Below are 72089 nucleotides of genomic sequence, written 5' to 3'. Positions count from 1 at the left end.
TGCTAGTTAGATGTTGAAATACCGCGACCGTAACTTATCAGCACCTGCAGTCGTTCAGGTGCTGCCCCCCCCCCAAAACAAAACAAAACAAAACACTGGCTCACTTTAACCCCTGACTAAGACATACAGTCTATCATTAGTTCATGATCAGGATTGGATTGCATGGGTTAGTGTTTCACTTTGATCTTTGATGCCCACAGTGATGAAATAACTAGGGCTGGGTATCGTCACTGATTTCTAGAATCGATTCGAAATCATCCTTCACTGAACGAAGCTAGTAACTGTTACATTTGATTTATTATTATCGAATAAATTAGACAATTATAGAAATATATAATAGGAAACAGCAACAGGAAATATAAAAAAGTACAGACCTGGTAAACATTTATTACTATTCTGAGTGTTAGCATTAATATTTGTGTACAAGCAGGAGAGATGGGCATGATTTTAGAGTGTTTGAACAATGATTAATTATCTTTAACACCAGGTTGGATGTAATGTGTTACTACTACCAGTAGGTGGGGAAAAGAGACCTTTAAGGTGTTTGGTGCCACACTCCACCTTCAGGTTTAAAACTAGTGTTAATGGAGGGAGTTTGAAGCTTCAGTTTGTTCAATGACTGCATTTCACTCACTGCCTCTGTTTGTATCTCTGTCACTGCAGGACCAACATGGACCGAGAAGTCAGCGCTCTCAGGAGGCCGACAAACCTCACAGAAGAAAGAGAGAAAAAAAAACCACCTGTGATGAGTGTGGGAAGGATTTTACCTGGAAGTCTAAACTAAAACAACATCAGCTCATCCACACTGGAGAGAGACCGTTCAGCTGTGACTTGTGTGGAAAGTCGTTTTCCTGGAAGAATGTCCTAAAAACACACCAAATCGTCCACAGTGGAGTTAAAGCTTACAGCTGTGATCAGTGTGGCAGAGCTTTTACTCGAAGTAGCCACTTACAGCATCATCTAGTTACCCACTCTGGAATTAAGGCATACAGCTGTGACATCTGTGGAAAAACTTTCAGCCGGCTAGGGTACCGAAATATACACCTACGCATTCACTCCGGAGAAGATGTGTACTGGTGTGATCAGTGTGGCAAATACTTTATAACAGACGCACAGTTACAAAGCCACATGTTTACCCACACTGAGGAGACACCTTATCAATGTGACCTGTGTGAGAAGACTTTTAAAACTCCACAGTACCTGAGAAAACACCAACAGATCCACACCAGAAAGAGACTCTACAAGTGCAGTTACTGTGAGGTATGTATTTTTATTTTCCTCTTGTAAGTTCAGTCTGACTGTTTGGAACAAGTCTGCTCATTAAATTGTGTTAGCATGTTAGCACTTCTACTGCACCGAAGAGTAGCTCTGAGCCATTATTCAGATTTTCATTTCACTTATGATTTTCGTTTACACGATCATGAAAAACTGAAAATGCTGAAAATTGATATGTTGCTGTTATTTAATCTTCAGGCCGCTTCGTGGTATATCATGGTGTTATTATTTCTGCATAAATGGCCTTTGGTTTACAGCGGCTCATTCCTCTGTCAGGTTTAAATAGAATAAAATAAAACATAAATTAAGTACAAAACCAAACCATTCAGTAATCTTCTCTTATGGTTAACAAAGTTGTATCGTTACGTAATGGTATTGCAGTATTGTAGCTGTAGTATCATTGCTTACATATAGCTTTAGTACTTTTAAACATTAGTGTTAAAATACCCATTTAATGTTATAATTGCAGTGTCATTGGGGGTAATAGTGTTTTCCTTGTATCTTGGTCAGCTGAGTGTTATAACTGCACAATTACAGTGTTATTAATGCAGTATTACATTAGTATTATTGCAGTGTTACAGTAGTTTACCATGGGTACCCTAAAAACATTAGTGTGGTAGTACTTAAGTGTAATTCAGATGTTACTGTAATATTAAATAAGTATTACTGTAGTATTATGGTGGTAGTATTGTAGTTATTGTAGCGCAGTAAACTGAGTGTGTTAATCGAAACAGTAAAATGTAATTCGACGTCTGCAGAGATGCTCTTTATTTCAGGCGACTTTCAGGATAAAAGTGTTGAAGGACTGACTGACACTGTCTTTGTGTCTTTGTTTAGAAGCAGAGCGACACAGATGGATCCACTTCTCAACCCTGTCACCGCTGTGGTGGTGGGAAAGACTTTCGTTGTGACATCTGTGGAAAAACTTTCAGTCATCAAGCCAGCCTAAAAATACATCAACGTAAACACACTGGAGACAAACTGAAAGACTGCAAAGAATGTGGGAGAAGCTTCCCCACATCAACTGAGTTAAAACAACATAAACTCTTTCACAGTGGGGTCAAAAAGCACCTCTGTGATCAGTGTGGGTCATCCTTCACCACTGCAGGTAACCTTAAAAGACACAAACAAGTCCACACAGGAGAGAAACCATACAAGTGCAGACACTGTGACAAAAGTTTCTCACGTTCAGGTAGTCTTAACGAGCATGAACGTACACACATGGAAGGAAACTACAGCTGTGAGCAGTGTGACAAGAGTTTCAGTAATCTCAGTTCATACTCTGCACACAAACGATCCCACGTTACTAATAAACTGTTTCACTGTTACCAATGTGCCAAAACATTCACTTCATTATCTGCTCTGTGCAAACATCAGCGTGATCACGCAGGGCTGAAATCGTTCCCATCACAGGACGACAGTGAATCTGAAGAGAGAGAAACATCCTCTTCTGGTTTCAGAGTCCAACTTAAAACCCTGGAGATCAGGCTCCACAGAGTTCAGATCGACTCTCCTTAAAGATCTAATGAGGCTATGAATCAAAATGTTCCTGTAGTTCAATGTTAATCTTTATAAATTGTTCTTTTGTAGTGTTTGTGTTCAGTGGTTACGTTTTTTTTCAGTGGTTGGATGAAAAATCAGTTTCCTGTTGTTCAAGGTTGTATTGAATGTATTTTATTAAAGTTCTTAAATAAAGTTAAAAAAAAGTTAAATAAAGAATTGTTTGAACGACAAAGATTTTGAGCCATGATGTCATTTCCTGTATTTCAGAGTAAAGACTGAAGTGACAAATGGAAACATGTTTACAGTCATGGAATAAACACTGATGGGTCATCTGTAGGAAGTACTATTGCTGACCTGACAGACTCGACCTTGTTTACAGAGAAAGAAAGGAACTGATTACATGTGTCAGCAGAGGCTTTCAGGGTTGTTTAGAGTAGAGCTGATAGTCTTAAAGAGAACATGGGGATTATGACAATTTACAACAATGATATGAGAAAAACATCTGTTTCTCTCATTTTCACTGTATTCTGATCAAATTTCCAACATTCTTTTAACATTTCAAAAGAAACCTGCAAATTGTCTTTCTTCCACTTTCGCTCTGCTCTCCTACACTGACGCCTGACTGCTCGGGTGGATTCATTTAACCAGGGCTGAGGAATACGTTTTGGGCGCCTGGTTTTTAAAGGGTTCAGTGTTCAGGGTCTGAGTACAGGTTTCCTGGAACTGCAAAAGCAGCTCATCTGGGGTGGACTCAATAAGTAATCTGAGGGTCGGTAAAGATTTTCTTTATAAAAGTGGAGGAGAAGAGAGCAGCCGCGGGGTGGGCGCGAGCGGTGTGTCAGGGTGAACAAAGGCCAAAGTTACAAACAAAAGCCTATGTGAAAGAGAAACCAAACAAAAGACAAATGCTACACAAAATCAATGTTCCCTCTAGTTTTTCATTTGTCTGAGCGAACACACAAACTCCCTGAGCGGTCCCTTGGACCACTGTGAGCAACAGCAGACATGTGCACTGTGGTCACGCCAGCATTGAATCCATCCAAGTTACATGTTTTATTAAAATAATCAAATTACAGCATTTACATTTATGTTAGACTACTTTTAATTAACTGCTTTAGCCCACTTACAATGAAATTTTAAAAAAAAATGTTCATGACCTGTGTAGTATGTTAGCTCTATTGGAAGTAAAAATAACTTGAACTCCAATTTTGAAAACAACTTTATATATATATATATATATATATATATATATATATATAATATATATATATATATATATATATATATATATATATATATATATATAAAGCTCTGACTTGTATTATGAGTCTGTGGTCTGGGTGAGAGTCTTGTAACTCTGTCTGCAAAATACAGCATATAATGAGCAATGTTGGGCAATTAATTATGTCGTTACTTCTTCAAAAAAGTAACAGAGTTTAGAAAACAAAGTTTTTTGCAGCTGCTTACCTAAAAATGCAGCCAAGACGTTTTTAAATAAACATTTCAAACTACTTACAGAACAATCAGCTGTTCTGCATCAAATCTGATCAAATTATTTGCGCCACTCCAAAAAATAATTTCTGTCCACTATGAGATAAAGGAGAACAACAGCCTGATACCTGCAGGCCCGACAACAGATCTATCACTCCTGTAACACCTGTAACATTCAGCAGTCGCCTCATTGTTCTGACACACACAACAAAACTATTGATTACACTACACACTAACTACACAAGATTTGCGCTAAACGTTGCAAATCTCTCACATCTCAAAACACTGCTGTCACTCATAAAGTTTCCACCCTTCCTAAACAACTGTTGCGATATCATTTTTACCTATGAAGCGCCTTGTATGGAACGCCAGGACTGCCATAATGAATTAATTAAATACACCATTAAATAATTAATTAAATGTGGCAATAATTCATTAAAATCAGAAATAATTGAATACATAAATATTTACAACACATTCAATTAATTAATTAATGACACATTTAATTAATTCTTGACATAATAACACATTAAAATAATTATTGAAAGTTTTAAATAATTATTTAATGATTTATTTATTTAATTCATTTTGGCACTTTTGTCCCCTTCATCTCTCTCCTTGAAATAATTTTATCTGTCAGCCTCACCCATCAAACTAAGTGGGCGGGGTTAACGCCGCCATGCAGCTTCTCTAACATTTGATTGGTTGCCGTGCAAAGTAAGTCAATACAGGTCGATCCTAGATAATCGATTGCTTGTGTAGACTTGGGCTGTATCCCAATTCAGGGTCTGCAGCCTTAAATTACGCAGCCTCAACGGTTCTCAAGGCCCACATACTCAAAGACCGCTAAGGCCGGAAGTGTGAGGCTTGTGAAATGGGACGGTCTAGCCTCCATTGCGCTGCCCAGGTTGCCTAGCAACCATGATAGCTGGAAACGTGGGGTTGACAGAAATGAAGGAGAACATATTTTGTTCGTTTGTTTGTTTCTACATGAGCTTTGTGTGATTTAATAAGTATCTGAGGCTGCGACCATCCATCCATCCATCCATCCATCCATCCGCTTCCGCTTATCCTTTTTCAGGGTCGCGGGGGGCGCTGGAGCCTATCCCAGCTGTCATAGGGCGAGAGGCGGGGTACACCCTGGACAGGTCGCCAGTCTGTCGCAGGGCAGGCTGAGACCACAGGACTGTAAAACATGATCGTTGGGCTTCATATCTGTACTGAACAGCCATTTAAGATTAGCTAGTAAATAACAAATAGTTAATGTTGTTCATGAGACAAAAGTCAGTGTAAATATGAGATGGCCAATATTATAGTTATTATATTAATCATTATAAGTTATTACAGCAGTGAGTTTGAACTCTCAAATCAAATCCCTTCTATTGTCACATCATATGTGCAGGTACACTGGTACAGCACATGTGAGTGAACTCGGTGTCAAATACTGAGCTTCAGTAAAGATTCAAGTTGCAGTTATTTATATATCCTATCACCTTAAATCTTCACTCAAAGACACTCAAGTATCTTTGACAGTTTATATGTAGATGTATCATATATCAGAGACAAATGTTGTTCTTTCAGTATGTTGGCATTACTAAATTTGGCTCAATGCTTACAGATATGTGTAAAAAGCAAATGTACGAGCTGTGATAACTGTTTCTGATAGAATCAAGAGTAGACTGATATATTAAATATTCCTTTATTGGGTGTGAAAATCAGACCATGTCATAACTGCTTTAAGTCATACAGAATAGATATCAGAGCCTTAAACAGGCTGACTTCTGTTAAATGGGTCAAAGTGGGCAGAAGGTATACAAACACATAACATCCTTATAGAATATGATGTAACACTATAGATCAACTTACCTCAGAATATATAAAGCATATAAACAATTACAGCAATATGATGCAACAAACACAGCAGTAATACTGATCCAAAATACTCAAAGCTTCATAGAACTGAAACAAACATTTATTTTTAGCTCCATTCTGCTGCTGATACATACTTTAGGTTTCTGAATATTAAACTTGTTGCTGCCTTTCATAGTGTGTAACTTGAAGGCCCTGAGTACTTTCTCCCACACTGAAAACACTGGAATGATCAAATTATTTGATCATTACCTAATAAGACTGATTCAGGACAGACAGTTAGTTATTCTAAACTTTTCTAGCAGTCCTTCACAAACAGGGAACAGTCTGTCTATTCTCTCCATCTGTCAGCTGCTGCTGGCTCTTCCTCCTCCTCTTCCTCACACACTGCTGAGTTTGTCCTGGTGGATCATCAGGGATGCAAAGCCTCACAGGTGATGTGCAGCAGTGGGTCCCTCAGTCTGTCCTCACTCTGGACACTTGCAGTTGTGACACATGGAAATCAAATGTGTGATAAGCTGCAGGATTCAAACACAAGTGTAACTTATAAATACATGTTCATACTTTTATTCCACAATCGGAGAGAAAAAAAAAGAGAGAGAGTGCAGGACAGACAGACAGGTGACCGTCTCAGGTGTTTACACTGCTACAAAACAGCACCAGAGAAGGAGGATTTAGTGTTTGTGTTATTACGAGTGCTAAACAAGAAGAGTTCCCAGCTGGTACAGTGGACACATGTGTGACTCCTGTGATTAAAGCATCTTTCTTTCAGCTTAACGAGTGAACCGTCAGCTCGTTCAAACACACGTTAAAGTCCGTTTGGCTCGACACCACCGAACAGGGGCAGCAATGTAACATAGCTAACATTAACAGTGCAGCTAAACTAAGTGTATTTTATCAAACATTCACACCATTTTAACACTCATGCAAGTAGCAAGCTGATTTTCATTGCATATGTTTATTTTCTTAGCCTGGTTTAATCAGTGCCTATGCATTAATCTTCATGAGCTTGTCCTTGTAAGGTTAATGCATTTTCTGCTTGTGTATGTGATTTTGCACATGTTGCTTTTTACAGTGTTTCAGACTCCTTCACAATTCTCCACTTAAGCAGTCAGTTTTCTCTTTCCCCAAATTTGCTAACCCAAATTTTGACTTCCCACCTGAAATAACAGCATTCCTGGTCCTCAGCCAGAAGTTAAAGCTTGCTTGTGAGGTTCATGGACTCAGGTGCTGTGAACAATTCAACCAGAAACTTGCCTTAACATGTCCAGTGATGGTAACCTATAACTTTCTTCTGACCGCTACATGTGGAAAATTGATCCAGGTCTGCTTTGCCCCTGAAAATAACACAACTGAGACATTTTCATTATTATCATGAGTGCTTAAACTACCCGCTTCTCTCTCTCTGGTCAGAAATACTAACTTATGTCATGTATGTAAGCATGTTCTTCATTGCATTTTATGTATTCATGTTAATGAAATGTAAGCTGCTTCTTCATTGCATATGTATGTTATAATCAGGTTTAATTCATGCATCTTTTCATTGATTTCTGCATTCAAACTATCTGACTTCTGATTCTTTCCAAAAATAATTTCACATGTAACACTTTGTGTATGTGTGTTTTCTATTTTCTGTTTACCTCTTTGTTGTGATCTGGGGGACATCTCTAAACCATCATGAGTTCAGGCTTCAATTTCAACCCAATTATACCCTGTATTTTCGCAGTCGAACTCGTCTGGGCTTCACCTCTCACCGGTCTCCGTCCTCTTTTCACAGTGTCCTGTGTTGTCTTGAAATCTCCAGCAAACACAATCCCAAGTCAACTGTTTGCTGCTTCTCTGTTTGTTCTCCGTTGATCTTTTCAGTATTTTCCTTTTAGATCAAGTCCTGGCAAAATATCACACTCAGTGCCTTCAGACAGTTATGTCACACTGCTCTTACTAGCCTGCAGTTCACCGTGCATGTTTTCATCACGTGGTTTCTGCTTCTCTGTTGATACTTTCAGTCGTCTCTTTCAAGATTACTCCAAGCATGGCAAATCTGAAAATCAGTGTCCAGTGCTTTCCCACAGTTCTTTATCCCACTGTTAAACTGCCCAGCCTGTAATTCACAGTACATGTTGCATCACGTGCTTTTCTTACATGCTGCTGCTGGTGTCGTCAGTCGTCGTCAGTCTTAATGGTTCAGTTGCACTGTCTTTTGCCTGCTGTTAATTCTTCAAGTCCACAATGTTCTGTCGGTCTTCATCAAGAGATTAACTGTCCTTTAAGCTTCTTCTCAGGATGGGGACAAAGTGAGAGGTCAAGCTGTAAAATGTTAAGCCAAAACCTGGCCTGTTTTCCTCCGAATTCTGTTAATCTATGGTTTTGCCGGTGTACTCAAGGTTCCAGGTTGAGAGAAGTCCACCTGTATGACACACTAAAGCATACAATTAATATCCTTTTCATTTCTTTTCTTAAAACCTCCATTTGCTTCATCTGCCCAGAGTTTAACTCGTCTGTTTCTCTCTCTGGGTGCTCCCTTGACACAGTCAGTTCCTTTTATGGGCATGCAGAGTTCCTGTCTCACACACCATTTCCTGTCGCACATGCAGCTGCTCAGAGCCATACTTTCTGTTCCTCTTTCCTATTTTACAGCCTAATCAAACTCTTTAGTTCTACTAAGTCTTGATCTAAAAACAATGCACCCTTATTTCACGCACACACACTTTTAACTATACTAAATTCTTTGCATTTGTCAGCATTCACATCACAGTCTTCAGCGTGCTCAACATTGCTCTTTCAGACATCAGGAATCGTCTCGCACACACCGCCTTTTCTCTCACACTTCCACTTTTCCGCTTACTCTACTATCCACTTTCGTAGTGTTTTTCTTACTTATTATTTTTGTACAAATCACACCCAATCACTCAAAACCTGCTTCTCACAGCATTCACACACTTAAACTGTGACAGGAGTTGAGGAATATAACTCAAAATACGCTTTCCTAAGAGTATTTTAGACATGCTTTTCATAATCAGAAAGAGCAAGTCAAAGAAAAATTGAAACCTCTATTAATTCTCACAGCACACACAAGAAATTAAAAAATAAAACACACCAGCATTTATTGCTGAAGAGAGGTTACTAATGAAAGTAATATGTTAGTCTTAAGCATATACAATGCACTCAATATATTTATATATATATATCCAACTCAGTCAATTACTATACATCCACTACGGCAACTCAAAACTTTATTTATAGTCCTCTAATAAACATAAATGGCGTCTTAAACATACGCATTTCAATAATGTTTGCATCACAATACTCTTTTCTTCTTCTATCCTTCTATCACTATTAGTCACAGAGCCCCCTACTGGTAACTGAGTATATGTTCATATTCAGTCCCCCTGTAAAGCAACCCTTCACCATCTTAGCAGTGTATGTAAACATAACATTTCTCCTCATTCTCACAGAATTCTACTACCTCAGTATTACTTACTTAACATAGTAACATTACTATTTGCACATAACATTATCCGTAGTAAACTTTGCAACCAGACAGCATTTCAATGCTGCTTGCTGAACCTATTTCACTTATAACACTACTGGGTTGAACTATACCTGTGATCTTAACATACCCATCTTGTACATTTAAGGTTACTGTAGTAACTTAACAACCTTAAGTCACAAAACTTCACAAATAAATCACAGTAAATCAATCATCTATTATACGTGGCCTCAGAATTAGCTGTATAGAACCAACAGCTCAAGCGTGTTTTTTTCCCACTTTTTTTTTCTCTCTCTTTTTTTAAAAAAAAACAAAACTAATTTCATTACATAATCCTTGGTCCAAGCTGGTAACTGTCTCGGTCTGTTAGGAACAGAAGGTCTTTTAGGAGTTTCTCTTGTGTTGTTTTCAACCTCTTCACCTGCCTGCAACGGCTCAGCATTCTCTGCTCGGCAGAGTGAGAGACGGGCTGCATTCCATCGCTTTCCATCACTCAAGATGAAGGTGCTCAGTCCAGTCTGTTGCTGCACTGACAGTGGATCAGTGAACTGTCTCTCTCCCTTCCCCACTTGGAAAGGCTTACGTATCCGCACCCTGTCACCGACCACAAGCTGGGGAGGTTTTGCCCCCCTCTTAGCACCAGTGTAGCATTTACTCCTACGTTGCTGGTGAAAGACTCTGGCCCTGCATTGGTCATACTGTCCTGTGTCTTTGGGAAATGGCAGGACATTTAGCTTTGTTCTCATTGGTCTCCCTCTGAGAAGCTGAAACGGAGCTGCTCCAGTTGTTGCATGAGCTGTAGCACGGTAATTCTGTAGCATCTCTGTTACGGCGGGCTTACACGGCTTCTGGGACACCTGTGCAGCCTGAACACAGTCCTTCAGTACTCCGTTGAATCTTTAAACACCCGTTCACTTGAGGGTGGTACACACTTGTTCTAATGTGCTTGATGCCCCTTTCCTTCAGGAAATCAGCAAAGGCAGATGAAGTGAATTGTGGTCCATTATCTGTCGTAAGCTCACAAGGGTTTCCCTCCCGTACAAAAACTGAAGACAAGAACCTAATAACAGTTTCTGTAGTAGCTGATGAAGTAAAGGCTACTTCTGGCCATTTGCTTAAGTAATCGACCAGTGTGATAGCAAACCTGCAGTCCTGCGACCCACGGTCAAAAGGTCCAACAATGTCAACGGCCACATGCTGAAAGGGACCATCTGGAAACTGAACCGGCTGTAGGGGAGCAGGAGCAGTTTTGGCCGTTTTGTCACACGATTGACAGACTGAGCACGATGACAGAATCGCATGGACTTCAGTATCCATGCATGGCCACCAGTAAAGCTCTCTGAGCCGCTGCTTTGTGCGAACTATGCCCTGGTGACCTTCGTGTGTGAGGCATATCACCTTTTCTCGCAGAGACCTTGGGACCACCAGACATTTCGCCCGGAAAACCAAAGGTGACTCCACAGCAAGTTCATGTTGCACCAGGAAATACGGCTGCATCTCAGGTGGGAGAGACCTTTTCACCTTAGGCCAGCCTGAGCAGATAACCTGTCGCAGCAGAGAAAGGTCAGGGCAGTCCTCACATTCAGCTTTAAAATACGTCAACAGTGTCGCTGTCAAGAGAGGAGAAACTTCAGCTATCTCCAAGAGAAGGTCTTTTTCAACATCAATGTCAGTACTGGAGTACGTCAGGGGAACCCGTGAGAGGCAGTCTGCGATGACATTCTGAACACCAGGACGGAACTGCACATCGTACTGAAAACATATCAACCTTGCAGAATATTGTGCGATTCTTATGCCCGCTCTGTTCATACTTTTGGTGCTGAGAAGGGTAGTAAGAGCTTGGTGGTCAGTACGAAGCGTGAATCTGCGGCCCCATACATATGCACGCCATCTTTCCACCACCCAGACACAGGCTAATGCCTCCTTTTCTGTGGTGGAATACTTTCTTTCAGCAGGAGACAGTGTTCGGGAGGCGAACGCCACAACCCGCTCTACTTGATCTGGATCTAACTGCGTCAACACAGCTCCGAGCCTGTAGTCTGATGCATCTGTGGTGATAAAAGCAGGTAAGTCAGGGTCATAGATGGCAAGTGCAGGACTTTCCAGAAGGAGTTTTTTCAGGTTACTGAAGCTCTCATGTGCTGCCTCGTTCCACTGGAGTTCAACTTTCATGTCTGTTTTCAGCAACTGTCGCAGTGGCTCCACCAGTGTAGCATAATCTGGAATAAATTTACTGAACCAGGATGACAAACCCAGGAACGAGCGCAATGCAGCCATATCCTTTGGAGCAGGAGCCTCAGCAATAGCAGTAAGGTGATGTTGGCTTGGACGTAGGCCTTCCTTTGAGATTACATGGCCCAGGAATGTAATGTGTGACTGGCAGAAGGAACTTTTCCCAGTATTAATCTGCAGGCCGACGTCTCTGAGACGTTGGAGGACAGCTTGCAGGCGTGTATAATAAATAAATAAATTTTTATTTATATAGCACCTTTCAAGACAATCACAAAGTGCTGCACATAAGATTACAAGTCATAAAAAGATTTAAAAAGAGAAAATAAAACAGGCAAAAAATTAACCAAAAGCAGTTTTAAAAGGGTAAGCTTTGAGTTGTTTTTTTAAAAAACAGCTACTGAGTCCGCAGTTCTTAATGTTTTGGGGTTCCACAGTTCCACACAGAGTTACACAGTCTAGGGGGCCACAGTGGCAAAAGCTCTATCACCCTTAGTCCTCCTCTTAGTATTTTTTCTTTTCATGCACCTCCTTTGATGTTCCATAGACAATGATTTCATCTAAGTAGTTGCGAACACCAGGCAGATATTTCAGGACCGTTTGCATCATTTTCTGGAAAGCCGAAGGTGCTGATGCTAGGCCAAATGGAACACGTGTGAACTGGAACAGTCCCTCATGAGTGATAAAAGCAGTCAGCTTGCGGCTCTCCAGATGCAAAGGTAATTGGTGGTATGCTGAGCTCAGGTCAATCTGGCTGTAGTGAGTGGCACCCACCAACTCAGAAAACAGATTCTCTATGTGAGGAAGAGGATGGCAGTCAGCAATGATGCTCTTATTGGGTTCACGAAGGTCAACACACAGTCTCAACTCCCTTTTGCGCTTCCGGGTCACGACCAGAGGACTCACCCACTCAGCTGCATCAATCCTTTCAATTATGCCAGCTTTGCGTAAACGAGAGAGTTCCGCTGATACCTCTGTACGTACACTTAATGGCAGGCGTCTCAGCTTTTGACGTACAGGCTGCACATTGTTGTTTACCTGTACTTTATGGATGAATCCTTTAACACATCCAAGTTGAGCTGGTGGAATAGGATCAACATTGTATAACTTCCGGTTAGTAGAATCCGGCTCATCTGCAGTTTCATCCTGAATGCGGTCCACTTTGCCTCTGACGATGCAGACGTTCAGTGCTCTAATGAGGTCGAGGCCTAATAGCGGGGAACCAGCTTTGACAATGTAGAAGGAAGCAGGAACTTTTTCATTCTGTGCATGCAGTGCAACTGATGCAGGCAGACAACCCATCACAGCTAACTCATCTTTAGCACAAGTAACTAGTTTGACTTTAGGTCGCACCAGTGAACAGTCTGCAAAATACTGTCTGTAGATAGTTTCTGGCAGAATACACACAGAAGCTCCAGTGTCTACTATCAGCTCTACCGTCTTAGAACCACCTTGTACAGTTTCAATGTCGACAGTGCAGGTAAGCTTATCTTGAATAGCTGCCATCATTTTAGCATCTTGCACGCACAGTACTGCCAATTCTGGAACCATGTGGTAAACGGAATCGGCGGCTCACCCACATGTGGAAGAAAAGATGGTGAAATCGGAACTGATGGACTCATCCTCGTCGCCAATTTGTGGTGTTTTCGACAGAACGGAGACGGGCTTGGTTTATAATGGAACATGTATTCAGCAGTAGTTAGCCATCCAAAACATATCACAAAACTCTTTTTTTCTTCTATCCTTCTATCACTATTAGTCAGAGCCCCCTACTGGTAACTGAGTATATGTTCATATTCAGTCGCCCTGTAAAGTAACCCTTCACCATCTTAGCAGTGTATGTAAACATAACAGTGTCCCAATCCGAAGTGTACTCCAAATGCGCAGTTCATGTCCCCAAATTTGAAGGGTGGGTCCGGTGTAGAGTTTGTGGCCCCATATATCCCAGGATTCCTAGCGCGGCGGTGGGTGTGGATATTTTTTCCGGAGGAAAAAACAAACAAAAAAACAAAAACAGGATGGCTGAAGCGGGGCGGCCAAAAACTAAACTCTTAAAAGTAAGTACTGAATATGTCACTTATTTAAGTGCGAGTGTTTAAGAACATTAAGACATTACTGTTGGCAAAGTAGTGATGTTAGTACTTGTAGAATTAACGTGGCTTTAAAGCCTTTACTTTAAAATATACACCGTTCAATAGTTGACCTTAATTTTACAGAGTATGTGATTTTATGGATAATTAAAGTCAGTCATATATTGTGAGATTATTGTATTATCTTATGTCATGTTATACATTATACCTCTAAAGACTGAAATCATTGTGTAGTTTTAAGTTGCATTTAACTCTGGACTTAGAAGGTGACAACTATTAGATTTATTAGACTGATTTGTATTACATTAGACTGCTGATTTATTGTGAATGAATTACATTGTTTTATGATGCATTATACTGCTGTAAGATATATAAGAAATACTGTTTTCTATTTCAGGTATTCCTGGGAAAATCTTTTTGTCCATTTGAAAGCTCCAGATTCTTTAGATTGACTGTCTCATACGTTGATTGTGAATATAGAAGATTGTAGCTCAAGTTAACATGGAAAGATAGAGGTCTAAAGTCTCTAAAACATTTGGATGTTCAGTCTCTGACAGAAGGTTTGGAGACATGTAGAAAGTTCAGTTTGAATGGGTGAAACAAATATTTTATTCAGTTTCTCACACACAAGGAAGAGAATTTTCTTCATGTACAATATTTTTTACAACAAAATGAAACAAAACACATTTTGATGAATTCATCTCTTAATCTTATATACAGAATTTCTGATGGTGTTTTCTCTGATATCCCAGTATGTATTTTAGCTATTTTGACTATTTACAGTAGCTGGAGCCTACTGAATTCTAATATTTCTAAAATCCGTTGGATATTGAATACCCCCCTCCCCCTTTACTGAAAGCGATCAAATCCGAGACTCTTCATGTTGAGCTACATGAAGACAATAAAAATATAATAAAAAAGTCCAGGGTTGTTTATATTCCATTCAGTGCTGAACTGGTGTTCAAATCAAATTTTATTAGTCAAATACACAGTCATACAAAGTACAACATGCAGTGAAATTCCTGTGTCCTGGGGCTGCGGATGTAGCCGCACCAGGAAGAAACCAAAAAGACAAAAAGACCGTGAAAATACGTACATCAGGGACAAGAGGGGGAAAAAAGGAAACAGGTATGCAGGGGAGAGACGATGTTTGGGTTTGGTGCCTCCAATTTCAGAGACAGTCTAAATGTCTGTCACTCATCACCAGGTCTGTCAATTTCTTGTTAAAGAGCCGTGAGCTTCTCCAAGATTTTATCCATGTTGCGTTGAGAGTTCCATGAAAACAGTCTGAGTACTCACAGCTCTTCCCATTGCTTCGATCGTAGTGGCCATTTTTGCTGGGTTTTGAACAGCTGTGTCGTATTCGTGATGCCCGTTGCCTGGTGGCATTGACCAGCCAAACATCTGAGGGGAGTCAGGAGGGGTCCATTGAGGTCCAGCCGCAGAATTGCCCACAGCATGAGAATAGTGGGCCTGATTATTTGCACCCATTCTCATTGAATTTACCTGGTGCTGGGTGTACTGCTCCCTGAACGGGGGCTGTCTCTCTCCCTGAAACTGAAGGGGACAAGGGGACTGTCAGTAAAACGAGAATAGTTGTTTTAAATTATTGGCATTACACTTTTTTAAATACAGTCAAATACCCTAATAATGACAGAATCATAAACAATTCTGATTAATAATAGGAGATACTTACATGAAGTGGGACATCCTGATTCACATGCTGAAGATGTGAACTCCTCCTAAACTTACTCCGTTTGTTTTGAAACCAGGTTTTAACCTAAAATGGAAGAAAACAGAAAACATTTCATGAGTACAATGGACCCAAAATTCAATTTCTTATGTTGTAGTAAATTGAAAGACACTCACCTGTTTGTAGGTCAGCCCTGTCATCTCTGCCAACTGTTTCATCTCTCCTGGCTCATGGTAATGTTTCACATTAAACTGATGGACAAGAATATCCAACTGTCTCTCTGTGAACACCACCCGGGCCTTTCCTTTAGGTTTCTCTGGAGCAGTGCTGGGATGGTCCAGAGTGGCAGTGATGTTGCCATCCTGGCTTCTTGGGACAGCAAAATCTTGTTTCTGCTCTGAGAAAGAGCTGGAAACTGTCTCAGAGGTAGCAAAGGTTTTGTTGCCCATCTCCTTTCTTAGAGCAGTCTCTGCCCATATAGAGAGTTCTTCCAAGGAAAGACTCCCTTCAAGCCCGCTGCCTGAACTCCACGAGTCTGTGAGGGTAAAGACACAAGAGGCCAAGTAAGAACAAGTCTATATGGTCCACATGGGTCAGTTGCTGATATGTTTTGGCACGATTGACTTTGTAACAGAAATAATAAAAAAGGGAATATTGATGAGTTTTAAACACAACAGTTTCACACAAACTTGGGGAAAAAAGTGGTCGGATATTTGTAGTGTGTTTCTCTTCTGAGACAGCAGGAAAAAAAGTTTTTAAAAAGGTAAATTGCTGAGCCTGAAACACAACAGTTTCCCAAAAAAGTGGAATATTTGTACATTATTCAGAACCAAGAGTGACTTCTGCCATCAGGACTTACAACACAGAGTGAAAGAGTATTTTTGCAAGTTGTCTTAGATGTTAGCCAACTCTGTTCATGTAGCTCACCAGGCAACAATGCTGAGTACATACCTGGAGAAAAGTGCATCCCATAATCTTCCATCTTTGAAATCCCAGTGATTAAAACAGGAAAGCTGGAGAAAGTATCTCTGCTGAAAGAGCTCCAAACCAAGCAGGAAGGTGAATTAAGACTTAAGAGCAATTCTCCTGGGCTTTTAAAGAGGTTTGTGGGTGTGGGCAGGAATGTGGGGGGTTGAGCTTCTTCCTTTGTGAGCCACTTTACCCTACCAAGTTTCTACCAACTGGCATCATTTACATTTCTTTAAAATGCTGTTTCTGAGGTCTGAAAACAGAAAGTACAGTTAGAAAGCAGCCATACAAATGAGCTTTACCAAATCCTTTCAGCTCACAGTTTATAAAATCTCAAAACTGCAATGCCTAAAATTACTATTCTACTTTCAATTAAACCTCCTACCCATTACTTTAGTGTCCATTTTAACTGCTCTTAAATTAGCAAAAAATAAATAAATTCAACACCAAATTCAGTTCGGTGGGTCTTTCATTTGGTCGTTCTTTGGTTTTTCAGTCAGTGGGTGAGTGATAGCAAGATTAAGTGGAAAGTGTCTATGTGAGTGGAAAGTTCTTCCCACTCACATAGATCATTTTTGCAAATGCATCCTCACACTAATTTGATCCCCAGGCGTTCAGTTGCACCTTTGTGTAAACCCCCAAAGCATCTTTTTAAGGTCAAAACAAGTTTTTCAAACTCTGACAAACCATTAAAAAAATCTGACACTGAATATCATGATGACCACTGACCACTCGTTTTGTCTTCATTAACTTTATTAAATGAAACAGTTTAAAAGTGGCAACTGAAATTACATCAATTGAACTCAGCATCTTTGAAAATGTTTTAAAATAAGCAAAATTATACCAATATTACATACAACTAATGACTTACATAACTAAGATCTTTGTGATCATGTGGAGAACATTTGGAGTTTATAAGGTAGCACATGGTAGCTTTCACCTTTGAAATGCACCTCTACATTGTAAAAGTCTCTGACACTAAAACACCCACATAAGTCAATGTAAACAATACCAAGGCTAACGATCCACAACAACGCTCGTCATAAACCCACGGACACATGCATCTGGCCTCTGGCTCATTCAGAATTAAAGAGACGCACCCAGTTCAGCCAGTGACCACTAAACATACGCTAATGTGTCTTTTAGAGTTCCTGTATCACACCCTGCTACCTCTGATTAATTATCAGGTCAATGCAGACAGATGGCACCAGGGCCATGAGAAATAAATAAAGGTTTCTGTGTTAACATGTCTTGATTTGAAGTAATTTCAAAGTCATATTATGTGCAGATGACACAAAGTTATTGTGGAAGTAACTTGGAACAACCTCTGAATGAACTAGAAAATGAATTCAACTGAATTCTCGGTTATTTCTATAATCAGTTAACACTGAGTCTGAGCAAAAACAAAACTCATACTATTCAGGAGTCTGATAAATAATTACTTTTTAAATTCTTTGTTATGTTGAGGTTCATTAAAAGTAACTTGTTAAATGTACATATGTTTTGAAATCTCATGTTGTCATCTGGCTGTGCCATTACCATGGTGACGTGGACGCCATGGCAGGAAATACTTGGTGGACGCCTCTCCTTATATGTTCACTTTTTAAAAAAAAAAAAAAAAAGTTGCAGCTTGACGCTCCTGTTAAAATAGAGGAAGTTTTTGGCTCAATCAAGTGTATGCGAGCGGTAAGGCCCCAGGCTCAGACAGATTTCTAGCAGAGTTGTTAAAAAAATTTAAAGACAAGCTAGCCCCTCTCCTTCTTGATCTATATAATGAATCTCTGAGAAAAGGCTGGCTGCCCCCCACTTTAACGAAGGCATCTATTTCAGTTTTACTGAAGAAAGGCAAAGAGCCTACGGCCTGTGAGTCCTACAGGCCCCTGTCTCTCCTAAATGTAGATTAAGATTTTGGCAAAACTACTTGCAATTCGGCTCGAGGCCGTTCTCTAGTGATGTGCGGATCGATCCTGAAATATCGATTCCTCCGATACCAATCATTTATGTTCTATAATCGATTCTCACATTAAAATATCGATATTTTAGTAATTTAGGGTAAATTTGTAGTTTATCATTAACAGGAACACAGTGGAAAGAAATTATAACATTCGGATTGTCTACATTCAAAGGAACTACTTCCTCTTCCGCCTTTCATAGTCATGTGCGAAATACGGCTGCATAAATGTCTCTGTCTACAGAAAGCCGGGTAGTAGGTCACGAGCTCCCTCGGTGGAGGGTGAATATAACTGGGCGCTGACGTAAACTCACTTCTGAAAACCCCGGAGGAACCCTCCCAATGGATTAATAAAGTTAAATTTAATTTAATCCAATCTAATAACTTTAATCTCAGCCAAACTGATTTACTCGCGAACAAATAAAACACTGAAAAAGCCAAACAATAACATTTTTAAGTTATCTAAGTGACTTATATATCATGTTTAACTCGAGTAGCGAAAGACCGCGGGGGTTTGAAAACAATGTGTCAGTTGGCTCAGATATTTGAAGTTTACACAGCTACATTCTCACCTGAAAATATGTTAAAAGTTTTTTGCGACACAGAAAGAGAAATAAGAGTTTTAATAAAACTAAGTAGCTGCCGCCATTGTTGGAAACTGGAATTGGCTGGGCCCTCTATGAATTCTGTGATATGGTTTTTCAATTTTGTTGTCCGGGTGGAAAATCGGGAGAAATTTGGGAGAATGGTGGCTCCGGGAGATTTTCGGGAAGGGCACTGAAATTCGGTATTCTCCCGGAAAAATCGGGAGGGTTGGCATGTATGGTAACATATGGCAACATCACTAACCTTGTCAAACACCTCAGAGTAAATCATATCACAGAATATGAGGAGTGTATGTTGAGGAGAACTGAAGAGGACGACAGGGACAGGGGCTGCTAGGGCGAGACAGACGTCTCTCACGGAGTCCTTTAGTGCTGCAGGCAGGCAAGGTGTTCAAATAGGCACAACTTCAGTTTTTTTTATTTCTATATGATGAACCCTGCATTATTAAGTGATAAGAACAAGTAATCTGTCCTGATGTCCTGTGTCTGATGCCCTGTAATCATTATGACGTTATAATTTGAGATACAATAAATAAAATATGTTTTTGTACAAAGTATCGGTATCGGATCAGTATCGTCGATACCACCCTGAATATTACTTGGTATTGGATCGGAATGGAAATCAGTGGTATCGCACATCACTACCGTTCTCCCACAGATTATCTCAAAGGAACAGAATGCACGCGTGCGGTGCTAAGCACAATTTTTTCTGCTCATTGTCCCACGTCTCCTGAGGTGATCATTTCTCTAGATGCAGAAAAGGCCTTTGATGGGGTTGAATGGGATTTAACTTTTTGCTGTACTGAATAGGTTTGGGTTTGGAGAAAGGTTTGTGTCTTGGACCAAACTTCTTTATACATCCCCTCAGGCTTCTGTCATCACCAACTCAGTTCGATCTGAGTATTTCCCACTTTGCTGTGGCACTCGACAGGGATGTCCTCTTTCTCCCCTTCTCTTTGCTTTAGCCATAGAACCTCTTTCTGTTGCTCTGAAATCCCTCTCTTCCTTTCATGGAATTATCCGTGCAGGTGTTGAACTTAAGGTATCCCTGTACGCAGATGACCTTCTTTTGTATGCAGTTGACCCAATATGTAGTCTTCCTCCAATTTTATCTGTCTTGGAAAAATTCAGCTCTTTTTCTGGCTATAAAATTAATTTACTCAAGAGGGAATGTTACCCTGTAAACTCTTTAGCGTTAACACTTGAGCAGTCTGACATTCCTTTTAAGCTCAGCCCCTCGGGGTTTAGGTACTTTGGAATTAATATTACACGAACTTTGCCTTTACTGTTTTCTGAGAATTGTGCCCCCCTGGTCTCACAATTTGCATTAGATTTCCAGAGGTAGAATTCACTCCCACTGTCACTAATTGGCAGGATTAATATTATCAAAATGAATGTGCTACCCCGATTTCTCTTTTTATGTCAGTGTATCCCCCTTTTTCTGCCCAAACAGTTTTTAAGCCCCTGGACCAGATGGTTTCTTCTTTTTTGTGGAATGGAAGAGCCCCTAGACTGAGGCTCTCTTTATTACAACAGTTTACCTCTAATGGGGGTCTTTCCCTACCAAATTCTTTAATGTACTACTGGTCTTCACCTATTCATAAGCTGACCTACTGGCTAAATTCACCTGACCTGATTTGGTGTAAACTTGAAATTCAATCAATTTTTCCATATTTTTTCACCTGCCTCCCTTATCTACTCATCACTGAATAGCGTTGCTTCAAATCCCGTAGTGCTCTCTACACTTAAGATATGGTTTCAGTTCAGGTCGCATTTTAAATTCATATCCCCCTCTACCAGATTACCATTGTTAAGGAATCATCTATTTCCCCCTGCCACTACCAACGGCGCCTATTTGACGTGGCACGAAAGAGGCATAAAAACCATGAGAGCCCTTTACAAAGATGATGTCTTTCTTAGTTTCATAGAACTATCCTCAAAATGTAACCTACCTCCTTCTCACTTGTTTCTCTATTTGCAAATTAGACTGTGCCTCATCACTGTTTCCAAATTTCCCAATTCTCCCTGCTGATCCATCATGGGTTGACCTTCTGGTTGTTAGGCCTAATCAAAAATCACCTCTATCAAATATATATTGTATGCTTATGGTGACCAAATCTGATTCTTCAGGTAAAATCAGAACCGCCTGGGAGCGTGAATTAGGTGTTGAACTGTTTAAATCATGGTGGGATAAGGTGAATCTCATCATGCGTTCAGGTACACGATGTGCTAGGCTACAGCTTATACAGTTTAAAGTAATAAATAGAGTCAATTTCTCAAAATCCCGTTTATCTAAATTTTTTCCTTCAATTATAGACCAATGTGACGGATGTCACACCTCCCCTTGCAATCTAAGCCATATGTTTTTCTTCTGTCCAAGTTTGAACAAATTTTGGACTGATTTCTTTTCTGTACTTTCAGGGGTTTTTGGAAGTTAGATCCGAGAAGACCCTTTAATTGCCATATTTGGAGTTCCAAAGATCCCTCTTAATATAACTCCCCAGCAAACTAAGATCTTAGCTTATTGTTCCCTTCTTGCTAGATGCTGTATTTTACTTCTTTGGAAATCTCCCACGTCTCCATCTGCATTGCAATGGCTTAATACTGTCCGGACATTCTTGAGGGTGGAGAAGGTATCACTCACAGTGAAAGGTAGTTCTGAAAGATTTATCCACAAGTGGACACCCTTTGTGGAATATCTCAAATATTTTCCTTAGAACAATGCAATTTACCCACCCTGCGACTAGATTGAAAAGAATTTGAATTGTACTCTGTTTTTTAAGGTAGGCATAGGCACTGAAGAAGTTTTTTTGTCCGGCAACCCACCATCAAAGTACCCATTGTCTCTGATGTCTGCAAATAAGAATAACCAGAACTCCAGACACTGGCTGCAAAGAAAATGCCACCAGTATTCAATTCTTTCATTGGAAGTACTTCCTCCCTCCAGGTAACTCTCAAAGGTGTCGTAAAGAGCCACGGGCACAAGGAAACACTGAAAGCATATAACATGGCCATTTTCAGTTCCAAGATCACCTCTTACAACTCTACACCGCTGCACCGCTTCTACGTAACACCCCCCCCATCACTTTCAGATTACTATTTGTTGTGTATGCCTTAAGACAGGTTATTTTTCTCGACAAACCATCAACACTCTCATTGATTCAGATGCCATATGGTTTCAGTTTGCCGTAGGAGTACAGGTGCCAGATGAAGTTCAGCCCTTTTGAAAAATAGTTTGCCTTCGCCTGAGACGTCTTGTGTGCCTCAATGCCACCCCTCAGGGATCCAGCTCATTCAACACCAAGCGCACATCCTCTTTCCTCACGCGTAGTCAATGTTCTCTGCATTTAGCATATATCCATCGGTACGCGTGAAGCTACCAGAGTACTGCAACTGGTTGTCAATGAATTCAACCAAGACTTCCAGGTCAGAGTACGCTTTTGTGACGAGTGTGTCCCCTAAGAACCTGCGCTAAGAACTCTCTTCAGATGTCTCTCACTTTTATAAAACTTGTGTGTACTGCCAAGCACTGTTTTAATATATAAAGATATTAAAACAGAGTCCAATCTCAGAATTAAAATCTACTTACTTTTTAGCCTTTTTATTAAATACTCTTAAATTTAAATACTTTGTTGACCTCAGAACTCTACACATAATTTATAAAGCAACAAACAAATCTTTGGCCAAAACATTTGGAACTTGATCAGGATGAAGACCAAATCATGATGACCTGAGAGAAATCCTTATGTTCAGCAAAGCTTCAGATGAAGATTTCTTCCACCTTGGTCTTGCCAGACCACATGCTGGTGGTTTTCACAAAGATTTAATAGACTTCCAACTCATCTGCAGTTTTCAACATGGAAGCTACATGCATGTTTTATCCTGTTTTACTTCTTGTAGATTTTATCTTCTTGCCATTTAAATATAAAACAGAGGCGGCTTTGATAAGAATCAGTGAATCTCAGTTAAAATAAAACAATAAGAAAAACATTAACATGTAATGTACATCTTTTTTTCCCTTCTTTTCCCCAGAGTTGGTGGGGCAGATGAAGGCTCGAGGCTGATAAAGTCAACTTTTTATATATATTGTAAATGTTGCAGTCAGTGCCATCCATTTTCTTCCAACAAATGACGACTTTGCTATGATTAAATACTGTCTGCATTTTTGTTTTGCTTTCATTGAGTCTCTAACATCATAATTTACAATATTTGATAGGATGTTAAAAAGTGAAAGTCATGAAATCTTGTGTTTAGCCTCTGACCCAGAATGTCACAGCAGAAATGGAGACTCATCAGACCAGGAAACATTTCTCCAATCTCTTATTGTCTAATATTTGTGAGTCTGTTTCCTCAGTTTGCTGTTCTTAGCTGAAAGCTGTTGTAGCCATTGTGGTCTTCTGCTGCTTCTAGCCCATGTGCTTCAAGTTCTGACATGTTGTGCTCTCAGTGATGGTCTTCTGTATAGTTTGCTTTAAATGAGTGGTTATTTTTAGTCTCTGCTGCCTTCCTATCAGCATGAAGTCATCTGGTCTTTCTCCTTTGACCTCTGACATCAAGAAGCTCGTTTCACTCAGAGAAGTGCTGCTCACTAGATGTATCGCGGAGTTTTACATTCTTTTGTGCACTTTACATTAGTTTCTTTAATTTCTTCTCTTTGATTCACCACTCACTCTTTCAAGTTGTTTTCTATCTCGGTGAATCACTGAGATTTAAAGAAGGTTCCACACAAGCCCTGATCAAGTCCTAAATGTTGTGGGTCAAAGACTTGTTTGTTGCTTTATAAATTACGTGTAAAGTTCTGAGGTCAGTCAAGCCTTTAAATTTAAGAGTATTTAATGAAAAGGCTAAAAAGTGGGTTTGGTTTATTATCCTAATTCTATGTTTTTTTATCATCAGTTTATTAATGATATAATTTGTTTGACTCCCAAATAGTATGAGATTTGTTTTGCTCAGATTCAGTGTTAAATCCTTATAGAAAAACCAAGTCTTCAATTTCTTAAATTCATTTTCTAGTAGATGTCTGGGAAGGTTCCCAGTTATCCAGGTCATCGTAGTCTAAGGATTTTAGAAAGAAAATGACCTTTTTAGTTGCTTGCAGACGTTTCACCTCTCATCTGATAGGCTTTTTCAGTTCAAAGTGGTAGAGAGTCACAGATTTAATCCATATAGTGTTGCCCCAAGAGGGACAATAGACCCCATAACGATCCTCTACCTAGTCACACGAGCCAAGGTGTGAAAACGGGTGTAGGTCATATTCAGCCAAGGTTTCAGGTGAACTCATTTCACCTCAAGTTCATTCAGAAGTTTCAAGTTACTTCCAGAATAACTTTGTGTCATCTGCAAACAATATGACTCCTGTGTCTTTGAAATTACTTCAAATCAAGACATGTTAACACAAACACTTTTACCCGAATTTACCTCATGGCCCTGGTGCCATCTGTCCCCATAATTAATCAGAGGTAGCAGGATGTGATACAGGAACTCTAAAAGACACATTAGCGTATGTTAAGTGGTCACTGGGTGAACTGGGTGCGTCTCGAATTCGGAATGAGCCAGAGAAGGCCAGATGCGTTGATGTGGGTCGTTAGCCTTGCTTTTGTTGACCTTGGCTTATGTGGGTGATTTAATTTCACTTTTCACACATTTAGAGGTGCTTTTCAAAGAAAGGGTAAACTACCATTTGCTACCTTATGAACTCAGTAATGTTCTCCACATGATTACAAAGATCTAAATTAGAGGTGTAAGTCATTATTTGTATGTAATATTGGTATAATTTGGCTTATTTTAAAACATTTTATAAATATCAGGTTTCAATACTAATACAGATTTTGTTTAAAATATATTTAAAGAGCAGCTGTATTTGCTCTGACACATTTGAAATTATAAACTATGTGCACAAATCTCCTGATAATAGAAAGTAAATTAATCATCAGTGCAAAGATCAAACTGGTTGCTTGTCTGAAACAAACAGAGCAGGAAGTTAAATCAAAATCATCTAACACAGATCTAGTTGACATGAAAGCAGAACAATCTAAACTCATTAGATTTGTTTGTTTTATTAAATAAATTTTTCACATTATATAGACCACCTCATTTCGTTTTAAACACATGATTAACTATGCAGACCTTGATAAACTGACTTAGTTTCATTTGCCACTTTCAGACACTCATTTATTAAAGTTAATAAAGACAAAATGAGTGGTCAGCGGTCATTGTGATATTCTGTGCCACATTTGTGAATGGTTTGCATGAGTACAAAAACCATTTTTGCCTCAACAAGCTGCTGTGGGGTTTTACACAGAGGTCTAAGTGAACGGCTGCAGGTCAAATTAGCGTGAGGATGTTTTTGCAAAAATGTTTTATGTGAGTGGAAAGTTCTTTGGGTGATCTAATACTGCGTTAATTGATGCAAACATGCAGTGAGTTCATTTCAGTAATTAGCTGCCAAGTGCTGCTCAAACATGAGCACACCAGTGAGGGGAGCCAGTCATGTCCTCACCAAAATATTTCTTTCAAAGTCACCAATACATTTATCTGCAACGGCAGCACGGTGGTTAGCGCTGTTGCCGCACAGCAAGAAGGTCCGGAGTTCAATTCCAACATCAGGCCGGGGTCTTTCTGTGTGGAGTTTGCATGTTCTCCCCGTGTTTGTGTGGGTTCCCTCCGGGCACTCTGGCTTCCTCCCACCATCCAAAGACATGCAGCTTGTGGGGATAGGTTAATTGGATAATCCAAATTGTGTGAATGTGCAAATGAGTGTGAGTGCGAATGTTTGTCTGTCCCTGTGTGTTGGCCCTGCGACAGACTGGCGACCTGTCCAGGGTGTACCCCGCCTCTCGCCCTATGACAGCTGGGATAGGCTCCAGCGCCCCCTTCGACCAGAGATGGGCAGTAACGCGTTACTTGTAACGCGTTACTGTAATCCGATTACTTTTTTCAAGTAACGAGTAAAGTAAGGGATTACTATTGCAAAAACGGTAATTAGATTACCGTTACTTTCCCGTAGGAACGCTGCGTTACTGCGTTACTAAAACCGTGATTTTCTTGTGAGAATGTCTCATGACAGTGACGTAAGCGAGTGCGACGTGTGTGACAACAGCTGTGTGCAGATCAACAATGGATCATATATCGAGTGCTGGAGAGAGTATGAGCGTGCAGCGTTTAAAGCGTGGAAGTACTGACCTTATTTTGAGTTTGATTCCATAAAAAGTGACAAAAACATTAGTGTCCGTTGTGCGTGGGAAGAAAACTTCTTTTTACAGCGAAAAAAACCCCCTAAACTTCCAAGCAAGCACCGAGTGCGCTACGACGTAATGGGAAACTCACAGAGAAACTGCGGTATCCTTCCACTGACCGCTGTGGCACACCTGCACCAGGATAACCCTCCGCCTACCCTACTCCTGCTTTACAGGTGAAAATAGAGCAAAAGGACCGCTAGTCTTTGACTTTATTTATTTTCTGCTGTGTTTTACTTGCATCTGAAAGAGTGAAGGTAAACACTAATATATATATATATATATATATATATATATATATATATATATATATATATATATATATATATATATATATATATATATATATATATATATATATATATATATATATATATATATATATATATATATATATATATATATATATATATTTATTATGTGCTGGAATGTGCAGAAAATAGGTTTAAATGTTAAACTAATTTCTTCCAGTCAGAGAATGGTGCATATAATTAAAATTTTGCTTCATGCATAAAGTTAAAAGATTAAAACTAACAAAACAAGTTTTAAAAAGAGACTTTTCCATTTGATTACATTTTGTATGATGGATTATGTAGAAAAAGTAGAATTGGGCTGAAAGATCTATCGCTTTATCGCCTATTCAGGTTGTAAATCATGTTTTTAAAAAGTAACTAAGTAACTAAGTAACTAAGTAATTAATTACTTTTGAAAATAAGTAATCAGTAAAGTAACGGGATTACTTTTTTGGGGAAGTAATCAGTAATTAATTACTGATTACTTTTTTCAAGTAACTTGACCAACACTGCCTGCGACCCTGAAAAGGATAAGCGGAAGCGAATGGATGGACTTTTCCTCCAATGAGGACACTGGTAGAATGAAATACTGCTTCTGTTAAATACTGTTAAAGACTCAGAAATCTCGCTGTGTCATGTCACACCCACCAACCAAAAGGAAGAGTTTGACCTGTTTTGAGCTCAAGTCTCTCATCACAAGCTGATGTGTGCTTCCTCCTGCACACTGACACAGCTGGTGGATTTAGTTCAGTAGAAAGAAAACAGTTCCTACATTAAAATGTTAATAAAAGCAAAAAAAACAAAACAAAACAAAAAAAAAAAAAAAAAAAAAAAAAAAACAGTTCCTACATTAAAATGTTAATAAAAGCAAAAAAAAAAAAAAACAAAAAAAAAAAACAGACTTTGCAGCTGAGGAAAACCTTTGTTACTCTGAGAAACACATCGAATCCATCTTGTTCCGATTTACTGTAGAGACTTATTTACAAAACTGGGAAAAGGAGAAGCCCCTCACCCCACACTTCAAGCCAGCTTTAGTAGATATTCTGTACCCAGGTTGGAGATCACACTTTGTCATTTCTTGAAGTACCAGTGCTTAAAAGATAAAATAATTTTAGGCATTAAGTGTTTCATATTTTATAAAGTGTGAGGTGGAAGGATTTGGTAAAGCTCATTTGTATGGCTGCTTTCTAACTGTACTTTTTTTTTCAGACCTGAGAAACAGCATTTCAAAGAAATGATGCCAGTTGGTAGAAACAGCCTGACTGGTTGTAAAGAGACTCACAAAAGAAGAAGCTCAATCCCGCACAGTCTTGCCCACACCCACAAACGTCCTTAAAAGCCCAGGAGAATTGCTCTTACCGTATTTTCGCAACTATAAGGCGCACATAAAAGCCTTAGATTTTCTTTAAAAAGTGCGGCGCGCCCTATAGTGCAGTGCGCCCTTTGTGTGTTGTAAGGAGGACGTAGTAGAGAACACCATGAGAACGTTAAAGGGTGAAGTGTGGGCGTTGATTGTATATACCAGGACAATCGCACATAAAAGGACAGGTGTGTGCGTTATACGGAACATCGTTGTTTTAACAACTCTGAAAATGGCAAAGAGCTTATGAAGCACAGTTTAAACTGAAGGCCATCACCTACGCTGAGGAAAATGGAAATCGAGCAGCCGCGAAAGAATTTAAGATTAATGAATCGATGGTTCGCAAGTGGAGGAAGCTGGAAAACAAGCTCCGACAGGTCAAGAAGACGCAGCTGAGTTTCCGCAGACATAAGGCGAGATGGCCCGAGTTGGAGGAAAGACTCGAGCAGTGGATCAACGAGCAAAGAACGAGTGGGAGAAGCGTTTCGACGATCACCATTCGACTAAAAGCAGTTTCACTAGCAGAAGAAATGAAAATTGAACATTTCCAAGGAGGTCCGTCTTGGTGCTTTTGTTTCATGAAACTGTGCCATTTTTCCATCCGGACCAGGACTACGGTAGCGGAGCAACTTCCAGCGGATTATAATGAAAAGCTGGCCATCTTCCGCTCCTACTGCAGCAAACACATCGCCGACAAACACATCCAGCCCAGCCACATCACTAACATGGACGAGGTGCCGCTCACTTTCGACATCCCGGTGAGTCACACTGTGGAGAAGAAGGGGACCAGCACGGTAGCAATACACACAACGGGGCACGAAAAGTCTTCTTTTAATGTTGTGCTTGGCTGCCATGCTAATGCACAGAAACTGCCACCTATGGTGATTTTTAAGAGAAAGACTTTGCCTAAAGAGAAGTTTCCAGCAGGAATCATAATTAAGGCAAATGAAAAGGGCTGGATGGATGAGGAAATGATGAAAGAGTGGCTGAGGGAGGTGTATGTAAAGAGACCAGGTGGTTTTTTCCACGCATCACCATCGCTATTGATCTGTGACTCTATGCGTGCCCATCTCACAGCCGATGTGAAAAAACAAGTGAAACAAATGAACTGTGAGCTTGCGGTCATTCCGGGAGGCCTGACAAAGGAACTCCAACCGCTGGACATTGGTGTGAACCGGCCGTTCAACGTAAGGCTGCGAGCGGCGTGGGAGCGATGGATGACCGATGGAGACCACAGTTTCACTAAGAGTGGAAGGCAGCGCCGGGCGAGTTACGCCACAATTTGCGAATGGATTGTAGATGCTTGGGCTAACATGTCTGCTGGCACTGTTGTTCGAGCTTTCGCAAAAGCTGGCATCATTTCCGAGGAGCCGCACGGAACGGAAAGTGACTCTGAAGGTGAAGAAAGTGAACCTGGAATGTTTGATGGAGATTTAGCGCAGCTGTTCAATTCAGACACAGAGGACTTTGATGGGTTTGATTGATGACAATTACCGGTAATAAAAATGTTAGTACCAAACTCAGTTTTGCTCCCGCTTCATTTTTTAAATACGCACACTTGTATGCGCCCTATAATCAGGTGCGCCTTATGTGTGTGTTAAATACAGTAATGGCACACATAACTGAGACTGCGCCTTTTAGTACGGTGCGTCTTATGGTCGTGAAAATACGGTAAGTCTTAATTCACCTTCCTGCTTGGTTTGGAGCTCTTTCATCAGAGATACTTTCTCCAGCTTTCCTGTTTCAATCACTGGGATTTCAAAGATGGAAGATTATGGGATGCACTTTTCTCCAGGTATGTACTCAGCATTGTTGCTCAGTGAGCTAATATGAACAGAGTTGGCTAACCTCTAAGACAACTTGCAAAAATACTCTTTCACTCTGTGTTGTGAGTCCTGATGGCAGAAGTCACCATTTCTCCCTCCACAGCTGAACAGAGTCCACGTTAAATCCTTTTTGGTTTTAAAGAATGTACAAATATCCGACTAATTTTTTTTCTACTTTGTGGGAAACTTTTGTGTTTAAGATTCATTGTGTTGATGCTCAGTCATCAGGTAAGTAAATCCCTGAAGGTTGATTCAGTTCACCTGGATGTAATGTTTTCAATGGGAGAAATGTTTTGTGACTTCTTCGGTCTGAGACCTTTTGGGATTTAAGACTCATCAATTTAGCTTTTATTTTTTCTGTTAGAAAGTCAGTCGTGCCAAAACATATCAGCAACTGACCCATGTGGACCATATAGACTTGTTCTTACTTGTCCTCTTGTCTCTTTACCCTCACAGACTCGTGGAGTTCAGGCAGCGGCCCTGAAGGGAGTCTTTCCTTGGAAGAACTCGCTACATGGGCAGAGACTGCTCTAAAAATGGAGATGAACAAAAAAAACTGCTGATACCTCTGAGGCAGTTTCCAGTTCAGTCTCAGAGCAGAAACAAGATTTTGCTGTCCCAAGAAGCCAGGATGGCAACATCACTGCCACTCTGGACCATCCCAGCACTGCTCCAGAGAAACCTAAAGGAAAGGCCCGGGTGGTGTTCACAGAGAGACAGTTGGATATTCTTGTCCATCAGTTTAATTTGAAACGTTGCTATGAGCCAAGAGAGATGAAAGAGTTGGCAGAGATGACAGGACTGACCTACAAACAGGTGAGTGTTTTTCAACTTACTAGAATCTAAGAAATTGAATTTTGGGTCCATTGTACTCATGAAATGTTTTCCGTTTTCTTCCATCTTTAGGTAAAAACTTGGTTTCAAAACAGATGGAGTAAGTTTAGGAGGTGGTCACATCCTCAGCATGTGAATCAGGGCGTCCCACTTCATGTAAGTATCTCCTATTATTGAAAAGCACCATTTCTGCTTCTGTCATTATCTGGGGAATTGACTGTATTTAAAAAAGTGTAATGCCAATAATTTAAAACAACTATTCTCGTTTTACTGACAGCCCTCTTGTCCCCTTCAGTTTCAGGGAGAGAGACATCTCCCATTAGAGTATCTCCTATTATTAAAAAGCACCGTTTCTGATTCTGTCATTATCTGGGGAATTGATTGAAGTATTCTTGAAGTACTCTTATTTTACTGACAGTCCACCTGTCTGTGATTCAGTTTCAGGGAGAGGGACAGCCCCCATTCAGGCAGCAGTACACCGAGCACCAGGAGGTAAACTCAATCTCAAATGGTGTAAACCATCAGGGCCCCTATCATCATGCTGTGGACAGTTTTGCTCCTGGACGTCAATGGACCTTCCCCAACTCGCCCCAGATGTTTGGCTGGTCGATGCCACCAGGCAACGGCCAGTATGAATTTAACCCTGCTGCTGGTATGAATGTACATGAAGAATACAATATGCCTTTTGTATGAGAAACTGTAAATAAAATATTTACACACATTCAAAACTGAACTTTCTCCCCCCTCCCCCTCTTTATTTATAGAGTTTTTACATGTAAGTTGACATATCAGGCCCAATAAAGCAAGTACCACAGATAAAGATATATCTCAATACAGATTAGGCCATTAAAGTTAGGATGATAACAAATAAAATAAAAATAAAAGGGGGAAAAACACACAGAGAACAAAACAAAAGAAAAAGCAAAGAAAAAGCAAAACAAACAAAAAAACTACGTCGTGCCAGCAGTGAAGTGAACAAAACATCCAGCTGTTTATGACTAAGGTTCAGGGTGGCATCTTCAGAAACACCAGAAACACCAAACTAGTGGGCATGGTTGGAGTGTAACGCTCAAAACACGAGAGAACACTTCAAAATAAAAAGTCCAGTATAACTTAAGTAGCGGGCAGGCAAAAAACAGGCGTTGCATCTGTTGCACAGGTCAGGAATGCTGGGGTATATTTTAGATAATCTAGATGTTGAGAAGTGTAATCTGTATACTGTCTTAAACTGAATAAGGGAGAGTCTTGCACATGAGGCTGAAGTATGAATTTTGTAAATTATTTTGTCCCAGTAACCTTCCCCAAATGTAAGACCCAGTTCCTTTTCCCGACTCAAAGCAATTATTTGGTTGAGTAATTGCCCGATGCCATAATTAAAGTATATACTTGTGATATTAGAGCCTTACTGTGAGGCTTCAACTGGAATAAGTCTTCCCACCAAGGCTTGAGAGGCTGACTTGGAAACTCTGGCAAGATAGAAGATGCAGTGTCTTATTTGAAAGTAGCAGAACAAATGATACAAGGGCAAATCATACAAAGAACAAAGGTCACTAAAGCTGAGAAAAATGTTATCTTTAAAAAAAGTCATAAAAACATTTGATACCTTTTCTTGCGCATATGTAAAAGGAGGAGTCCACCAACGATGGGGGGGAAGAGGTAGTTGTTGCAGATTAGGGTCAGAGCAGAAGCAGAGACTGAATTGAAACCATATTTTTAGAGAGCCAATTACAACAGGGTTGTCTGTGAATCGTAACAGGGAAACAGGAAGGGATGAAAATAATAGTGCTGAGAGTGAGAAAGAAAAACACGATTGAGTCTCAAGGCAACACAAAGTAGCTTGAGGATTATTCAGCCAATAGGTATACTTTTGAATGTTGGCTGCCCAATAATAAAACATCAAGTTGGGCAGAGCAAGACCCCCACTGAGCTTAACCTGTCGCAGTGAGGTCATACAAATCCTGGGGGTGTTATTTGCCCATATAAAAGATGAAACCATTTGATTCACAGATTTGAAAAAGGATTTAGGTAAAAACAGTGGGATACACTGAAAAAGATAAAGAAATTTGGGTAGAATATTCATTTTTATAATATTAATCCTGCCAAGAAGTGATACAGGAAGGTTTGCCCTCCTTTGAAAAGACAACTTTACATAGGTCAGCAAAGGGTTAAAATTTGCTATTCGCAAAGCTTTAAATGAACTGGTAATATGCACTCCTAGATATCTAAAGCCTGAAGAAGCTAGTTGGAAATCAAAATCGGTTTGTCTAAGCTCTTGTGCAGCTGGGTTTATGGGAAAACATTCACTTTTTTGTATATTAATCTTGTACCCAGAGAAAGAGCCAAAATGTAGAAGTATTTTCATTATAGAGGATAAATGAATTGTTGGATTTGTAACATATAATAATAAGTCACCTGCATATAAAGCAACCCTATGTTCCATACCAACACAAATAACCCCTTGAAACAGGAGAGGTTCTGAGAGCCACAGAGAGAGGCTCTATTGCTAAAGTGAAAAGTAAAGGTGAGAGTAAAATACTCCGAAACCAGTGTTAGTACAAACAGATGCCAGTGGCGTAGTATATAAAAGATGAATCCAAGATATAAAATTGTTACCAAAACCAAATTTCCTCAAGACTGCAAAAAGATACTCCCATTATACTCGATCGAATGCTTTTTCAGCATCCAATGAGCTTACCACCTCATAACGGTGCTATGATTTTTGGAATATATTATATTAAGAAAGGACCGTATATTAAAAAAGGAATGTCTTCCTTTAATAAAGCCTGTCTGTTCGTCTGATATAATAGAAGGGAGAACTCTTTCCAAACGGGTTGCTAGCAGTTCGGATAAGATTTTAAAGTCTACATTAAGAAGACTTATTGGTCAATAGGAGCCATAGCTGGACTGGCCATCGGGCATACCGGGCATTTGCCTGGTGGGCTGCTGCCGATTTTTTGTTTTTATGGGCCGATCGACTTTTTTATTTTTTTTTGGAAGGGTATAAATAATGAAAGGTGTTGGATTGGCCAATTGGTCATGATCGACTCTGGGCTGGACCAATTACAGCCGAGGAGGTCGGATGCACCTACCCCCTTGTTTAGCAATCTTATAAGGCCATCCATCGGCTTTGTTACTTCGGAAACATGGCTTAAACAATTTCCACGACGTAATCCGATAACCGATCTCTTTACCCGTCGGCTTCCCATGGCTGTCATGCAATAGGTGTTGTGCCAAAAAGTGATTGCCTGCCAAAAACTGATTTCCAATGTTTGCGTGTATTTTTTATGTGTAATATCTATGTTGGTAAATAGACTTCGGTGAACAGCGTTTACAAAGGGGCTATATATGGAATTAAAAAATTATCTGTTTTTTCAAGTATCTTTACAACTCTGTGTTATTGTACTTACATTATAACCAATCCGGTCCTTTATTCCCACTTTAAATATTTTTACAGAACTGTTGTAATATTTGAGCCATTTCTGCCGTCCAAGTACTTCTTACAAAAGACATTTTTAATGTTAATTAGACTTTTTTTTAACGGCATAAATAAAGGTTATATAAAAGTCACTGCCAAAGACTGATTGCGGCTTCTACCTTGTTACACTAATGTTGTTTGTAGCTCAATATGACTTTATGTCATCCATGAGGGATGCATTTGACATATGTTTCACATATTATAGCCCAACAAGTTACTTATAGCAATTTAAATACGAGCAATCAGTTTTTGGCAAATACCGGAAATCACTTTTTGGCACAACACCGGCTATTGCAGTTAATAATTCAACAGCTTCTTGCCATTTTTTGTGTTTCTTTTTATCGCTGTGTAACTGAGTTCAATTGAAAGCCTGCATGCGCTAGTACCGCTTGCCACAAGTTCCCAGAATCCTTTGCGGTTTTACCCCTGAATGACGTCACATTTTTGGTGGGCCGGTCTCTAGTCAAAATGCCCGGGCCGATTTTTTGTCCCAGTCCAGCCCTGATAGGAGCTACAATAGGTAGGATCCTTTCCTTCTTTATGCAGTATGAGATAGAAGCCTGTCTTAGTGTCTGACGGAGAGAGCCTTGTTTCAATGACTCCTTTGTTAAGAAACTGGTTCATATCTGTGGAATTAGAGGGGAACTATGATGCATACAGAGCACTATAAAATGACTCAAAAATTGAGTTGATTTCAGTTGGATCAGAAGTCAAAGTTCCCGATTCATTTTTAATTTGCAAAATTTGGCGAGATGCCGATTGGTGACGTAGCTGGTGGGCTAGCACACGAGAGGCTTTATTACCATGTTCATAATAGTTGCCACGGGACCGTAATATCAATTGCTCTGCATCATGGGTCGACAGGAGACTGAACTCCGATTGCAGGTTAAGATGCTGCTTATATTTTTCAGGTGAGGGAGTTTGAGCGTGTTGCCGGTCTAGAGCTTGAATTTTGGCAGAAAGTTCATTTTGCTTAGCTTTCTTTGATTTAGATAGGTGAGATAAATAGGAAATTATTTGACCTCTGAGGTAAGCTTGAAGTGTTTCCCATAGTAGAGAATTTGAGATGTCCTCTAAAACATTAGTTAAGAAACCATCAATTGCAGATGAGATATAGTCACAGAAAGCTGAATCAGGCAAGAGTAGAGAATTCAACCTCCATGGATGCTGAGGTCTTTAGCCAGGGGACAATACCATATGCAGGACTAATGGAGCATGATCAGATATAACAATTGGAATATATTCAGAGTTGCAAACTTTAGTAGCCATGGAGACATTTATAAACAAGTAATCGATGCGAGAATATGTGTGATGAACATTTGAAAAAAGGAATATTCTCTGGCTTGGGGATTAAAAAAACCTCCAAGGATCAATGTATCCATTTTGGGTCATAAAGTGTGAGAAAGCCCTGGACATAGCAGATGATGCTTTAGAGCCAGTGGCAGATTTGACTAAAGCTGGGTCAATAACGCAGTTTAAATCACCTTGAAGATCAGGAGGTGCGTCTTTAAGTCAGGAATCATCCTCAAAAGATTATTAGCAAACACAGCATTGTCAAAGTTTGGGGCATAGACGTTAACTAAGACAACTGGGTTATTCATGAGGGTTCCTACAACAATTAGATATCGTCCATTTTTGTCAGCAATCTCCGTCTGGCCACCACAGAAACCTTAACAGATCCGAGTCATCTCTTTGTACTCTGACCTGATAAAACATGGATTCAATATCTACCATGAGCACCACAGGTTCTTTTCGGAACCTAGTTATGACCTCAACTAGCAAGCTAATGAGAACTGGGCCTTTCAGAAGTTGTCCATTCAGAGACGCTCCCTGAAATGAAGCACCACAATCAAAGACAACTCGCAACTTCTTCTTCTGTGGGTGATGCACCCCATGATGTGGAATGTACCACAATCCTCCATCACAGCGATCAAATTCTTCAGCAGGCACCTTCTCTGATTTCAGTCATAAAACTGGTGTAATCGAAATCAAATGAACCATCCCTAATAAACTTCCGTTTAAGGCTCATAGCTCGTGTTCTACAGCCTTCCTATTATTTGGCATTTTTACCCGATTGCACCTAAAAGGTAAACCAATGGTGTAATGACCATCAACCAACTTAACAGAGTCCATCACTGACTTCATAAACTGCTGATCTTCTCTAGACAAAGCAAACTGCTCATCCTGAATACATTCGGGAAAATCAGCCTTCATTTGACGTTCCCACAGCTCATCCAATCTTGCCACGGAAATGCTTGTCAGTCTTACAATCCTCTCTGAGAGGACCATTCACCGTCCAACCCAGCATAGTTTTTACTGCATAGGGACCTCCATCCTGACTTCTAACAACATCCTATGGCTCTAAAGCCTTGGGCACATTGGTCCCGATCAACAGGTCTACCCCGGAATTTATCTCCAGTATCTTAATATGGCGCAAATGTGACCATCTATCGAGATCTTCCTGTCGGGGAATATTACATTGATGAACAGGCATGCTTTTCTGAGTAAATAAGTCAGGCAAGTCACAGTAGTGATCTAAATCCAAACCAGCTACTTCCAAATCTGAAACAACATAACTACTGACCATTTTCTCCTAACCCACTCTCCGCAACAGAATGCCAGTTTTCCTTCCTGAAAGATTCAGCCTATTCATGAGCCCTTCAGTACAAAATGAAGCTGAGCTCCCAGGATCTAGAAAAGCATAGGTTATCAGTGACCGATTACCTTTCTTGGACTTCACTCTAACTGGTATTACGGATAGAGCACTATTTTGATCACCGGCCCCAGTAACACCACTGCTTTGCACTGCACATGAAGGACCTTCATCTGGTGGTTCTCCCCCTCCTATAGTTTGCACTGAAAGACTTTCCCTCTGCTTGGAGTGGATATGTAAGAGTGTGGGGCATTTCTGTTTACAGACTTTACACAAGAGATGTTTCCTACAGTCCTTGCTTCTGTACCCAATGCGCAGACAACCAAAACACACCATTCTCTTTCAAAAAAAGATAATCTTTCACAGTGCAACTTTCTTTCAAATGAAGGACACAAATCCAACATATGCCCTGCTCCACAAAACAAGCAAACCTTGGTCACAACTGAACCACTCTCTCGCCTCAACACTGGCTCAATCTTCCCTTCCACCTTGGCCACTGTAGTAGCAAAACTACTCCTCTTAGCCTTAGGGTAAAACTGAGACTTACCATTCCTCGCCTCTTTTCTGATGTCTGTTGGTGGATCCTGTATATCTCCAAACAATGGGTCACTTGCGATCTTAACTTGCCTTTCAACAAACTCAACAACATCGCAAAAAACCACTTTACGTTGTAACCTCTCCTGCAGATCGCAGAAAACATTCCTCCACTTATCCCTGAGCTTATAAGGCAACTTTTTTATAACTGCTTGCATATTAGCAGAGACATCCAACTCATGCAAGGACTCATCGTCTCCCATTGCATTACAACATTACCTTAATAAAAACCCATATTCCTGCAAAGCCTTCACATCATCAGATTTTATAGGTGGCCATTTACTGACCCTTTCAATATAGGCAGCAGCAATTCTCAGCGAATTGCCAAAGTTCTCTTTGAGCAAAGATTTAGCTTTAGCATATCCATACTCAACAGGCATATACTGACAGCTTCTGACCATTTCTCTTGGATGGCCTCTAGTGTATTGCTCGAGAAAATATAAACAATCCTTAGCACTGTGAGCTTGACTCTCCACCATGTGCCCAAAAGCTCTCATAAATGTTTGATATTGCAAAGGATCACCAACAAATAACTGAATGTCACGCCTTGGTAGCAAAAACAGACTGCTGCTCAGCCAATAAAGTTGTAATTTCATTTAGTTTCTTCAAAACTGTGACTAGATGACCATGACCCTCACTACCTTGCGCTGTATGTGTAAGAGGTTTGGATTGTGCGTGAGACTGCGACATCATCTGAGTAGTTGAAACTGCACCTGGAAATACTTGATATAACTTCGTCTCTGACTGTTCCAACGAAACGACCTTAGGCTGAGAAATATTTTTAACCTTGGGCCTTACATTCAACACATGCGCTTGATGATCACTTGCATCAACACCCTGATATGGTCCTTCTGGTAACACAGGTTTGAACGTCGGAGCATTAGGATTTAAAATGCCTAAACTCCCCTGTTCTTGCTCTAAATACGAATTCATTCCATCAGATTTACCATTAGCAGCACTTGAGACTCGGGACATTTCAGAAGCTTTTAAAACATTCACCTTTGCTGCCGAAGCTGCTATTTCAGTTTCTAAGTCAAGCAGCTCCTTTCTTTTCTTAAGCTGTTTCTTGTTCTTCCAAAGCATGCCTTCCTTTCAACAACCTCTGTCGAACAAGTAGGGCAGCCATATCAGCCTCTGCTGTTATGCGTGCTGACAAGGCAGATGAAACCATGGAGCTACTGAGTGATGATTTACTTTTCCTACAACTTTTGTTTCCAACATTTAGAGATGCTATCACTTGGATTAACATCATCTATCACAGCACCTTTACCAACATTCCCGGTGTGCCTAGAAGCACCCGAACCCTTTCCAGCAGGTAATACATCAGAAGACTCAACACCAGGTGGATTTAAATGTGGCAAATCAAGCTCAGACACCTGATTTTTACTCTGAGGGTTTCCCTTTGCATCATGAAGCCATTTCTTTATCTCTTCCATAAACTCAGTATTAAGTGCTCGCACACTCATAAACCAAGCAGTTTGTTTTTCTTGCTCTTCTTGAGGAAGCAAAGGAAGCAAGGTTTCATGCAGATGAGTTGTCTCATTAAGCAACACAGACAAATTCTCTAACTGAGCCTGAACAGTGGAAACATTATCTTCAGATTGCTTTAATTCTTTAATAACCTTTATGACATTTTTAATTTTATTAATCTTAGTGTGACGTTCTTTTTGAAGCCTTTCAATCTGATTCTCCAAAGCCTTAGCAGTCGGTTTTGGCTGTCTTATCTTTCCATCCACATCACCACATTGTATTAATTGTTGTGTCTCCATTTTTCTTCAAAACATTACAAAATCCAAACTCTGAACTGCACCTATGCCACACAGCTTCATTCCAACACATCAACTTGATGACATTCCCTTCAATAAACCTTGGACACACACAATTAAAAGGAGCAATATCCCCCACTAGCTGCCTATTAAACCTAACTAACTCAACCTAGTCTTCCGTACATACTAGCGGTGGGTATTTATGTACCTCCATACCGTCAGCTGTGAGGAAGACAAACTGTCTTAAACACAAACTGCGGCGGTACTCCCAAGCCAATGGCTTCAGCCGCCTGATGCACAATAACTAGAAAGCAAATCAGTACAACACCTAGCACAGCTGTACTGCTGAAACCTAACAGGGGAACAAGACTCCTGAAAGAAATCTGTTTTGTGTAGCCAAAGGCTTAATCTAAAAGCTGCGTGGACAAAGGCAACAGCAAACTATAAAACTCTCACTAATAAAACTCATCTATATATAAATAATCCAATAAAACCTACAAACTTTTCTGTTGACAATTTGTTGCGGCTCCTCCAACCTATGGCTGCGGCAGGCTAAACATGAGGACACCAATGACGCGCAACAATGAACACATAAAATACACTTCTGTACCATTTGCTTCTTTTATTCCACGTGCAACTGTCCAATATACAAATCAGTGCCTGGGATTAACTATTAGACAAATGCACAGACTGCACAAACAAATAACTACAACTCACCAATAACTGCACTAACTACTATGCCAAATTACAACATTGGCCTATGGCATCAATTAGTGCACAAATATACAAAAACCATCAAGTTCCAGTTAAAATACATCAAAATCATTCAAGCTGCGGTCAACAAAAAGTTCTGCCTCATGCTCACCCTACCTTTCTGCTCATCAACATCAGGTGCTGTAAACAGGTGAGTGCAACCACATTTATCATCTACCACACCCATGAGACACGCCCCACACCCGTGCACCAATACAGTGAGTCCATTTAAACCAACCCACTTAGTCAAAAAGGAACAACTCATATGGCTCCTACAACATTTTTATTTGATTAATCTAAAGTTGTTCTTCTGTGTCTGAAAACACTCAGTCCCATTTACTCAACCTGTGTTGTCGGCTGCTGCTGTGGCCTACAGTAGCAGAAGACAACACTGCAACTGTAACGAAACTGATTACAGCATTATTTTTAAAACCTTTAGTGAATTCAACGTTCTTCAAAATTTTGTGTATGCTACTGTTGTATATAGTGTATTATGTTATTTATTTTGTAGTTGTTTATATTTTATTTCTATTTTTGGATTTTCTTCTGCTATCTCTACCTGAGCTGAGGTAACGCACAAATTTTCCTGCCGTCGATCAATAAAGTCTAATCTCCTCATTGACTGCATTTCTGATGGAGATGAGACTTCATGCAGGACAGAGGTGAGAGGCGTGACATCACGGTGCCGTGACAAAAACCTGGTGCTTTACATCAGCAAAACCAAAGAGCTTATCGTGGGTTACAGGAAACCAGCAGTAGCAGAGGTGGAGAGTCAGCTGCTTCAGATTCCTAGGCATCAACATCAGCGAGGGTGTCATGCCATATTAAACCATTATACACCTTAATAGTAAAATAAAAAAAATGTGTTTAAATTGCATGAATTAATATTTATTAACGTCTCTTTGTGACGTCATACTATGATAATGACTGCCACAAACAGAGCGTCCTCCTGTAACCATGGTTACGGGAGTTTGTTGCAAGAAGTGTTGTGAATCTCGCTGAGACAGGGAACCACTGAGAGCCTCAGATGAACCAATCAGTCAGATCGCTGTCTCCACTTCTCCTCCTCCTTCGTTCCCTTTGTTTTTTAAGTACCTCATATATGTTAGGATTCTTTAGCTAGTTAGCCATCACATTAGCTAGCTAGCCATCACATTAGCAAACTGCTTCGGAGCACAGCTGCCGGAGTCGCGGGTTTTGTTGAATCAGGCGTTGGACCTGCTGGAGGAATGCTCTGCGATGATGGTGGAAAACAGCCGCCATTCAACCCATTTGAGAGCTTCAAAGAACTGGCTGCAGGTATGATTGAAAGTTTGACAACACCGACTTCAACGCCGGCGCTGAAGCTAAAACACTGTTGATGCGTCTGTGATTTATTAGTGATCGCTCACTTGTGTGCACGTGCATGTAGGTGAACGCTCGCGGCATGACGTCACACAGCTCAGTTCCTTTCTGCTTTGATCTTACAGTACGTGCCTTTGATCTTGCAGCACGTGACCTCCACTTGAGTCCCTAAATAGGGGTGAAACAGCGGGCTTTATACCTGAATCTTGCATTTTGCATTTTTAGTTGTCGTACGTTAAATGTACAGACCGCGATCTTCCCTTTCTGAAAGCTTTCTGAAAACGGATTTCCAAAGTAACTGTAGCGAAAGTAAGTCATTGACAATGTCTTTATCCAGTGTTAGAACCCCTACCCCCATTAATTCAGAGCCTTTTTCACCTGCTATCAGCGGGTGTTTCGATAGGCTCTCTGGATTACAGTGGGGCTTGATAGAAAATGGGATCTGGAACTCCGATGTCCAAGTAGCACTGGCTGATATGATTACTGATGTCATTCAGTCAGTTAGTGCAAGCACCATAAAAACTTTACTTCTAGGAGGTCAGGACCAATTAAATGATGCATCATTCCAGACATACCTTAGCATAGCTGTGACAAAAATAAGCCCCGTATTGGGAGACTCTTTCTCAACCAGCTTTGCTGCTGCTCTTAATGTCACCCATGAGGAGTGTGAAAGCGCTGTGGTGCTGACACAGATGATTAAGGAGGAGATCTCAAATAAAGTCAACTCGGGTTGGGTTCTAGTCCCAGAAAACCCGGATTCTATTTATGTCACCAGAAAAATAACAAAAATAAAAAACCTCAGATGCATGGTTTCTCATGCTTTCTCATGTCTGAAGACATATAAAGGTAAGCTGAGCGGCCTGTTCATGAGGGGGGCTTTACCCACTTCCTTTAGTTCAAGTGATGAGAGTCTTGAATCCAAGCTCTCTGAGATGGGAACAATTAAAGAAATAAGTATGGCTCTCATGAGGTGGAGTACAGACAGAGAGATAAGTAAAGATGACCAGGACTGTCACATAGAACTGCAACCCGTGGAGGAAAAAGAAAGTGATGAGTTTGCAGGAGCTGAGGAGAAAGCTCAAAGTGATGTTGAAACAATCCTCAACAATCTGAATTATTTACATGATGAAGATGATGCAGATAAAGCTGCAGTTGACATTGTAAATGTGTTAATTGCTAACATTGAGTATCCTGATGCAGAAGATATCACATTAAGTGAGAAGTGTAGCTCACCCAAGCCTGCTTTTGATGTGGACCTGGTGATCAAAAAGGTGAAAGACTTTTTTGCATCATGCGCCCTAATTATGAAACCAGATGAAGTAAAACAACACTTCTTCAGGTTTGCTAAAAAGGAATTTGAAAAAATGAACAGTGAGCTGAAAGATCATTTGAAGAAAAGCAAAGGATTTTTGACCTTTCAGAGACAACAGGCAAACTCCCCGGAGAGTGAGAGAGCTGACTCCAGGAAAAGCAAACACATGAATCCCTCAGAAGTTCCCAGAAAATCACCAACCTTAGAAACCACAGTTAAAAGTTCTTCTCCGCTCAAATTTACAACAGTCGTGCCGGTTCTGAATAAACTGTTTAGTAAATTAACCCAGGCAGGACACCTTGGCCTGACAAGTAAGGAGATGTTTTCAAGGGAGTTGACAGAAAATGTGTACGCCCATGTCGAGTCAACATATCCAGCCCCCACGATGCAAATGGGTAAAAGTCTCTCAGAGTCTGACTTCTCTAAGACTTCACAGGGTGACTGTAATGTACCCTCTGCTCCTGAGGTGCCATATGTGCTCGTAGAAGATTCAGTGGAAAGGTTCTTACAAAACCTTCTTTTCTGGTTGGAGAATGAAACTTTAACCCAAACTATCATAAATGACAAAATTTCTGGTGCCGTGGAAGATATAGTAAGAGTGCTGACCCCATCAAAGGAAGAAGTTATGATTGGACCAGATGCTGGTGAAACAAGCGACAGACTGTTTACATCACGGTCAAGTCCAGTTACTGATCTCACCAAACAGCCAGTCTGTGTGAGTGCAGAAGACCCGGACCTGGTTTCAAATACAAGCAGTGATCAGGCATCAGTGTCTCACTCTGAACCCACAGAGGGTCAAAGTCAGCCAGCAACCTCTGAAAACCCAGAGGAAGAACTGTCAGAAACATTAGTGTCACCTGATGATAGGCTAATTGCCAAACAATTTAGCACTCTTGTAGCCACGAGAATCGCAGGAAATTTGCACAAAAATGCCAGAAAACTTCTGGATCTAGAAAAATTAGACTTAGTTATCAACCGTCTGACAGATTTGGTACTTTCTGAAGTGAGATACACCGAATGCCTGGAAATTCTTAAAAATAACAGGGTTAAATTAGTCAAGGCCACAGCTGAAGGCCTTATCAAGGAGTTTGGATCTGCAGACAAGTTCTTCGATGTAATGATATCAGAAGATTCATCTTTTGACGACACTATTCTGAAGCACCTAGCAATGAATCTCGGTGATCAGGCATCAGTGTCTCACACTGAACCCACAGAGGGTCAAAGTCAGCCAGCAACCTCTGAAAACCCAGAGGAAGAACCGTCAGAAACATTAGTGTCACCTGATGATAGGCTAATTGCCAAACAATTTAGCACTCTTGTAGCCACGAGAATCGCAGAAAATTTGCACAAAAATGCCAGAAAACTTCTGGATCCAGAAAAATTAGACTTAGTTATCAACCGTCTGACAGATTTGGTACTTTCTAAAGATAGATGCACCGAATACCTAAAAATTCTTAATAATAACATGAATAAGTTAGTCAAGGCCACAGCTAAAGGCCTTATCAAGGAGTTTGGATCTGCAGAGAAGTTCTTCGATGTAATGTTGTCAGAAGATTCATCTTTTGACGACACTATTCTGATGCACATAGCAATGAATCTCGGTGGCTTCATGAATCCTCCAAAGAAATCCAAACTTGCCAGGTTTTTTTCAGCAGTGTTAAAAGCTTTTAAGAAGCTGTTCAGCTGCTGCTTTAAAGGCAGTACTGATGACTAAATTGTCATCTTGATTTTTTTCAAATACCTCTTTTAAAATCTTAAAGCAGTCTGGCCTCAGAGTTAACATCTGAGGTATATTTTATTTTAAAACTATTTCATTCGACTTTAGTTAGACTGAGAAATATTCTTCATCGTGTCTCCTCGTATTATCGTTACCATCACCCCCCACCGGCCGAGGCAGATGGCCGTCCCTTCTGAGCCTGGTTCTGCCGGAGGTTTCTGCCTGGTACAGGTAGTTTTTCCTCCCCACTGTCGCCAAGTGCTTGCTCATAAGGGATTATTAATTAATTGGGGTTTTCTTGCTGCTACTGAAGGGTCTCTATCTTACAGTATAAAGCAACTTGAGGAGACAGTGGTGATTTGATGCTATATTACAAATCTTAAATTCAACTGAATCTTAAAAACATGTAATATAGCATCACATCACCATCAAATCAAGAACTGAAAAATAAAACAAAATAAAAAACCAAACCTACATTGAAAACTGTTTGTGATTTGTCTTGTGCTTTCAAAATATATTGTCAAATATGAAAAGCTGCATTTATATGCTCTGGTCATTAGTACTGGTATTTTAATGTAAGCAAACACAAGGAACATACACCGATGTGTAAGTACTACAGATGAAGAAGCAAGAGCGTTTGAACAGCCGGTTCCGCTCTCTTAATTCTCCGATAAGCCAGGGCCAAGCCAGCTCCAATCAGCATGAACCCTGTTATCATGGTTCCGAATAGGTAGATATCTTCAGCGTCCTCGATCGACAGTCCCGCCAGGCACATGATCCTCCAGTTCTGCCACCCGTCCATCGTGTATCCGGCAGGGAAAGTCCCTCCAGGGCACTCGGGCGCTCCCGAACCCAGACTTCTCGTTGAGAAAAGGGTGTCAATAGCATTCAGAGACCAGTTGATCAAATCCATAATTCTCTTTAGGTTTTAGAGAACGACAGTGAGAGACTGTTCGAGGGAAAGTAATATACACGAGACAAGACAAGGACACAAGAGGCTAAGCAGGGAAGATAAGGGGAAGAATGAGAGGAGAAAAGTGCGACCGCCTTCGCCAAGAGCCAAACGAGAACCTCGTTACCTGATCGCAGCCTTTTCTGGCTGCCTGTACGCCGGCTGCCTGTACGCCGGCTGCCTGTACGCCGGCTGCCTGTACGCCGGCTGCCTGTACGCCGGCTGCCTGTACGCCGGCTGCCTGTACGCCGGCTGCCTGTACGCCGGCTGCCTGTACGCCGGCTGCCTGTACGCCGGCTGCCTGTACGCCGGCTGCCTGTACGCCGGCTGCGTTCCCATCACAGTGCGACCGCCTCACCCTCAGAACATCTCCACCACCCTGCCCACTGTTAAGATGATTGTGGAGGTCAGACTCTTAATTTGTCTGTTAAACCGATGCGGTTTCTCTTTCAGTCAGAACTCCCGGGCTCAAGCTCTCGCTCCCAGCTAATTCCAGACTCGTATGGCTCTGGCTGACTTCTGATCTCCTCTGGGGAAAAAAGGGAGCTTAATTTCTTCTTCTGTCTTTCTCTTTCTAATTGTGCAGGTGAGTCACTCATCTGTAAGCTGCTGCGCTCCAAAGAGGCCATGGCCACGATGGACATCAGGAACTGGCCCCCAGTGCTGGACACCAGTACAGCGTTTCATTCATATCCGCACAGGGAAATCACGCTCGCATTAAGTACTTTAATTTAACATAAATGCAGGTCGTGCACAGCCGCCTCACAATGCAGTCTGAGTAGTTCTGGTTGCAGATAAAAACCTAAAGAATGCACATTAAATGAAATCCTCTGCTGTGATGAAACCTGCCTTTACAGCTCCATCACTCTGTGATTTATCGAAAAATAAAAACTTGCTGTAGCTGCAAGTCTGTGGAGTTTCCCACCACTGCTTTAGAGAATCAAAGCACCAGGAAGTGGGAATAATTTCTCCTATAATAAGGATTTTTAGGTCCCTGATAACAAAAATGAGCAGATTTTATCCAGTTTGGTAACGTTTACATCACTAGAGAAGAAAATATAGCCACATTATTATAATTACTATGGTTATTTTTGTATTTTTGGAAAAGAGGTTGCCCAGTTTTGATACACATGGAGGTTTGCAGCAGAGACAGAATCATGTTTTCTGCTTATTTTAATGATATTTTAATGACTTTAGAAACCAGAAGCCTGATTGTTTGTTTTTTTACATTGAGACAAAGTTTACACAGAAGGACTATATAGGGTCTTTTTTAAAGTGACTTTCAGGGATTTAGGATCTCTGAAGAAAAACTATCAATTTTTATTACTTAGAGATTTTTCAACATCTAACAATGAGACGAGGACAAAGTTAAATTGACCTGATTTTTGCATAACTTTAAGAATTTAAATGTGAAGAGAAGAAAAGATCCATGAACGTAATGATTCAAAGGGTTCAAATATCTTTGAATGTATGTGCTTCAATATATTTTTCGGACTGAGGAAAACAGAAAAAAGGTTAAGTATTCTGAAGAGCGTAAGATTATGAAAAAACTAGAGATATGAAATATCCAGATTTTAGAGGCCCAGAGAGGTGAAGAGCAAAGCAGCAAACAGAGAAAGCTTTGTAAAGTAGCTTTATTTTTTATTTTTTTGTCAGCTGGCAGAAAGGCAGACAGATGTTTTTCTTGCCGTTTCTTCTCAGCAACGTTGCTGCAGTTCCTTCCCCAGGTGGAAGAGATGGACATCTCCTGGAACGACTTGATTGGTGGATTGGTTCATCCACTGTGCATAAGCCCTCAGTTTTACAGCTTTGATCATTCATTTTGATTTACTGGCTCACAGAGAAATTTCAAACTAACTCACAGAAAAAAAATCTGTCTTGAGAGGATAGCTTTAGCTAATTTATCTGAACTCTGTTTACTTTATGAGGTAAAGATGACCATATAAGGAATATCCTCTCTCTGTGAGATGATAAAGACTCAAGGGTAAAAAGACTGAATCTGTGTGTCTAAAGCGGGCTGAAGATTAGTTTACCTACACCGACCTCATTATTAGTTAGATGTATAGTATAGTTATATTATAGAAGAGAACATAAGGAGCAGCAGTTTGGATCCATTTTAACAGTGCTGTCAGTTGGTGTTTTATTATTTTCTTGTCTGTTTTTTTGCTGTCTCTTCGTTGATACATTTGTATGGATGAGGTTTTCCTGTTCATAAATATGGAACTCCAAAGTGTTCAAAATTAAATAAATAAATAAGTCATGATGAAATAAATAACTATGTGAATAAATAAGACACAGATATGTAATGTGAGAATGATATTGTGAAATAATGGAACACATTTTGAAAAAAATGCTCATTATTGTGAAATATATTACATTCTGCTATATAAATGTACTTATTATTGTGAAATATTATTTCATGGTCATTATTTTTCACAATTATTATTTTTCACAGAGATTATTCCTGAGGCATTTTATTTATTTCCAGCCGTTTATATTCCAAAATGTTGTTTTTTTTTCAAAGTCAGTCTTTATTTCAAAATCCCGTTTTTCCCGATGGTCTATTTATTTCATAATGTGACTTTTCAGCAGAATTACTTTGTCTGTCAATCAAGAAAGACAGGGCGGAGCCAGTTGTGTGATTGGTTGCTCCTTTACTCAGACGTAAGTAATAGCACATGAATTGTCGATTTAGGTTTAATGGTGCAATGCGTCTCCTATGCAGCTGGCGGCAGTATGTAGCTCAAAATAAACTTAAGGCACCGATAAATGCAAAACACTGGGCGCGAATAACGTTACAGGTGTATCAATTCTTGTGAAGGGCATGGCTGCAGGAAACAAGTCCCTTTCTGAGTTACTCAGAGAACTTGTTAACCGCTTAGATTGTACGTCTTCACCTCAGTTATTGCAGCAGTGTACTGGAGATGAAGTGGTCCCTGGTCCAAATTCTCATCACAACCGCACAGTGTTAACGTTAGCAAATGCTAACGCTATCACAGGTAGCTCCACTCCACGAAACGCTGTTCAGGGAAAGTAACGATATGTTATTACTGCTCAGTTAGTCTGTCTGTCTGCCAAAAATTAGCTTTTTAATCAGTTCAGTCACAGATTTTTTTTAATACTGTTTTTTACGGTGGCCCTGAGAGGCCAAACGGACTGCAACTTCAGAAAACACTTGCAAAAAGAAAAATGCTGCAAAAAGAAAAATGCTGCAAAAAGAAAAACACTTGCAAAAAGAAAAACGCTGCAAAAAGAAAAATGCTACAAAAAGAAAAATGCTGCAAAAAGAAAAACGCTGCAAAAGTACACAAAGCACAACGGAAATAGGAAAAAAGACAACGGAAATGTTTCTGGGGAGACAATAACCAGACGGACCAGTTGCAAGAACCAAAACATGTATGTATGGCTGTATCCCAATTCAGGGACTGTTTCCCAATTCAGGGTCTGCAGCCTTAAAGTACGCAGCCTTAACGGTCCTCAAGGGCCTCGTACTCAAAGACCGCTGAGGCCGGAAGTGCAAGGCTTGTGAAACGGGACGGTCTAGCCTCCGTCGCGCTGCCCAGGTTGCCTAGCAACCATGATACTAACAGCTGGAAACGTTTTATACAGCTTTGTTTGACAGAAATGAAGGAGAACATATTTTGTACATTTGTTTCTACATGAGCTCTGTGTGATTTGATAAGTATCTGAGGCTGAGACCACAGGACTGTAAAACATGATTGTTGGGCTTCATTTCTGTACTGAACAGTCACATAAGATTAGCTAGTAAATAACAATTAGCTAATGTTGTTCATGAGACTAAAGTCATCTCACTTTGGTAATGTAAATATAATATGGCCAATATTATATTAATCATTATTAGTTATTACAGCAGTGAACATGAACTCTGTGCCAAACACTGAGCTTCAGTAAAAATTCAAGTTGCATTTATTTATATTTCCTATCACCTTAAATCTTCACTTAAAGACAAGTATCTGTGACAGTGTATATATAGATGTATTATATATAAGAGACAAATATTGTTCTTTTAATATGTTGGCATTACTAAATTTGGCTCAATGCTTATATATGTGTGGAAGAAGCAAATGTACGAGCTGTGATAACGGTTTCTGATAGAATGAAGAGTAGACTGATATATGAAATATTCCTTTATTGGGTGAGAAAATCAGACCATGTCATAACTGCTTTAAGTCATACAGAATAGATATCAGAGCCTTAAACAGGCTGACTTCTGTTAAATGGGTCAAACTGGGCAGAACGTATACAAACACATAACATCCTTATAGAATATGATGTAACACTATAGATCAACTTACCTCAGAATATATAAAGCATATAAACAATTAAAGCAATATGATGCAACAAACACAGCAGTGCTACTAATCCAAAATACTCAAAGCTTCATAGAACTGAAACAAACATTTATTTTTAGCTCCATTCTGCTGCTGATACATACTTTAGGTTTCTGAATATTAAACTTGTTGCTGCCTTTCATAGTGTGTAACATGAAGGCCCTGAGTACTTTCTCCCACACTGAAAACACTGGAATGATAAAATTATTTGAACATTAACTAATAAGACTGATTCAGGACAGACAATTAGTTATGTTAAACTTTCCTAGCAGTCCTTCACAAACAGGGAACAGTCTGTCTATTCTCTCTGTCAGCTGCTGCTGGCTCTTCCTCCTCCTCTTCCTCACACACTGCTGAGTTTGTCCTGGTGGATCATCAGGGGTGCAAAGCCTCACAGGTGATGTGCAGCAGTGGGTCCCTCAGTCTGTCCTTACTCTGGACACTTGCAGTCGTCACACATGGAAATCAAATGTGTGATAAGCTGCAGGATTCAAACACAAGTGTAACTTATAAATACATGTTCATACTTTTATTCCACAATCAGAGAGAAAGAAACAGAGAGAGAGTGCAGGACAGACAGACAGGTGACAGTCTCAGGTGTTTACACTGCTACAAAACAGCACCAGAGAAGGAGGATTTAGTGTTTGTGTTATTACGAGTGCTAAACAAGAAGAGTTCCCAGATGATACAGTGGACACATGTGTGACTCCTGTGATTAAAGCATCTTTCTTACAGCTTAAGGAGTGAACTGTCAGCTCGTTCAAACACATGTTAAAGTCCGTTTGGCTCGACACCACCGAACAGAGGCAGCAATATAACATAGCTAACATTAACAGTGCAGTGAATCCTGCTTGTGCCGTGATATTCAGGACTGCAAACCGAGCAGCATCACTGACTTTCAGCTTGTTGTGTTTGTGGTTATATGACTGACTTTAATTATCTACAAAATCATCAGTTTCTCTGTAAGATTAAGGTCGACTATTGTATTATTATATTTTAAAGGCTTTAAAACCAAGTAAAAGCTGAACGTACAAACATCACTAATGTCACATAACTTTGCCGACATGTGGCCAACAGTAATATTTTAATGTTCCTCATTATTAAACATTTGCACATAAATAAGTGACATAATATTCAGTACTTACTTTTCACAGTTACTCTTCGGCCGCTCCACTTCTGCCGTCTGCGGCAAAATTATCCACACCGACTGCCACACTATGAATTGTGGGATATGTTGGGCCAAGAAGTCTACACTGCCACATCCTTAAAATTCAGGGAAATGAAGGACGCATTTGAGGGCCGCATTTCAAGCATCCTTTGAATTGGGACAGCCTTCGGCCTTAAAATGCAACCTTTAAGGATACAGCCTTGGGGCAGCCATGTATCCCAGAATGCATTTCAAATCACAGGCAGCAATGGTGGTGGTGTAGTTTTAATACCCCGTTTTTCTGTCACCAACTACACATTTAATAGTGTTTTAGCCGCGAATATTGCGGTGTAATCTTCACATGTATGGTCAGGTTGTCAACATAGAACATGTTTGCAAAAGTGCTCAGATGTTTTCAGAGATGTCACTCGCTCTGCTAACAGTCAGCTGACAGAGTGCACCAAGCTCAAAGCCCCGGTGTTACAGCTTAACTGTTTATTTTGTGTGTATTCGTTTGTTTTGGGGGGGGGGGGGGGGGGGGGGTTACGTTAACCAGTTTGTTTACATATTCCATTCTCCGTGTTCCACATGTTGCATTTGCAGATTCATTTTCACCGAACGATCGTCTCTTTCTGCCTGGTCTTGTGTCTCTGTGCTTCTGTAACATAAAGAACGAGCTGACGTGTTTCTCACGACACCAGCGATCAGCTCAACAGGCCCCCAGTTTACCTGCATGCATCCAATGTCCAATCACCAGCACACAGCTTTGAAACCTCACCTTAGTTTTAGCTCTCAGTGGTTAAACGCTAGACTTAATTCACTCAGGTTTTGTCCGTCGGGTCACGTTTACTTCGCTGTTTTATTTACAACTGAGCAAATCGGTTTGGCTGAGGTTAAAGTTACGTTTAACCTGCATAGTTTTACCGACGTTTAATGGTTCACTGGCACACGTGTTAGACTGAACCAGGGGCAATTCTAGGATCAGAGCTTTGAGGGTGCTGAGCACCCAGAGAGCTGCCCAGCCAGGCAAGATAAACTTTACACGTCACGATGAGACTTCTTCCCCATCTCTGTCAGTCCCTGCATCCTTAAATGTCTCCAGTTGTCCCAAGTTGTCTCTGAATGTCTCCTTGGTGCATTTAAACCCCTGTTCCTCCCTGTCCTCGTCGTCTGTTATCTTTGTCTCCGCTATCAGTCATCATAATTTTACCATCTCTGTGCAAGTCTGCAAATTTCTTTATTAAATCATAAGATTCTTAAATTCATCAAGTCTCTCTGCCTGGGTCCTCGTCACAAAACATGACATCACTGTTTTGTACATTTTAACATAATTTAATCCCCACATTTGTGAAAGAAAATCAAAACACTATGTGGAAAATGGAGACACTCCTGGTTTATATGAACAAAGTGGAACTCATTTTTTAGGGTTCGTGGAGATGAGTGTGAAGATCCAAACAATCCCTGTCAGTGATGGAGAAGCTTTGATGAAAAAAATTTGGCAAAAAGTTCACCAGCATGAAGGAAATGAAGTTCTCAAACTTTCCTTAGGAGGACCCCAGCACGCCTGCTGAAAGAAAAGTAAGTGTGCTGATGTGGATGCTTGCAGTAACTGCTGTATAGAGGCCATCCTGCTACACATGAAACATATCAGTGTCATAATTGTTAGCTTAGTCATGTGTTTGTTTATTATCCTTATTGTTTTATCTGGGACTGTTTGCAAACATCTCAGAGAGAGGAGACACCAGCATCTGAACAGAGACTCAAACCAGCAACCTGCAGGTCCCTGCTTGTCTGCTCCAGTTTTCTCCTCACTCATGTTGCCCACCAGTGATTTCTAGCTGCCCACCCACACAGCAGGCTAGAATATGCACTGAGCCTCAGCACCATGGTTGCAATACTTGGACATGTTTTCTTTATTAAATAATCAACCAGACCTCAAAAAGTAAACAGCTGTTATTGCTAGGCAACGGGAGCAGCATTTGGTGATGCAGCACCTGACATTCCTGACCATGTGGGCGGAGCTTGCATGGAATGGAATGTTTCGTAGAACTGCGCAACACAAGCACTTAGTTACAGCATTTTTCATTTTATCCAGACACAGCTAGAGACACATCTACAGCAGCATCTCTGTGCAGGACAGACGACAGTTGAAGAAAAAAAACACATTGAAAACTTCACTTCTCTACAATACGTTGGTTCCTTTGTTTAAAAGGCCAAAATGAATCAAGGGAGATCGAGAAGAGGATTGGTGAGTGCGTCACCATACAGTACAGTACAGTCTGAGCTGATTAACCTACGAGAAGAATTTCAAATAATACAGGCTGAAAATGTCAAATTAAAAGAAGAGGCAGAAAAATCAAGAGGAGAAGCTAAAAATTCAAAGTTTGAAACTGGAGTAGTATTGAAGGAATTACTGCATGTGGGTCTAAAACTTAAAGGAGAGAAGATGAGAAAACAACAAGCAGAAAATGAGAACGAAAACATCAAGAAAGAACTGTTGGAAGCTCAAAAAGCATTGCAGGAAGAGAAAACCACAGCACAAGAAGCTAAAAATAAATATCAAACTGCAAAGAAGGAGGCAGAAAATGTGATGCAGGAATTACAGGAGGTGCAGGAAGCTTTTGAAGAGGAAAAAAGGAAAATGCAGTTGGCAACACAAGAAGCTGAAAATGTAACGGCTGAAGCTGAAATACTAAGGAAGGAATTACTGCATGTAAAGCAACAACTTGAAGAGGAGAAAAAACGTAAACATGAGGCAGAAAATGAGATTGAAAATATGAAGAAAGAATTGTTGGAAGCTCATAAAGTGTTGGAGGAAGAGAAAATTAAAATACAGGAAGCAAAGAAAGAAATGGAAAATACAAAGAGTTACACTCAAAACATGAAGAAGAAGTTGCTGGAAACAGAGGAAGCAATAGAAAAAGAGACACATGGAAAATGGGAGGCAAAACAGGAAAGTGAAACTCTGAAGAAGGAACTGATGAAAGTGCAAGAAGAACTTGCAGAAGAGAAAATTGAGGTGAAGGTATTCAAGAAAGAAACGACAGCCTCTGAGGTGACCAAGAAAGACTGCAAAGATGCACTTAAAGAAATACAAAAGCACAAAAAGGAAGCGAAAGAGCTCCTCAAACAGAAAGTCAAACTGGCCAAACAGCAGCTGAAAAAAAAATTTAAAGACGCCGAGGAGCAGCTAAACAAAACCTTAAAGGAGCTGAAGGCAAAAGAAAAAGAAAAGAAAGCCGAGGACAGGAGGGGATTCTGGAGCAGACTGCTGAGAAAAAACTGACCCAGCAGCATCAAGTTTAAGGAGATCAATAGTTTCTTCCTCCTTCCCCCTCTCTCAACCTTTCTTTCACAAAAATCCCCCCAAACTTTACTTGGGACGTTTGTTTGTTTTTAAAAACTCTATTCTGAATACATGTACTGAAATACACAAATAAAATTGCCATAACTTGACCTCATGTTGCTTCTTTTCTTGTGTGTCTGTGGATGTAAAACAGTAACACACTTTCTGCTCTGTGTGTTTTTAATTGTAAATAAATGCAATATATCTTCATTTTAAAAACTTCTGCTCTAAATGCTTTTTTTAGCAAAATGCTTTTTTTGCCCCTTCCTGATTTCTTATGTTTTAACATGTTTGTTACATTTACATGTTTCCGATTTCAAGTGTTAACACAGATGGTCAGAGACAGAGGTTTGGACAGCTCTTTCCCTTTATTTGTATTTATTCAGGTTATTTTTATACTCAAAAATCCATCCACAAGCTTCAACGCGTCCAGAACTCTGCTGCCCGTATCATCACCAGGACCCCTTCTATCCACCACATTACTCCTGTTCTGCAGCAGCTTCATTGGCTCCCGGTCAAATATCGTATCAATTTCAAAATACTCTTGTACACATTTAAGGCTATTCATCATCTCTCCCCTCCATATCTTTCTGATCTGGTTAAGATCACCGCCCCATCTCGTTGTCTCAGATCTACTTCTTCCTTTTCACTCTCCGTCCCCTCCCCCCGTCTTGCCACCATGGGGAGCAGGGCTTTCAGCTGCTCTGCTCCACGACTCTGGAATTCCCTACCTCCTGATTTAAGAAATATCTCTTCCTTCTCTCTCTTTAAGTCCCAACTCAAAACTCACTTGTTCAAAATAGCTTATCCCAATAACCTCTCCACTCTGCTCTTTTAAATTAGTTTATGTCTTATGCTTTTATGATTGTGTAAACTGCTTGCTTTTATGTTGCTTTATATTCTAATGTGTACAGTGACCTTGAGTGTTTTGAAAGGCGCTTTCAAATAAAATGTGTTATTATTATCTTTGAAATATCTCAGTGTGACACTGATACTGTACATGAGTGTGGTAGGTTTTGAAAACAGCATCAGCACAGTACACAGCAAAGGGGAAAGGAACAATAGCAGCTGACGAGCAGCAGATAGATACTGCTCATGGCACCACTGGTGCAACTAGACTTGCAGTCAAGACCGCCTAAACCAAGACCAAGACCAGAGGGTATCGAGACCAAGAACAAGACCAAGAACAAGTCGAGACAAAGTCGAGACGAAATCAAGACCGAGACAAAAAAGTCTTTAAACTGCAGCCAGATGCTGCTTCGTTTACGGATGTCAGGCATATTTATGTGTTTTTGCTTTTGCACAGCCCTCCTCACTTGACTTGACGCACTTGACTGTCACGTCCATCACCCTCTCTGTTTTTCACACAATGATATTATCCTATATCCTCGCATTTGATTGGCCACAATATGGAGGGATTGGAGCATAGCTGAGGCACTGTGTGAGAGCTGAGCAGCGAAAGGAAATAAAGTGAGGGTAGAAACAACTGATAGATTAATAGGCTCTGTTTTGAGTTTTGTTCAAAAAAGAATGACTTCATATAGGAAAAAATAAATATCACATATGCAGGACACCTTAAACTAGTTTTTTAATTAAGCAGCAAGGCAGAACAAAGTCGGGCTGTATCAAGACACGGGGACTAAACCCCAATTCAACCAGACCCAGAACTGATCTGGAATTAAAACAGGACTACAACAGTTCAAAATCAGGACTACTTAGGACTTAACCAAAACAGAACCAGAATCAAAACTAGATGATAGTAACACTAAAAATCATCATAGACCTGCACTACACTTATTTTTTAATTCTACCAAAGTAGACTATTTAGATGCATAAAAGTTTAGATAATTATTTAGCCTTGTTGTGCAAACAAGCCTGAATAACTTAATAAATATAGAATTTGAAAAGTAACAAATGGTATCTAAAAAGTTACACTAGGTACGAGATACATGTTCTGATGAGTTTTGGCAAACAACCATTTGACTAACATGTGTGTCTCACCTGCTCTTGTTCCCTCTCTTTTCCTCTCTCTCCCTCTCTGTTCCTCTCTCTCCCTCTCTGCTCCTCTCTCTCCCTCTCTGTTCCTCTCTCTTCCTCTCTGCTCCTCTCTCTCCCTCTCTGTTCCTCTCTCTCCCTCTCTGCTCCTCTCTCTCCCTCTCTGTTCCTCTCTCTCCCTTTCTGTGCTAACGATCAAGCCAAACACCAACATCATCAAATATACAGTTGAAACCAGGGGTCCGTTCTTAGTACCTCGCTTACTACATCCAAGATAAAATCATCGCGCCAACTTTGAGCTCGCTATTCCGGTTCTCCGAACACACCTGTTGTTGATGATTAGTACAGCTGGATGAAGTAATGTGAGATCACTGGGTGGCTTAAAAGGGGCTACGCATCGATAGTAGAAACATTGATCGGCAACCCTTTGATTGGTCGGCGAAAATGTCGAAGGAGCGCGCTCAGTATTTTTCGGCAGCAGAGCAAGAACTCTTGATTGAGGGATTTCAGGAGTTTCAGAGTTTAATTAAAACGCAAGGGAACACTGCAAAGGCTGCAAAAGCAAGGAGAGAGGGCTGGCATAAAGTTGCTGACAAATTAAACTCGTAAGTAATTTATTATATTATATTACATTATATCATATTATATTACATTATATCATATTATATTATATTATATCATATTATATTATATTATATTACATTATATCCTCTTTCACATTAGAGCCACAACAGGACCCACTAGAACATGGGAACAAGTAAAAGTGAAATATAAGAATATTCTACAGAATGGTAATATTTATCACTTATATTGCTTTTAGTTTCTTGAAAAGAGACCCTGAAATAATCTGTTTGTTTGTTTATAACAGCAACCAAGAAAAGGGCAGAGCAAAAAAAGACAGGTGGTGGTCCTGCATCCCCTCGTCACACCCCGGCAGAGGAGCTGGCCCTAGGGTTGAATGCCACCAGACCCATTGTTGAGGGCATCCCTGGGGGCAGCTCTTCCTTAGACCAGCAGCCGGGGTGCAGTAGCAGCAGCACCTTCATAACTGGTAAATGAGCTCATAATTCTATTTGTACAATGTAAAATATTTGGTTGTTGCCTTAATTAAAATGCTTTTTGTACTTTGACATTTATTGACATTGTGGGGTTTTTGTGTGTAGTTTTACATAACACTCCATCACTTTTACCTGTTCCCATGCAAGGGGTGACTGAAGCATGCACAGTAAGTTGGGATATATATATATATATATATATATTTAAAATTATTTAGACCAATAGGCTGTACCATATCCCTTTGTAACACCATTTTGTTTCCATTGCACAGGACAGTGAAGCAACCCTGTCAGATGACTGAGGAACTCCCTGTAAGTGCATGCATAATTTGGCCTGAATTTGTATCTACTTGTGTACTTCTATGTGTTTCTGACTGCAGTATGATTTGCAGGCAAAGAGGCCGGCAGAGAGGCCTGATACAGAGGTGGGCAGTCTTGTAATTAATTTTACTTCCTATATGACATGTATTGACCGTTAAATGTTGTCTCTACAATTGAAACAGGGTGACATTCGTTTGCTCTATAAGAGAAGTCTCCAGCAAAAAATGGAGTATACTGAGCTAAAGAAACAAAAGCTTCTAGGTGAAATCGAACTTCAAGCTCTAATGAGGCAAAAAGTTCAACTAGAAATTGAGTTGCTTCAAAAGGAACTTCAGAGTAAGTAAAAATACACTTTCATACAGAGCACTATTGATGACCTTGCGTGATACAGTATATGTGATTTTTTTCCTGGCAAATGATGACTGCTTTTTTTTTGATGAGACAGAAAAAGATGCTCAAATAAATTTTAATGAAAAATATGTTTTGTCATGTTTTTAATATTCGAAATTGTGTTGCACAATTCTGTCCCGTGCAGCTCTGCCACTACGTTGGTCCAAGTGCACTGGCTGGAGGTCATCATCAGGCTGCACCTCCACCACAGGAGTCCTCTCCTTTCTGATGGTGGCAATGTTGTGCAGTACGGCACATGCAACAATAATGTCACATGCCCTGTCAGGTGCAACCCTCAGACTTTTCAGACACTGAAATCTTCCCTTTATTTGCCCAAAGGTCATTTCAATGCGTGCCCTTGTCCTGGCTAGAGCTGCATTGTAGTGGGTTTGTGGCCCAGGGTTGGGGTCAGGGAACGGTGTCATGAAGTACTGCCTGCATGCATAACCCCTGTCTCCAAGGAGAATCCCATCGTAGGCCCCTGTGTAATGGAGAAATACTGTTATTTTAGGCCCAAAATAAGTATGAAATATCAAAATAAGTCTCTTTTTCTTACCACGCTCAAATAATGTGCATAACCCTGACTCTCTGAAAATTCTTGAGTCATGCACTGATCCGGACCATTTAGCTTCCACATTTGTGATATGGCACATAGAGTCACACACCATCTAAGAGATTTCATTATATGTGAACACACTCCTTTTCATTATATATTACCATCTAAAATATTAGTATTACTCACCTGCACATTTATACTGTGAACCCCCTTTCGATTGACAAAATCCCCTTCATTGGGGCCTGGGGGGGCCTTGATCGCAATGTGTGTGCAGTCTATGGTACCAATCACATTAGGGAAGCCTGCGGACAATCGAGCTATAGTTACAGACATAGGTCATGATTGCATCACATTCATTATCGAATTTAATGTACCTGCAATAGAAAAAAAGCCTTGTTTGACAACCTGTGGTCTTAAGTGGCTTGGAAATGCACACCCAGGAAATGCTTGAGTGCCAGGTATACTTTGCGAATGGAACGGCAGACAGCACTTTTGCCAATGTTCTCTGCGTCTCCAACAGCGTACAGAAACGTGCCACTCACAAAGAAACGCAAGGCAATGCACACAGTTTGTGCAATTGTTAATACCCGACTACGGTGAGTGGAACTCTTAACAAAGGGATCCAACAAGTTGGTTAAGTAAATAATACCCTCACCGGAAAATCGATATCTCTCTATGAGCACACTGTTGCGCTGAGCTAAAGGATCCTGTCTATCCCGCAATATACGCTGAATTCTGAAAACTCTCCTTATCAATCTTGCACCTTCCGCAATGGGTTGCTCGCGTACAAACGGACAGGACATGGCTGCGACAGACTTCCCAAATCCACCTTCGCTTTTATAGCCGTGGTCTCTCATCTCGATTACACGAAGTAATTTACTATTACTACTCTAAAATATGAATTACATCTGAAATAATCAAATACATGAAATAGAATGATTAATAGTACATTTCCCTTTTTTTAGGAAATGACCAGTATGTATCTGTATGAAATCAATAAAAGAATCAAATACTGCATTATCTTTAGTTACATTGATAATATTTATTTATGGAAAAACAGTGGAAAAATATCGCTGTTGCTTTCGTATAAATGAAGCGGACATACCTGAGTGGCCGCGATCTAATCCTGTTTACATAAAGTAAGCCTGCTCCCAAGCAGGTTTACGCTTACGGATCTGTTGCTATGACAGCAAGTCCCGGATGAGCTTCGGAGAACCGAACGATCCAAGATCACGCGAAATCGTCAACAATCAAATCCAGCTAACTTACTTAGCGAGGTACGAAGAACGAACCCCTGGATCAGTGTGGTTTCATCTAACAAAGGCAAACAGTGGACAACATAAGGCGTTCCCTACATGTTATGCAACTATACAAAACTTCTGATGGAGTTCTCTCTGATTTCCCAGGATGTATTTTGGATAGACTAAAATATTCACAATAGCCAGAGTTGACTGAATTCAAATATATCTAAGATCCAATTACTACAATAAAACGGCCAGAAATTCACCCCGTTCCTTTCATTTCAGGGCTTTTCAATAATAGGAGATACTTACATGAAGTGGGACGCACTGATTCACATGCTGAGGATGTGACCTCCTCCTAAACTTACTCCGTCTGTTTTGAAACCAGGTTTTTACCTAAAATGGAAGAAAACAGAAAACATTTCATGAGTACAATGGACCCAAAATTCAATTTCTTATGTTGTAGTAAATTGAAAAACACTCACCTGTTTGTAGGTCAGTCCCGTCATCTCTGTCAGCTGTTTCATCTCTCTTGGGTCATAGTAATGTTTCACATTAAAGTGATGGACAAGAATATTCAACTGTCTCTCTGTGAACACCACCCAGGCCTTTCCTTTAGGTTTCTCTGGAGCAGTGCTGGGATCAAATTTGTCGTTTATTGGAAGAAAATGGATGGTATTGACTGAAACATTTACAATATATATAAAAAGAAGACGTCATCACTCTCCTACTTGCCTTAATCTAGGCACACCAACTTTGGGAAAAAAGAACAAAAAACAAAAAAAAAGCAAAAAAGCGTGGATTATATGTTAATTCTTTTATATTTTTTTTAAACTTTAAATAATGCAGAGGTTCAGTGAGTCTCATCAAAACAGCCTCTGTTTACTATTTCAATGGCAATAAGATAAAAATTTACAAGCAAAAACAACCTGTAAAACAGGATAAAACATGCATGTAGCTTCCATGTTGAAAACTGCAGATGAGTTGGAAGTCTTTTAAATCTTTGTGAAAACCACCAGCATGTGGTTTGGCAAGACCAAGGTGGAAGAAATCCTCATCTGAAGCTTTGCTGAACATAAGGATTTCTCTCAGGTCATCATGATTTGGTCTTTATCCTGATCAAGTTCAAAATGTTGTGGGCCATGTTTGTTTGTTGCTTTATAAATTATGTGTAGAGTTCTGAGGTCAACCAACTCTTTAAATGTAAGAGTATTTAATAAAAAGTAGATTTGGTGGTTTTGTTGACGTGGTTTTATTTATGATCCCTATTACACTTTGTGTGTGTTTTACAGGTTATCGATATATTCATAATGACCATGATGGTTTGTGATTTATTATCACCGGAAGAAGTTTGTTCTTTCAGATAATTTATTTTAATTCTATGTTATTTATCATCAGACTCCTGAATGGTATGAGTTTTGTTTGCTCAGATTCAGTGTTAATCGATTATAGAAAAAGTCTTCAATTTCTTAAAGTAATTTTCTAGTTCATTCAGAAGTTGTTCCAAGTTACTTCCACAATAACTTTGTGTCATCTGCAAACAATATGACTTCTGTGTCTTTGAAATTACTTAGCTGAATGTACAATATCTATCCACATTCACTCAGTTAATGATTTATTCATTAATCTGTATTCAGGAGATTGAAAAACACCTTTTGTCATAATGCTTTTCAGAAACTCTCAAAGACAACATTACATGGATTATTAGACTCAGTGCTGCTCATTTATTGACTTGATTTTTCATTCCTGCAGCTCCTCTGTTCTGACAGCTCCACTCAGGCTCTGCTGGACGCCACCGTGCTCCTGCTGCAAGACGCCTGGTTGCTGGTACGCTTCCCAGTCATGATCATGGTGGCACTATGAGCAAGAACCTGGCAACCTCCAGCCACCATGCCCCATTGTAACATTCCTTGACAGATCGCAACACAGCCCTGATACAAACATACATGGCCATCAGCAGCATCCTACACTTTAATTGAGCTGACTTCAGGTGTTCAGTCAGGGGAAAGATTTAATAACATTGCACGTTTCATTTCAAGACTCTGTAGTCACAGAGCAGAGAGTAGAAAAGGTGACAATAAAATGTTTTTGGAGCTTTACTACCAAGTAATCAGCATCAGACTTGTTAACAATTAAAAGAAAACCCAACATTTAGAGTCTTAGGAAGATAATCACAGAGGCAAAAACTTTCCACTGTATCGTCTCAGGTTTCTTACAATGAAGTTTGAGGTAGGGTTGTTACTTGAGGTATTCCTGAGAAAATCTTTTTGTCCATTTGAAAGCTCCAGATTCTTTAGATTATCTGTCTCATACGTTTATTGTGAATATAGAGGATTGTAGCTCAAGTTTACATGGAAAGATAGAGGTCTAAAGTCTCTAAAACATTTGGATGTTCAGTCTCTGACAGAAGGTTTGGAGACATGTAGAAAGTTCAGTTTGAATGGGTGAAACTAATATTTTATTCAGTTTCTCAAACACAAGGAAGAGAATTTTCTTAATGTACAATATTTTTTACAACAAATACAACAAAATGAAACAAAACATTTTGATGAATTCATCTCTTAATCTTATATACAGAATTTCTGATGGCGTTTTCTCTGATATCCCAGTATGTATTTTGGCTATTTTGACTATTTACAGTAGCTGGAGCCTACTGAATTCTAATATTTCTAAAATCCATTAGATATTGAATACCCCCCTCCCCCTATACTGAAAGCGATCAAATCTGAGACTCTTCATGTTGAGCTACATGAAGACAATAAAAATATAATAAAAAAAGTCCAGGGTTGTTTATATTCCATTCAGTGCTGAACTGGTGTTCAAATCAAATTTTATTAGTCAAATACACAGTCAACATGCAGTGAAATTCCTGTGTCCTGGGGCTGCGGATGTAGCCGCACCAGGAAGAAACCAAAAAGACCGTGAAAATACGTACATCAGGGACAAGAGGAAAAAAAGGAAACAGGGATGCAGGGGAGAGACGATGTTTGGGTTTGGTGCCTCCAATTTCAGAGACAGTCTTCGATCGTAGTGGCCATTTTTGCTGGGTTTTGAACAGCTGTTTCGTATTTGTGATGCCCGTTGCCTGGTGGCATTGACCAGCCAAACATCTGAGGGGAGTCGGGGAGGGTCCATTGAGGTCCAGCCGCAGAATTGCCCATAGAATGAGAATAGTGGGCCTGATTATTTGCACCCATTCTCATTGAATTTACCTGGTGCTGGGTGTACCGCTCCCTGAACGGGGGCTGTCTCTCTCCCTGAAACTGAAGGGGACAAGGGGACTGTCAGTAAAACGAGAATAGTTGTTTTAAATTATTGGCATTACACTTTTTTAAATACAGTCAAATACCCTAATAATGACAGAATCATAAACAATTCTGTTTAATAATAGGAGATACTTACATGAAGTGGGACGCCCTGATTCACATGCTGAGGATGTGAACTTCTAAAATTTCTCCGTTTGTTTTGAAACCAGGTTTTTACCTAAAATGGAAGAAAACAGAAAACATTTCATGAGTACAATGGACCCAAAATTCAATTTCTTATGTTGTAGTAAATTGAAAAACACTCACCTGTTTGTAGGTCAGCCCTGTCATCTCTGCCAACTGTTGCATCTCTCCTGGCTCATAGTAATGTTTCACATTAAACTGATGGACAAGAATATCCAACTGTCTCTCTGTGAACACCACCCGGGCCTTTCCTTTTGGTTTCTCTGGAGCAGTGCTGGGATGGTCCAGAGTGGCAGTGATGTTGCCATCCTGGCTTCTTGGGACAGCAAAATCTTGTTTCTGCTCTGAGACAAAGCTGGAAACTGTCTCAGAGGTAGCAAAGGTTTTGTTGCCCATCTCCTTTCTTAGAGCAGTCTCCGCCCATATAGAGAGTTCTTCCAAGGAAAGACTCCCTTCAAGCCCACTGCCTGAACTCCACAAGTCTGTGAGGGTAAAGACACAAGAGGCCAAGTAAGAACAAGTCTATATGGTCCACATGGGTCAGTTGCTGATATGTTTTGGCACGACTGACTTTCTAACAGAAAAAATAAACAAAAGTTAAATTGATGAGTCTTAAATCCCAAAAGGTCTCAGACTGAAGAAGTCACAAAACATTTCTCCCATTGAAAACAATACATCCAGTTGAACTGAATCAACCTTCAGGGATTTACTTAACTGATGACTGAGCATCAACACAATGAATCTTAAACACAAAAGTTTCCCAAAAAAGTGGAATATTTGTACATTATTCAGAACCAAGAGTGACTTCTGCCATCAGGATTTACAACACAGAGTGAAAGAGTATTTTTGCAAGTTGTCTTAGATGTTAGCCAACTCTGTTCATGTAGCTCACTAGGCAACAATGCTGAGTACATACCTGGAGAAAAGTGCATCCCATAATCTTCCATCTTTGAAATCCCAGTGATTAAAACAGGAGAGCTGGAGAAAGTATCTCTGCTGAAAGAGCTCCAAACCAAGCAGGAAGGTGAATTAGGACTTAAGAGCAATTCTCCTGGGCTTTTAAAGAGGTTTGTGGGTGTGGGCAGGAATGTGGGGGGTTGAGCTTCTTCCTTTGTGAGCCACTTTACCCTACCAAGTTTCTACCAACTGGCATCATTTACATTTCTTTAAAATGCTGTTTCTGAGGTCTGAAAACAGAAAGTACAGTTAGAAAGCAGCCATACAAATGAGCTTTACCAAATCCTTTCAGCTCACAGTTTATAAAATCTCAAAACTGCAATGCCTAAAATTACTATTCTACTTTCAATTAAACCTCCTACCCATTACTTTAGTGTCCATTTTAACTGCTCTTAAATTAGCAAAAAATAAATAAATTCAACACCAAATTCAGTTCGGTGGGTCTTTCATTTGGTCGTTCTTTGGTTTTTCAGTCAGTGGGTGAGTGATAGCAAGATTAAGTGGAAAGTGTCTATGTGAGTGGAAAGTTCTTCCCACTCACATAGATCATTTTTGCAAATGCATCCTCACACTAATTTGATCTCCAGGCGTTCAGTTGCACCTTTGTGTAAACCCCCAAAGCATCTTTTTAAGGTCAAAACAAGTTTTTCAAACTCTGACAAACCATTAAAAAAATCTGACACTGAATATCACGATGACCACTGACCACTCGTTTTGTCTTCATTAACTTTATTAAATGAAACAGTTTAAAAGTGGCAACTGAAATTACATCAATTGAACTCAGCATCTTTGAAAATGTTTTAAAATAAGCAAAATTATACCAATATTACATACAACTAATGACTTACATAATTAAGATCTTTGTGATCATGTGGAGAACATTTGGAGTATATAAGGTAGCACATGGTAGCTTTCACCTTTGAAATGCACCTCTACATTGTAAAAGTCTCTGACACTAAAACACCCACATAAGTCAATGTAAACAATACCAAGGCTAACGATCCACAACACTGCTCGTCATAAACCCACGGACACATGCATTTGGCCTCTGGCTCATTCCGAATTAAAGAGACGCACCCAGTTCAGCCAGTGACCACTAAACATACGCTAATGTGTCTTTTAGAGTTCCTGTATCACACCCTGCTACCTCTGATTAATTATCAGGTCAATGCAGACAGATGGCACCAGGGCCATGAGAAATAAATAAAGGTTTCTGTGTTAACATGTCTTGATTTGAAGTAATTTCAAAGTCATATTATGTGCAGATGACACAAAGTTATTGTGGAAGTAACTTGGAACAACCTCTGAATGAACTAGAAAATGAATTTAACTGAATTCTCGGTTATTTCTATAATCATTTAACACTGAGTCTGAGCAAAACAAAACTCATACTATTCAGGAGTATGATAAATAACAAAGAATTAAAAAAGTAATTATGTTGAGGTTTATTAAAATTAACTCGTTAAATGTACATATGTTTTGAAATCTCATGTTGTTATCTGGCTGTGCCATTACCATGGTGACGTGGACGCCATGGCAGGAAATACTTGGTGGACGCCTCTCCTTATATGTTCACTTTAAAAAAAAAAAAGAAGAAGTTGCAGCTCGACGCTCCTGTTAAAATAGAGGAAGTTTTTGGCTCAATCAAGTGTATGCGAGCGGTAAGGCCCCAGGCTCAGACAGATTTCCAGCTGAGTTGTTAAAAAAATTTAAAGACAAGCTAGCCCCTCTCCTTCTTGATCTATATAATGAATCTCTGAGAAAAGGCTGGCTGCCCCCCACTTTAACGAAAGCATCTATTTCAGTTTTACTGAAGAAAGGCAAAGAGCCTACGGCCTGTGAGTCCTACAGGCCCGTCTCTCTTCTAAATGTAGATTTTAAGATTTTGGGAAAACTACTTGCAATTCGGCTCGAGGCCGTTCTCCCACAGATTATCTCAAAGGAACAGAATGCACACGTACGGTGCTAAGCACAATTTTTTCTGCTCATTGTCCCACGTCTCCTGAGGTGATCATTTCTCTAGATGCAGAAAAGGCCTTTGATGGGGTTGAATGGGATTTAACTTTTTGCTGTACTGAATAGGTTTGGAAAAAGGTTTGTGTCTTGGACCAAACTTCTTTATACATCCCCTCAGGCTTCTGTCATCACCAACTCAGTTCAATCTGAGTATTTCCCACTATGCTGTGGCACTCGACAGGGATGTCCTCTTTCTCCCCTTCTCTTTGCTTTAGCCATAGAACCTCTTTCTGTTGCTCTGAAATCCCTCTCTTCCTTTCATGGAATTATCCGTGCAGGTGTTGAACTTAAGGTATCCCTGTACGCAGATGACCTTCTTTTGTATGCAGTTGACCCCATATGTAGTCTTCCTCCAATTTTATCTGTCTTGGAAAAATTCAGCTCTTTTTCTGGCTATAAAATTAATTTACTCAAGAGTGAATGTTACCCTGTAAACTCTTTAGCGTTAACACTTGAGCAGTCTGACATTCCTTTTAAGCCCAGCCCCTCGGGGTTTAGGTACTTTGGAATTAACATTACACGAACTTTGCCTTTACTGTTTTCTGAGAATTTTGCCCCCCTGGTCTCACAATTTACATTAGATTTTCAGAGGTAGAATTCACTCCCACTGTCACTAATTGGCAGGATTAATATTATCAAAATGAATGTGCTACCCAGATTTCTCTTTTTATGTCAGTGTATCCCCCTTTTTCTACCCAAACAGTTTTGAAGTCCCTGGACCAGATGGTTTCTTCTTTTTTGTGGAATGGAAGAGCCCCTAGACTGAGGCTCTCTTTATTACAACAGTTTACCTCTAATGGGGGTCTTTCCCTACAAAATTTTTTAATGTACTACTGGTCTTCACATATTCATAAGCTGACCTACTGGCTAAATTCACCTGACCTGATTTGGTGTAAACTTGAAATTCAATCAATTTTTCCATATTTTTTCACCAGCCTCCCTTATCTACTCATCACTGAATAGTGTTGCTTCAAATCCCGTAGTGCTCTCTACACTTAAGATATGGTTTCAGTTCAGGTCGCATTTTAAATTCATATCCCCCTCTACCAGATTACCATTGTTAAGGAATCATCTATTTCCCCCTGCCACTACCAACAGGGCCTATTTGACATGGCACGAAAGAGGCATAAAAACCATGAGAGCCCTTTACAAAGATGATGTCTTTCTTAGTTTCACAGAACTATCCTCAAAATGTAACCTACCTCCTTCTCACTTGTTTCTCTATTTGCAAATTAGACTGTGTCTCATCACTGTTGCCAAATTTCCCAATTCTCCCTGCTGATCCATCATGGGTTGACCTTCTGGTTGTTAGGCCTAATCAAAAATCACCTCTATCAAATATATATTGTATGCTTATGGTGACCAAATCTGATTCTTCACGTAAAATCAGAACCGCCTGGGAGCGTGAATTATGTGTTGAACTGTTTGAATCATGGTCGGATAAGGTGAATCTTATCATGCGTTCAGGTACATGATGTGCTAGGCTACAGCTTATACAGTTTAAAGTAATAAATTGAGTCAATTTCTCAAAATCCCGTTTATCTAAATTTTTTCCTTCAATTATAGACCAATGTGACAGATGTCACACCTCCCCTTGCAATCTAAGCCATATGTTTTTCTTCTGTCCAAGTTTGAACCAATTTTGGCTGATTTCTTTTCTGTACTTTCAGGGGTTTTTGGAAGTCAGATCCGACCCTTTAATTGCCATATTTGGAGTTCCAAAGATCCCTCTTAATATAACTCCCCAGCAAACTAAGACCTTAGCTTTTTGTTCCCTTCTTGGTAGATGCTGTATTTTACTTCTTTGGAAATCTCCCACGTCTCCATCTGCATTGCAATGGCTTAATACTGTCCGGACATTCTTGAGGGTGGAGAAGATATCACTCACAGTGAAAGGTAGTTCTGAAAGATTTATCCACAAGTGGACACCCTCTGTGGAATATCTCAAATCTTTTCCTTAGAACAATGCAATTTACCCACCCTGCGACTAGATTGAAAAGAATTTGAAATGTACTCTTTTTTTTAAGGTAGGCATAGGCACTGAAGAAGTTTTTTGTCCGGAAACCCACCATCAAAGTACCCATTGTCTCTGATGTCTGCAAATAAGAATAACCAGAACTCCAGACACTGGCTGTGAAGAAAATGCCACCAGTATTCAATTCTTTCATTGGAAGTACTTCCTCCCTCCAGGTAACTCTCAAAGGTGTCGTAAAGAGCCACGGGCACAAGGAAACACTGAAAGCATATAACATGGCCATTTTCAGTTCCAAGATCACCTCTTACAACTCTACACCGCTGCACCGCTTCTACGTAACACCCCCCGATCACTTTCAGATTACTATTTGTTGTGTATGCCTTAAGACAGGTTATTTTTCTCGACAAACCATCAACACTCTCATTGATTCAGATGCAATATGGTTTCAGTTTGCCGTAGGAGTACAGGTGCCAGATGAAGTTCAGCCCTTTTGAAAAATAGTTTGCCTTCGCCTGAGACGTCTTGTGTGCCTCAATGCCACCCCTCAGGGATCCAGCTCATTTATTGTTTTTTGATGATGAGTGAGTATAGGGGTGGGATTTAATAAATTTTCTTCGTCCCACTCCTATTTCAGGCAATTTTTCTTTGTTTTGTGCATTTTATGTTCAATATAGGTATTTGTTGTGCCTGGAAATGAACAAATAAATGAAATGAAATGAAATTAACACCAAGCGCACATCCTCTTTCCTCACGCGTAGTCAATGTTCTCTGCATTTAGCATATATCCATCGGTACGCGTGAAGCTACCAGAGTACTGCAACTGGTTGTCAATGAATTCAACCAAGACTTCCAGGTCAGAGTATGCTTTTGTGACGCGCGTGTCCCCTAAGAACCTGCGCTAAGAACTCTCTTCAGATGTCTCTCATTTTTGTAAAACTTGTGTGTACTGCCAAGCACTGTTTTAATATATAAAGATATTAAAACAGAGTCCAATCTCAAAATTAAAATCTACTTACTTTTTAGCCTTTTTATTAAATACTCTTAAATTTAAAGACTTTGTTGACCTCAGAACTCAACACATAATTTATAAAGCAACAAACAAATCTTTGGCCAAAACATTTAGAACTTGATCAGGATAAAGACCAAATTATGATGACCTGAGAGAAATCCTTATGTTCAGCAAAGCTTCAGATGAGGATTTCTTCCACCTTGGTCTTGCCAGACCACATGCTGGTGGTTTTCACAAAGATTTAATAGACTTCCAACTCATCTGCAGTTTTCAACATGGAAGCTACATGCATGTTTTATCCCGTTTTACTGTTTTATTTCTTGTAGATTTTATCTTCTTGCCATTTAAATATAAAACAGAGGCGGCTTTGATAAGACTCAGTGAATCTCAGTTAAAATAAAACAATAAGAAACACATTAACATGTAATGTACATCTTTTTTTCCCTTCTTTTCCCCAGAGTTGGTGGGGCAGATGAAGGCTCGAGTAGCAGACTGATAAAGTCAACTTTTTATATATATTGTAAATGTTGCAGTCAGTGCCATCCATTTTCTTCCAACAAATGACGACTTTGCTATGATTAAATACTGTCTGCATTTTTGTTTTGCTTTCATTGAGTCTCTAACATCATAATTTACAATATTTGATAGGATGTTAAAAAGTGAAAGTCGTGAAATCTTGTGTTTAGCCTCTGACCCAGAATGTCACAGCAGAAATGGAGACTCATCAGACCAGGAAACATTTCTCCAATCTCTTATTGTCTAATATTTGTGATTCTGTTTCCTCAGTTTGCTGTTCTTAGCTGAAAGCTGTTGTAGCCATTGTGGTCTTCTGCTGCTTCTAGCCCATGTGCTTCAAGTTCTGATATGTTGTGCTCTCAGTGATGGTCTTCTGTATAGTTTGCTTTAAATGAGTGGTTATTTTTAGTCTCTGCTGCCTTCCTATCAGCATGAAGTCATCTGGTCTTTCTCCTTTGACCTCTGACATCAAGAAGCTCGTTTCACTCAGAGAAGTGCTGCTCACTAGATGTATCGCGGCGTTTTACATTCTTTTGTGCACTTTACATTAGTTTCTGTAATTTCTTCTCTTTGATTCACCACTCACTCTTTCAAGTTGTTTTCTATCTCGGTGAATCACTGAGATTTAAAGAAGGTTCCACACAAGCCCTGATCCAGTCCTAAATGTTGTGGGTCAAAGATTTGGTTGTTGCTTTATAAATTATGTGTAGAGTTCTGAGGTCAGTCAAGCCTTTAAATTTAAGAGTATTTAATGAAAAGGCTAAAAAGTGGGTTTGGTTTATTATCCTAATTCTATGTTATTTATCATCAGTTTATTAATGATATAATTTGTTTGACTCCCAAATAGTATGAGATTTGTTTTGCTCAGATTTAGTGTTAAATCATTATAGAAAAACCAAGTCTTCAATTTCTTAAATTTATTTTCTAGTAGATGTCTGGGAAGGTTCCCAGTTATCCAGGTCATCGTAGTCTAAGGATTTTAGAAAGAAAATGACCTTTTTAGTTGCTTGCAGACTTTTCACCTCTCATCTGATAGGCTTTTTCAGTTCAAAGTGGTAGAGAGTCACAGATTTAAGCCATATAGTGTTGCCCAAAGAGGGACAATAGACCTCATAACGATCCTCTACCTAGTCACACAAGCCAAGGTGTGAAAACAGGTGTAGGTCATATTCAGCCAAGGTTTCAGGTGAACTCATTTCACCTCAACTTCATTCAGAAGTTTCAAGTTACTTCCAGAATAACTTTGTGTCATCTGCAAACAATATGACTTCTGTGTCTTTGAAATTACTTCAAATCAAGACATGTTAACACAAACACTTTTACCCGAATTTACCTCATGGCCCTGGTGCCATCTGTCTGCATTGACTTGATAATTAATCAGAGGTAGCAGGGTGTGATACAGGAACTCTAAAAGACACATTAGCGTATGTTTAGTGGTCACTGGGTGAACTGGGTGCGTCTCGAATTCGGAATGAGCCAGAGGGGGCCAGATGCGTTGATGTGGGTCGTTAGCCTTGCTTTTGTTGACCTTGGCTTATGTGGGTGATTTAATTTCACTTTTCACACATTTAGAGGTGCTTTTCAAAGAAAGGGTAAACTAACATTTGCTACCTTATGAACTCTGTAATGTTCTCCACATGATTACAAAGATCTAAATTAGAGGTGTAAGTCATTATTTGTATGTAATATTGGTATAATTTGGCTTATTTTAAAACATTTTATAAATATCAGGTTTTAATACTAATACAGATTTTGTTTAAAATATATTTACAGAGCAGCTGTATTTGCTTTGATACATTTGAAATTATAAACTATGTGCACAAATCTCCTGATAATAGAAAGTAAATTAATCATCGGTGCAAAGATCAAACTGGTTGCTTGTCTGAAACAAACAGAGCAGGAAGCTAAATCAATTAAATTCAATTTTATTTATATAGCGCCAAATCACAACAAATGTCGCCTCAAGGCGCTTCATAGATACAGAGAAAAGCCCAACAATCATATGACCCCCTATGAGCAAGCACTTTGGCGACAGTGGGAAGGAAAAACTCCCTTTTAACAGGAAGAAACCTCCGGCAGAACCAGGCTCAGGGAGGGGCGGCCATCTGCTGCGACCGGTTGGGGTGAGAGAAGGAAGACAGGATAAAAGACATGCTGTGGAAGAGAGACAGAGATTAATAACAGATATGATTCAATACAGAGAGGTCTATTAACACATAGTGAGTGAGAAAGGTGACTGGAAAGGAAAAACTCGGCAGTCTACGTCTATTGCAGCATAACTAAGGGAGGATTCAGGGTCACCTGGTCCAGCCCTAACTATATGCCTTAGCAAAAAGGAAAGTTTTAAGCCTAATCTTAAAAGTAGAGATAGTGTCTGTCTCCCGAATCCAAACTGGAAGCTGGTTCCACAGAAGAGGGGCCTGAAAACTGAAGGCTCTCCCTCCCATTCTACTTTTAAATACTCTAGGAACAACAAGTAGGCCTG

The 72089-nt window shown here is 40.0% G+C and overlaps 4 protein-coding genes across 4 annotated transcripts in view; 2 read left to right on the top strand and 2 right to left on the bottom strand.

The window, feature by feature from the left end:
• LOC148101257 (uncharacterized) overlaps positions 1-3002 on the top strand; it is a 5927-nt gene extending 2925 nt beyond the window's left edge. The window contains exons 3-4 of the mRNA XM_087845976.1: positions 664-1260; positions 2113-3002. Of these exons, the coding sequence (XP_087702102.1) occupies positions 664-1260; positions 2113-2793 (1278 nt within the window). The 3' untranslated portion in view covers positions 2794-3002. The remainder of the gene's footprint in view (positions 1-663; positions 1261-2112) is intronic.
• Positions 3003-15198: 12196 nt separating this feature from the next.
• LOC148101256 (uncharacterized) lies at positions 15199-16622 on the bottom strand. The gene is made up of 4 exons (XM_087845490.1): positions 16592-16622; positions 15817-16175; positions 15644-15727; positions 15199-15504 (listed from the first exon to the last, which is right to left on the bottom strand). The coding sequence occupies exons 1-4, from the start codon at positions 16620-16622 to the stop codon at positions 15199-15201; spliced, it is 780 nt and encodes a 259-aa protein (XP_087701616.1).
• Positions 16623-52804: 36182 nt separating this feature from the next.
• Positions 52805-54234, top strand: LOC148101255 (uncharacterized). Its single transcript, XM_087845979.1, has one exon. The coding sequence runs from the start codon at positions 52997-52999 to the stop codon at positions 54062-54064; it is 1068 nt and encodes a 355-aa protein (XP_087702105.1). The 5' UTR covers positions 52805-52996; the 3' UTR covers positions 54065-54234.
• Positions 54235-62401: 8167 nt separating this feature from the next.
• LOC148101254 (uncharacterized) lies at positions 62402-64078 on the bottom strand. The gene is made up of 5 exons (XM_087845489.1): positions 64048-64078; positions 63255-63613; positions 63085-63165; positions 62735-62945; positions 62402-62493 (listed from the first exon to the last, which is right to left on the bottom strand). The coding sequence occupies exons 1-5, from the start codon at positions 64076-64078 to the stop codon at positions 62402-62404; spliced, it is 774 nt and encodes a 257-aa protein (XP_087701615.1).
• Between the last annotated feature and the right edge of the window lie 8011 nt (positions 64079-72089).

This window comes from Neolamprologus brichardi, chromosome 9 (assembly GCF_056152115.1).
Source record: "Neolamprologus brichardi isolate AB-2024 chromosome 9, ASM5615211v1, whole genome shotgun sequence".
NCBI classification, from domain to species: domain Eukaryota; kingdom Metazoa; phylum Chordata; class Actinopteri; order Cichliformes; family Cichlidae; genus Neolamprologus; species Neolamprologus brichardi.
The sequence above is the reverse complement of the archived record's forward strand: the minus strand, read 5'-3'. Positions and strand labels throughout refer to the sequence as shown.

Excerpts from the sequence above, each read along its gene's own strand:
- LOC148101256 (XM_087845490.1), bottom strand. The coding sequence starts at position 16,622 with ATGGAAGATTATGGGATGCACTTTTCTCCAG. Across the intron at positions 16,176-16,591 it reads TGGGATGCACTTTTCTCCAG|ACTCGTGGAGTTCAGGCAGC; the intron begins GTATGTACTCAG and ends TTACCCTCACAG. Across the intron at positions 15,728-15,816 it reads CAGGGCTGACCTACAAACAG|GTTAAAACCTGGTTTCAAAA; the intron begins GTGAGTGTCTTT and ends CTTCCATTTTAG.
- LOC148101254 (XM_087845489.1), bottom strand. The coding sequence starts at position 64,078 with ATGGAAGATTATGGGATGCACTTTTCTCCAG. Across the intron at positions 63,166-63,254 it reads CAGGGCTGACCTACAAACAG|GTAAAAACCTGGTTTCAAAA; the intron begins GTGAGTGTTTTT and ends CTTCCATTTTAG. Across the intron at positions 62,494-62,734 it reads CAAATACGAAACAGCTGTTC|TCAGCACTGAATGGAATATA; the intron begins AAAACCCAGCAA and ends TTGAACACCAGT.
- LOC148101255 (XM_087845979.1), top strand. The coding sequence starts at position 52,997 with ATGAATCAAGGGAGATCGAGAAGAGGATTGGTGAGTGCGTCACCATAC.